This window comes from Oreochromis aureus, linkage group 5 (genome assembly GCF_013358895.1).
Source record: "Oreochromis aureus strain Israel breed Guangdong linkage group 5, ZZ_aureus, whole genome shotgun sequence".
Lineage (NCBI taxonomy): Eukaryota > Metazoa > Chordata > Actinopteri > Cichliformes > Cichlidae > Oreochromis > Oreochromis aureus.
Window position 1 is genome coordinate 40,257,756 of NC_052946.1, and position 72,089 is coordinate 40,329,844.

Consider the following 72,089-nt stretch of genomic DNA (forward strand, 5'->3'; position numbering starts at 1 on the left):
GATGTAGAACGCTTTTGAAGTGAAGTCTTTGCTTTTTTTTGTTTTCGTCCTGTTGTTCTTCTTTCAGGGTACTTCCTGTTTTATTTTGAAGGTTACGTCCTTGGTTTTCTTTATTTTTGCTTCCTGCCTTTGTTGTTTTCCTGCTCTTATTACTGTCTGGTGATTTCACCTGCGCTCTTCGATCCCAGGTGTGTACTTGGCCTCAAACTTGCTCAGATTGGCTGCTGAGTCTTTGTAGTTGTTTTCCTCTCATGTTATTGCATGATAGGCTTTGTGTATTTGTTTGTTAAAACTAGGGATTGCAGCACTGGGCAGCAGAAGCACTGCCCAGTACCCCACAGTGAGACGGAGGTAGAGAGGGCAAGGACCTTAAAACTTCTCAGGACACGCATCAATGAGGCCCTCACCTGGTCTCGACGCTCACAGGGACGGCTGAGAAAATATGGAACTCCTACAGATGGACAGCTGAGAGTGTCTCTCATCCAGTCTGAGCGTAGCCTGAAAGCTCGTGTGTTGAGGAAGCATCCACAGCTTTCCTGTCACTACAGGACATTTACACCACCCGGGTCATCGGCAGGGCCCACAGCATCAACATATGCAGCACACACTGCTAACACAGCCTGCTCACACTTCAGGGCCGGTGCTGCAGGAGGCTAACACATAGCACATCAGACTGAGCAGGACAGCTAGCACTGGTCCATCACTCCTGTGCATCAGTACTTCAGCATTATTGTAATCTTCTGCAGTATTCGCATCAGGCAGAGGTTCTCCAGCTTCAAGCTCACTTTTATTTAGTTTAGTTTCTTTTTTTTTACTTTGCATGTGACAATAAACTGCGTCTTCTACTTCTTTCATTTAATAAAATCAACCAAAATGAGGACACGGAGAACTCAAGCACTTTAAAAGCCTTCCTGGCTCCCTGACACACGCTCTGCTCCTGCTCCAGAGGTTTCTGGGACTTGAACCCGAAAGTGCCGCTCTGCTTTCATGTGTGCTGCTCACATCGGCTGCTCTTCCAGTGCCCCCTTCAGGGCTTGTCCAGGCTTCTGCGTGGAGCAAATTGAGAACATCCTCTCTGTGGCAAGCGAGCAAGGAGTTTACAGGTTGCAGGTGGGCCAAACAATGTGACACGGATCACTGCGAGAGTCTGTTTATTCCTTTCTTCATCGCTCACAGGAAAAGCGAGGCGGAGGCCCGGCTGAGTCAGTGAACTCCTCGCATAAAGAAGAAGAAAAAGAGAGCGGTAACATGGAAAGTGTGACAGGTCTGGATATGGTGGGTGAACAGTAAAGCTTTGGTGGTGACCCTCGCAGAGAGCGCTGAGCGTTTCTGTGGAAAAAAAGTCAGAGGTAAAAACAAAACGTACAATCAGACGACCACATTTGCGTCAGCCTGCGTTGTTGTTCTGAGGGAACATCTTAGTTATTGAGCGGACATTATGACTGACTTGTTTCCTGGAAAATGTCTGAGGTGGCTGTTGTGTGTCAAAAGGAGTTTGTTTGGTCGTTGCCATCGTCGAACCGTTCAGCCGACACATTCAGAAAGGCGCTCTGCGAATTTTACTCGGTCATTTTAAAAAGCTATGACGGGCTGAGAGGTCGACTCACAGTCCTCAGTCCAAGACATCGTCTACAGCAAAGCCGACCACATCTGAGATTGTTTTATCTGTTAAAAAAAGAAGCTGTAACGCAAACTTTTTACAGCAGCACTGCGAGGTGAAGAACCTACACCAACAATAATGGAATAAGAACAACAATAACACAATTTATGACCTAAGAGCACAATTTGGTGATGGTGGGGAGGAAGAAACCTCCGACCGAACCAAGCTCCACAGCTTTTGAATGTTAGAAGTCGTGTCAGCGGTGGTCAGAATGTGGGCTGGTCACACGGTCAAGAGCAGGTGGTCGATCACAGTAAAGTATGTGCAGTTAAATCTTTGTGTATGTGTAAGTAAAATATTCAAAGATCATTATTAAAGGTGAGGCTTACCTACTAGTTTGTCTTAATTGTGATTTCAGTAATCCCTTCATGACTCACACTGAAAGTCATCTTTGTTTTAAGATCTTCAGAGGCCTGAAGAAGACACCTGTCAGCGATGTCACCTGAACGGCAGAACGCCTCAGAGCTGCAGCGTGAGGACGCGAGTGTCAGCTGAGGAAATATTCAATTCAATTTATTTATACAGCACCAAATCACAGCAACAGTTGCCTCAGGGTGATTTATATTGTAAGGAGATGACCCCCTATGAGCAAGCACTTTGGAGACAGTGGGAAGGAAAACTCCCTTTTAACAGGAAGAAACCTCCGACAGAACCAGGCTCAGGGAGGGGCGGGCCATCTGCTGCGACCGGTTGGGGTGAGAGAAGGAAAACAGGATAAAGACATGCTGTGGAAGAGAGACAGAGATTAATAATAAGTATGATTCAGTGCAGAGAAGAAGAAACACCCAGTGCATCATGGGAATCCCCCAGCAGCCTACGTCTATTGCAGCATAACTAAGGGAGGATTCAGGGTCACCTGGTCCAGCCCTAACTATATGCTGTAGCAAAAAGGAAAGTTTGAAGCCTAATCTTGAAAGTAGAGATAGTGTCTGTCTCCTGAATCCAAACTGGAAGCTGGTTCCACAGAAGAGGGGCCTGAAAACTGAAGGCTCTGCCTCCCATTCTACTTTTAAATACTCTAGGAACAACAAGTAGGCCTGCAGTGTGAGAGCGAAGTGCTCTAATAGGGTGATATGGTACTACAAGGTCATTAAGATAAGATGGGGCCTGATTATTTAAGACCTTCGTAGTTTAAACATGAAATATTCAAACAAATGAATGGTCCACTGTACAGATTCAGGAATTTCTCTGTTCTGCATGTTGAATTAGAACATGAACAGGTTTCAAGTTAGGTTACTGTGTATGTTTATTATTATAGGACACTTGCTATAATGTTGCTATAACTTTGGATTGCATCAACAACAATAAATATGTAAATAATTTACATTAAACACCAGATTTAAACGTTTTTCTTTAAAAGAGCAGAACATGGTGAAGCGTAATGTTCGGTTTATTAAAGTTAAGAAGCTTAAAACACACCTGGGGAGATGAGTGTGGGGTCAGCGCGTCGTCTCAGTGAGGGGTCCTGAGCTCACACTGAGACACACCTGTGCAGGTAATGCTGTTGATGAATGGGTTTTTTACCCAACATAAATTATGGAATTTAATTAGATGATGATGTTAAAGTGTGACATCAGTTACTATGGATTTGTATTAATAAATACACTAATTCTGTGATATAGGATTAGTTTGATAACATACATGATAACATCGTGTTTAGTGTAACTTCTCATTTATCCTTATTTATGCTGTCAAATTTAAGATTTTCTGTTATGAGTCTCATTTCAAGTCCTCACCGTCGCTCTGCTGCTGCAATCAGCTGAGCTGTGACATCACGCAGACGCTGACAGTCAGCAGGAAAAATATTACTAATGAGTCTCTGACTCTTTATTTTTTACCAAACGTCACAAAAACAGCTGTTCCCTTACTGTTGTGCCATGTTCACCACAGTGGACATTATGTTAATTTTAACTAACTTATGTGCTAATTCATTGGTGGATGATCCACTAACATCTGTAATACACAGCTCAGTCTGATTTATGTTTGCTGGAAACACTTTAGACGTCTTACCTTAAAATGTTTGTGTTATGTATCTGAAATGTCTCAGTGCGGAGAGAAACACCTGTGCTGGCAGATACAGGTAGATCCATACTGTGAGTATTTGGACAGTGACACACTTTTTGTAGTTTTTCCTCTTTGCAAAAACACAGTAAACATTAAATCAATCAAACTGAAGTGCAGACTTTCATCTTTAAATCAAAGGGTTAAACATATTTAACCATTAATTTTTAGGTGCAGTCCCCCAAAAGATTACAAGTGACAAAAAGAGCCTCTTGATAAACTGGGGCGGGGCTAAAAAAAAAAAAAAAAGTTAAAACTAGTAATGCACACCTAAAACCACATCAACATACCCACAGGTAAAATGCTGCCCCCTGCTGGTGAAAGCTGCTGAGTGAAAAAGCAGCTTCACTGAGTTTTCTTTGCCCAAAGCACAGAGCAAAATTTCAGCTCACACCTGTGTCCAGCTCACCTGTGTCCGTCTCACCTGTGTCCATCTCACCTGTGTCCGTCTCACCTGTGTCCGTCTCACCTGTGTCCGTCTCACCTGTGTTCAGCTCACCTGTGTCCGTCTCACCTGTGTTCAGTTCACCTGTGTCCGTCTCACCTGTGTTCGTCTCACCTGTGTTCAGTTCACCTGTGTCCGTCTCACCTGTGTTCGTCTCACCTGTGTTCAGTTCACCTGTGTCCAGCTCACCTGTGTCCGTCTCACCTGTGTCCATCTCACCTGTGTCCGTCTCACCTGTGTCCGTCTCACCTGTGTCCGTCTCACCTGTGTTCAGCTCACCTGTGTCCGTCTCACCTGTGTTCAGTTCACCTGTGTCCGTCTCACCTGTGTCCGTCTCACCTGTGTTCAGTTCACCTGTGTCCGTCTCACCTGTGTTCAGCTCACCTGTGTCCGTCTCACCTGTGTCCGTCTCACCTGTGTCCGTCTCACCTGTGTTCGTCTCACCTGTGTCCGTCTCACCTGTGTTATCACATGTCAATAGCTCATCTAGAAAATGTTCCGAAGTGTTTTTTCTCTTTAATACTTGCATTTCTAACAAAATTAATATAGCTGGACTTCTGGACCCTGACTGCACTGTTGGAGCCCTTTGGAGTGTTTTTGGTGACGTTATCTAAACCAGGGGTGGGCAATCTCAGTCCACGCGGGCCGGTGTCCCTGCAGGTTTTAGATGTGTCCTCGAACCAACACAGCTGATTTAAATGGCTAAATTAGCTCCTCAACATGTCCCGAAGTTCTCCAGAGGCCTGGTAACAAACTAATCATGTGATTCAGGTGTGTTGACCCAGGGTGAGATCTAAAACCTGCAGGGACACCGCCCTCGTGGACTGAGATTGCCCACCCCTGATCTAAACACTAACATGGCTGCTGTGAAGTTAGTGATACTAACAAACTGTCTAAGAGGTCTGAGCTCCGGTTTTGGTGCACAGTTAAATTTGAGGATTTTGTTTGGACGTTACTGAACTCCGATTAGCACGTATCCTTGTGTGTGATGCACAGACACAGTTTCCTGCATACATACAGTCTAAGTCTAGCCAGCATTAGAATATAACAGAACCAATGGGTGATGCTTCAGTCACTGCATCCAGCTTCTCTGGGCTGAGACACCTGACCTCAGTATGGACGCATCAGCTCATTCATCCAGTCGCTGCCAGATGTTGATGCTCACTCCATCTGTCCCCTAAAGCTGTTTCTGGTGTTTTGTGATCAGCCCTTCCACTGATTCCACCTGTGAAATTATGGGCCCTCTCCTCTTGGAAGCCACCTCTGCTGATCCTCCAGTTTCAGTCTGTGTCTTCCTGTTTGCATTTGAGTCCACTTAAAAAGTGGAGCAAAGCAAAAATAGACCCAAAGAACACAAAGAGAAACAAAAGGGACCAGAGAGGCGTCTCTGTGACTCACAGTAGTGTCCAAAGGTCGACTGTACTGTTAATAACTCCTCCCTCATCTGCTGCAGTTTGTTTTCAGAGACCGTCCTGGTATTCGTCAAAAGCAGTAATAAACCTTTAAGCTTCTGTGTGCTGAGAGGGTCGAATCTCACAGAAAGATTAAGCCACAGGTGCTTGTCTACAGCGCCGTCATTCACCTTCACTCAGGAAATGTTTGCTCGCACCTCTCCTCTTCCCTGAAACCTGCCTGCTCCGGGAAAAAGAAATCCCACTCTACATCCCGATAAACTGTGTGTAAACACGTCTCTGATGACGACGGTGGCGATCGCAGTCCCCTTTTCCTTTAAATGCAGCCACGGTAACATGATGATGCTGCATCACAGCGCGCAGGTGTTTCTGTGTTTCCACAGACGGTGACTGCCTTCTAACCCCACGAGGACTAAACATCTTTCTTCCAAAAGTCATAATTACAGGAATGAACTGACTGAACAGCAGAACTCGAGACCAATGCACATTTGAATTCTCAGGCAAAGAAACAGGTAAGTTCAGCTCAGGTAGGTCTCCCCTCTGGAAGTCACCAGGTAACCTGCCAGAGAGGAGAGAGCAGGTAGGTCCTGATGCAGCCGAGAATTTTGGCCCAGATTTTTAACAAACTTGACTTGAATTCATACTTGAGTTTTCCTCGTGATTTATGGGCGGAGCAGCACCATGGCGGTGGAGACAGCAAAGGTTTCAGCAGGAAACAGAGGAAGCAAAAGGGGCATCCCTGCCCAGAGCGCCATAATCAGGACAAAAATCATTTTAACAGAAACAAATCAGACTATTTACACTTTTGGCTTTTCTGCAGAATCCAGGCTCAGGTCAGCACAGTGTCACAGTTTAGGTTTTAACCCTTAAAGTCTGAATCATGAAATAACTGACAGATTTATTGAGTCTTCTGACAATTTTTAAAAAGACATTAAACATCATTTTCCACATAAAATCTTTCATTTTTTATTGTTTTTGCTACATTTGGCATTTTTGAGCAACTTAATGTCACAGTTTGTTTCCAGCAAAAACAAATACGCTGGTTTAAAAATCCCACTGATGATGCAGAGGTCTTTGATGGCTCGGCATGTCAGGGAGTCATGAAATGTTTCATGTCAGGTTTGTAGATGTTATGGTTTCTTCTTCTCTTTTTATTTTGTGATTTGGAGCTTGCCTTTCACACTCTGCATCTTCTCTGAACACTGATGAAACCAAACACGTGCAAACAACACCTGTCCTGAACATCCAGCCTGACAGAATACGGTTTATTGCACCCAGCGGCTCTTCACGTCTCTCTGCTCGCTGGCCGGTCGAGACAGATGATCGACAGTCCAGCTGTTAGTTTCTCAGATATTTCAGTCTTAGTGGAATTGTTGGGCCGAGTGATTTCAGGGGAGACACGAGAAAACGAGGCCTTCAGTAGCCTTTCCTTCATCCCTGGCTCTTTTCCACCTTTGATTTTGGGGCTTTTCACTTTTATTGGACAGTTTAGTGGAGAAGAGAGAGCAGACCCTCAGTTTAGGATTCTTAGGGAGTGTGAATAATTTCTGTTTTTACTTCATGCTACATTTCTTTTCTGTAAGCTTCAGTTTCCCTGTGTGCTCTTCCTCATCCTCATCCTTGTCTCATTTCTGTGTTAATCACGTCTGTTTATCTTCACATCTGTTTCTTTCCTACTTTTAAGGTTTTCCTTCATGCTGTGTGTCCTCCTTTAGGTTGGCTGGACTATTTATACACTGGAGGCTGATCAGCCAACAACGTACAACTAGTTCTGTCTCCTCTTCTCCATCGTACAGTGGTTCCTCTTTTTGCAGGGTTTTTTTTTTTTTTTTTTTTTTTTTTTGCTTTTTAAATAAAGTTTGCTCTTTGTTTTGCTCAGAGTTTTCGCTCTGAATGTGGATCCAGCTTTAAACAGAGCTGTGACAGGTTAGTATGCTTTGATTTGTATGTTTAGACAAAAGAGAAGAGTTAATGTGTCTGTATGTTTGAACAGGTTTAGTGTTAAATGAGAAACGCAGAGAATCGTTTGAAAGAACGTCAGAGGTCACTGCTCTGTCTCAAAGCTGATTTTGGTGTTTTCCTCAACATGAATAAAGAAAATGAGTAGAGCTCGCATCCACGATTGCTTTTGAGATCAGCGATTAACGTCAGACTGTCATCAATAACTCCATTTTCTGCAGAAATATTGTAATATGAAGCTGATTTTGAAGTTTCTCTCCCCAGCTCCTTTCCTTCGACTCACCTGTGTGACCTCCTCCCTTCCCCTCGGCCCCTCTCCAGCTGCCCCCTCTGTTTTCTGCACATGGCCCTTGTATTACCTGGCATGCGAATGTGGCCGTTTATTTTCACAGGGATATGTTTTCTGGCGATCTCTGCCAGAGACAATATTATGCTGGAAATATACAGGTATTAACTGTTAAGATTTCAGATGGTCAAATAAACCGGGGTCTCTGCGCAGCTCAACAGAGGGGAGATTGTGTGTGAACAGCCTGCTGCTAATGAAACGCACGGGGGCTGCTGCTCAATCACTAATAATTACTGCTCCCTCCCTCCTTGCATCCATCCATCCATCCTTCCATCGCTCAGTCCAGGTGATTTCCACCCGCCCCTCTCATTCATCTTCCCCGCCTTTGATTTCAATGTGACATTCATTTCACACTCATTTCCTCCCAGACCCTCACTCGGCTTTTCAAGGCCGGCCTTTCATTCGCGGCTCGGAGCCACTAAACACTCTCTCGTGCGCTGACCTTTGGCGGTCGGGGAGCTTTGGAGACAAACAGCGCTCAGCACGACGTAAATGATGATGGATCTGTGCTTCGGGCTCGAGTTACGCGGCAGTTACCGGCAGCGGTTTCCCTCTGAGGGCGCAGATCTGTTATTACACGCAGACACTTAATGACTCTCAGGGGCTCGAACACAAGGCGAGATCAATTCTTGAGCTGTTAATTAGGAGTTAATTACTGCCTCGGGCAAAGAATTATTCAAAAACAGATATCACACGAGTATTAATGCAAATAACAAATATAGTGGCAGGAAGTGATTCACAAACGGGGGGTTACTTCGTGTTGGCCATGCTTGTGCTGTTGGAACACAATTATCTGACCAATAATATGCTGCTGTGTGCGTCAGGCCGGCCAAGGAGTCTGAGCTCCAATGCTGATGAGTGAAATTCGGAGATTTTAATTGGTTGTTCTGAGCACTAATAAGCAAGTACGACTAATAAGTGTGGTCACTTCTGGCTCCAAGAAACAACTTGTTAGACTTCAAAACAGAGCTCCACTAACCACAGTGAGTGGAGCCACAGCAGCTACACCCATCTTTAATGTACAGTCTTTGCTTCAGACACATTTTCAGTGTAATGCTTCATGTAACTGCTGGAGTGGCCTTGGGCAAGGCACTTTCTCTGAGTGTGGCTGTTAGAAGTTGTGTAAAGCACTTTGTGTGCTCAAGCAGTCGTGCAGAGCATTAATAAATCTACAACAATATCTGATGACACACAGGTCGGCCCCAGATTAGGTGAAAAAAACAGGAAAGTGTCTCCAAGTTTCTAGCACAGCACGCTTCCACAGCGCTGTCCCATCTCCCAACGACTGATTCACGCTCTGTTGTGCAACAAACAAACATCGCTGCCTCTCCAGTAAGAGAGTTAAAAGCTAAGGTCCAATGACTTCAGTTGTTCTCTATTAAAAACTAAACAGGTTCTTTTGTAAAAAGAGGGAGATGGAAACAACCTGTGGGAGGCCCCTCTGAGGCTGACTGCAAGAGCACAGCGCCATCTGCAGGCACAGATCTGCAAAATAAAGAGTCAAGCCCTGAAGACTGAATCCTCTGTAAACGTTTAATTCATTTTAAGTGAGATCTTGTTTGGAGAACTTAAAAAAAACCCTGTAAATACAATAATGTCAGAAATACGCACACAAATGCAAAAATAGCAAATATTTTAAATTTTAATGAAATATAATTAGGCACAAAAAAGGAGAAGAAACGCAAATAAAACATTTTCAAATGCTAATGTTCAAAGACTGAAAGGAAAAACTGCAATAAAGGAAAAAAGAAAACTGCAAAAGCTGCACTGATGAAACAACCATGCATGTACACAACAATGCAGAGGATCCCAGAACTGAACCCGGCACCCTGTGAGGGTTAAACCTCTGTTTGCAAGGAGAGGCCGGTTCACTTTGTCCCGATCCTGTCCTCAAACTTATGAAGCCAAATATTCGTCTGGGTGACTCAACTTTAAAAACCTTTGAGCCATTCTGTGGTTTTTATTTATGATACACTCAGACCTGCTGAAAATGAAGAGGGGATTTTTCTTTTTAGTCTTATCAGTATGCAGAAACTTCAGGTTTACCTTTTTTCCAGATGCTAAGAAGCTGATTTTCTCCAGCTGCTTTCACATGGCAGGCACGTCGTAGAAGACTCAGGTCTGTGTTGTATGATGAGCTGAAAGCTAAACCACAGCCACAGCTGAAGCATATCAGAGAGGAAAACATTTTCTGTACAACCAGGACTGCTGAGAGACTTGATGATGAAGATGCTGCATGACGCTTCAGAAATCTGAATAACTGTTCTCTTCTGCATGAAGCTGTCTTCTCCCCTCCACACCTGACACTGAGAGCTGACTGGTGCTTTGAATTTCATCTTTTAAATCATGTTAATGTGAAACTAACATGGTGCCTCATCCTGAGCACATTGCTCCAGGTGCACTGAGGACATCAGTGCACTTTCACCGGCTGTGGACCTGAAGTTACATCATGCAACAGTTGGCGGCCATCACAGATTTTATTGGTACTTTGAATTCATTGTGATGTGAGCAGAGATGAGTGTGCGTCCTCCTGCCACATGTCCACGATATGAAATACTTATGTACTTTATTTTCTGGGCCAAAGAAATAAAGAGGCTTTGACGGCATGATGCTGCCTATGACATCACGTAAAGACACAAGCTGTTAGCAGCTAAAAACACCACCTTAACTGTTGATGGTGTTTCTTTTATTCTTTGCTTTTCTTCTTTCTTTCTTTTATTTGTGGTTGTAAATCCAGTGTGTGCTCTTTCTGTGTGGAGTTTGGATGTTCTCCCTGTGCCTGTGTGGGTTCTCTCCAGCTTCCTCCCACTCTCCAAAAACATTCATGTTAGGTTAATTGGTCATTTTAAATGGATCGAGGTGTGAATGTTGGTCTTTGTGTTAGCTCTGATCCAGCCTGGCGACCTGTCGAGGGTGCACCCCACTTCTCACCCTATGACAGCTGGGATAGGCTCGATGGTCGAGCAGATTATGGCTCCATCTCCCCTCCAGCCTCCAGGAACTACCTGAGAAGGCTCGGATATGTTCCATCTGAGGAACTGCCTCACTCCTGAGCGTGAAATGTTTTTTCATTCGACTCATGAACATGTAGTATTCAATTGTGACCAGCAGGTGGCGCCAAAGCCTCAGTAACACGTCCGCCCTGCAACTTTCTCATTACACAATACTGAAAAATCTCCACTGAAGACTCCAGAGTGCACAGCTGCTGAACAGCTGCTCATCATTTGTGGTTTTCACAAGAAGTGAAAGCACAGATTCTTGAGTTTTCCAAGTCTGAATATACATTTTATGGCCCATAAAGTATGCAAAGAACTTATGACAGAAGTTCCTTTCAAATCTGAGCCACCTCTTAGACCAGGGGTCTGCAACCTTTTACACCCAAAGAGCCATTTCTACCCGGTTTCCACGCAAAAGAAAACACTGGGAGCCGCAAATACTTTTTGACATCTAAAATGAAGATAACACTGTATATATTGTTTTTTATCTTTATGCTTTGTGTGAACAACTAAGGTGTGCTGCTTATGAAATCCATGAAGTGCTACAGAGAAAATTAAATTGTATTTATGTAATCAACACATTTTGAACTCTTAAAGAAATATAACAAAAGCAAAGACACCCAGCTGAACTAAAATGATCCATGTAGCAAACAAAAACTGTTATGAGCCGCCTCCCTTATATCGCCTTTGGGCTGTTGGAGCCTTGACCTGACTCTTAAAAAATAATTTGAAAAAAGCACTATGCTGCTGAAAAATGAAAAATAGATATTTGCAAAATTCTGCCTAAATATGTATTTTACCTGGTTAATACGTGCGGCGGGGCGTGGTTTGCAGCGCTGCTGCAGGGGAGGCGGACGCACCTGAGCGGCACCCGCAATCACGCCTCGCTGCCTTTATGTCTGCGCTATCTGTGCTGTGTTGTTGGTGGTGTGTGTCGGGCTGTGAGCTGAAAAGCTACAGCCGGCTGTATGCGTACAGCAACCGTGTGTGAAAAGTGCTCAATAAAGAGATGCTCAAAAGCATGCTCATGGAAACATCGTCTGGTCTGCAGTAATTTGTTTACAATGGGACTTCTGCTCCTGAACCTCTGCGCACAGAGTCCGCAAATCGGGGCTGTACGAAGTCAGTTTACGCAGGACTGTAAGCTGTCATCTGTCAGGCATGAGCGGTGTTTGTCTTTAACATAGTTCACGGTGGAGAACAGCTGCTGACATAATGTGGATCCGAAGATCCATAATTGGCCTACCTGGGGTTGAAAGTCTGGATAAATGCACGGTGTTTCGGCGGGTATACCGGCTTCCGCGAGTGTGATGCTTATTTTGAGCGAGGAAAAAATAATAGAATATAATTTTATTTTTATATTTCAATATCACAATAATCTTCCAATTTACAACTACGAGTTAAAAAGAACCAACATAAATAAAATACACTTCAGCTAAATACTTCTAATTTATTTGCCCAAACCACGCGGAGCCGCAGTATAAGGACTAAAGAGCCGCAGGTTGCAGACCCCTGTCTTAGACTCTTCCCTCTGCCTTTGTGCGGATTTTATCCGCTGTAAACTTTTATGAGAAGTCTTTATTCAGAGAATTTACCCAACCTGCTTTTTTCACTGATGTTTTAAAGCTGTTGACTTAAACTGAGAGAAACAAGATGAGTTGGATCATCAGCTTTTAGTGTCTTTTAAACATTTTTCTTCCAGTCTGTCAAGCAGACACATGTTATTTACACCGTGTATATATGTTTGGTTTTAGTATGGTACTAAAAAGTCTGATTATTTATATATATTAATTTCTGCACAGCAGTATAAAGTTCTCCATCACCTTCTAAGATCACACCAGTAATGCACCAGTCAACACCAGAGCAATTTAAAATATGTTTAAATCACTTTTAAAGAGATAATTGTGTTTCTGGTAATTTAAATATTAATCTCAGTGAAATTAAGGCAGTAAACTGGCCTCCAAAGCCAAAACACATAACTACACATTCTGATTGAAATTGTAATTATATAAATTATATCATTTACTCATACTATAAACAAAATCCATGAAATAAAATGGAAGCTAAAAATACAAGTAAAAGCTAAAATCCAATAAACCTTTCCGTGCTAGTGGTTAGTGTTAGCTAAGGCTAATTTTAAATATGTGCTTTAATAAAAATGAAATACTTTTGATATTTTGTTATCTTAGTTACTGAAACTGTTAAGGATGTAATATCAGCAGTATGTATAATAATTAACTACTACAACTGGAAGAAAAGTTAAAACAGAGTTTAAACATATTTCCTGTTTCACATTAGCCTATTAGCATGTTAGCATGCTAAATTTAGCATTTGAAAAGGTAATAATGAGAATCTGACTGATATTTTAATTATCTTAATGTGACAATTTTATAGTTTCAACCACAGAGAAGTTGTGACTTTATGGGGCTGCAGTGAAATCGTTGCTATTTTTTATGACTGAAGTTTTTAAAGGTTAACGTTTGATCATTAACCTGATAAAGTCTTTGGTCGTTATTATGAGGAACCCCTTATGATTAACTAAGTCTTACTTCTTTATCACACGTTCTCTTGTGACTTAGTGGTTTTCGGCATGTGACCTTTGGGGCTTCCCCTTATCATGGGATAATTACAGCTGGCTTTGTCTTTCACTTCTCATCTCTCTGATATCATGGAACCTTTCTAAATGTCAGATGTGCAGGCGCGTGAGGGCAGGTTCACTCGGACTTGCCTTCAGTTCTTTGACCAGTTTGCTCTTTCATGCACTGGACTTCACTGAAGAATTTGGTTTTTCCATTTTTGTCATTTGGATTTTCAGTTTTGCAAATCATGTGTGAAAAAATGATCCATACCTTGTTTATGACTAGAAGAACCTGGTTAGGTTCAGGTGATAAAGGCAGGACTTTGTTTTGAGTTTTGAATTCGTCTTTGGAATTCATTATTATTCATATTAGGTTTTCTTATCCTTGTGAGGTGGCGTTTTATTTCTTGAACTTGAGCTCTCACTCTGCAGGCCTACTTGTTGTTCCTAGAGTATTTAAAAGTAGAATGGGAGGCAGAGCCTTCAGTTTTCAGGCCCCTCTTCTGTGGAACCAGCTTCCAGTTTGGATTCAGGAGACAGACACTATCTCTACTTTTAAGATTAGGCTTCAAACTTTCCTTTTTGATAAAGCATTAAGTGTAGGCTGCTGCTGGATTCCCATGATGCCATGGTGTTTCTTCTTCGCTCACCTTTTTCACTCACAGTGTGTGTATACACCCGTCTTCCTTCCTTCACCCCAGCCCCTCGGGGTGGATGGCCGCCCCTCCCTGAGCCTGGTTCTGCTGGAGGCTTCTTCCCGTTAAAAGGGAGTTTTACAGTATAAATTGGTCAGAGATGACTGTTGTTGTGATTTGGCACTATATAAATAAAACTGAATTGAAATCCTGAGTTTTGCTTCCTGTTTGGATTCCTTTATTGTAGTGTCAGTGTCAGGCTGTGCTCCCTCTGTCTTGCTTGTGGTTTGTCCGTGACTTCTTGTTTATCCTATATCTGATAATCTTTTGTTCTAATTTTTTTTACGGTTAGTCTCTTTTGATGTCGAGGTCTTGTTTCTCTTTTCCCGTCCTTTGTGTTTGTCCGTTCAGCCCTTATTATTGTATTCCTCTGTCAGTGGTTCAGCCGAGTTACCGAACTAGACTGTGTTCATTGTGGAACTTCTACATGAGCCAAATAAAGGTCTCACCTTTTCTTTTACATTTAGGTCCACAGAACTCAGTTAGTTTTAGTGAATAAGAATTACTTGGTTAGGTTTAGCCATTATGAGCCAAAACCCCGGATTCGTGAAGTCATTTCCTGTTTCAGTTTTTTATCTCTATTTCCACTCACGCTTTGGTCAATTATACTTCCTATTTTTGTTTAGTTTCCTGCCCTGTTGGCGCCACATCTGTGTTCAGTTAGTGCTCGAAAACACTGGTTAAAAGCCTGACATCATCTTCCTCAAAAAACTGGGTGCGACCAAAGAAAAACTGAACCGTAGCTGGACAGATGTTTTCCACGTAGATCAGAGGTCTGTTCAGATCATCGCCTGTCAGAACATCTAACACGGACTTCCAGACAGCAGTCAGTAACCGCCTCGAGTCGACTCTGAGGTCACGTCTTGATGTCATCTCAACATTACTTTATCTTAGAGTTATTTTTCACCAGCTGATGGCGATTCAGCTTCTAAATGTTTGTCTTGTATAGTATACAAGCTACATATACATATATAGTATAGATACATCCTGCTCCTTACCCAGCTTGACAACTTGAAACATCCCAGCCATAATTTGTTTTTCGAGGTATTTTTTCTTGCGTTGCTGTTCTTGGTTGTCACATTGGCATGTGTTCTCTAAAGGCGCTCAACAACCTATGTGCTGCAGACACAAACTGTACCTCCTATAGTGCATCATCTGTCACAAAACAGCAACAATGTGCATCACTGAAGAAGACTATTTCACAGTTTGCCTTGAGACGAGGCTGATCACACACGCAGCTCGGGTTGCCAATACTTTCCCCAAATTGCCTCCTTCTGATGCTGTCAGCACAGAACAACTAGAAGTCCAGTTGTGTTTTAAAACTGACAGATTTTAGGACTGTACAGTCACCTAATCTAATATCTGATAACTGATAAAGGAAAAACAATCTCTAGTCTTAGTCCCACATGAGCCCTAACCCAAAAAAGAAATGCTATAACTCCAAGAAGGATGCTTTGGGGGTCTTTTACACAGAGACCTATATCATTGTGTGTGGCTGTGTTAACAGAAGCTTGTTGTGTATTATCAGCTGCTTGTGGTCCTGCTGAGCAGGATTTTACCTGGTTTATCTTGTTTATGCAGCTGCTGATCTGATCTGACTGTGAGGTGAATAAAACCCCAAACCGACGGTTTACCCACAGTCTTAGATAGTTGGATAAAGATATGAGTCACACTTTGTAAATGGTTCAGTATTCCAAGACTTATGGGGGATTCATTCACCCATCCATCAATCCTGAGCTGATCCAACATCACCAACAGGAAAATCCCACTTCCTGGTTTAGTTAACCCAAACAATGCATCTTTAACAGCGTCTATATTAAAAATTTCCCTCCGTGTCTGCAGCTAATATATCCTGATCAAATTTGCATAAGTATGAGGAAACAAAGGCAGACAGCTTTCACACATGGCTGGGTTTTCCCGGTTCAGCCTGTCTGTAAATATATGTGTGTGTGTGTGTGTGTGTGTGTGTTTGTTTGTTATCTTTTCTAATCTGGAAATGTGTCTTTCTTTTGTTTCGTATTTAATTTTGTTCAGTGGGTTAGGGACATTTCAAAAACACAAGAAAATCCCCACAGCTGATTTCAAACATAAACAACTTCAGGGTAATTTCCAAGAATGAGACTCACACACTCTGATAATCAAGATGTTTTTATTAATAAACCTGTTTTATGTCTCATTAACATTAATATTAACATCATTTTTGTACCATTTTTAGCTATATGTGTGCTTCACTTATTGACATGTGGCAAGTTTGACCATTTCACTGCAGTCTGCATGAAACAGAGAAACCTTTAAAATAGTTACACGAGATAAAATAAAAAATAAAATAGAAAATAAATTGTATTTTTTAAATGTTTTATATTTTAATTTTATCCAGGTTAAAATAAGCTAACTAACCATGTGTGCGAAACACAACAAAAACATATTAAATTTCTCAGTAGTGTGAAGCACACGGTGCTTTAAGTTTACTTTCACACTCTCGGGAGGAATTTCAGAGATTAAATTCATAAAGTATCATAAGAAATCACTTCACGACACACTAGCAAACACAAAGCTCAGGCTCTGTTACACACAGCTCATCACCGACACTGCAAACCGGAAGAAAAGCGAAAAAGTGTGATGCAACAGGTCATAAAACAACTCGACACGAAAGGACAACAAGAAAACGGTTAGAAATCCCGGTACCGGTTTCCAAGGATGAAGTAGTGAACTCATCTATGCTTTAAGCCTCGAGAGACCCGTGGAAAGAAAGTGAAAGGGGAAATGAAAGGAGGGAGGAAGTTTAGCGGAAGATGTCGTCACTCAAAGAATTTCCATGAAGCTGCAGAAAGCCCCTGCTGGCAGCCACGCCCCCTTACTGGAAACACGCAAAACAAAACGCTGAATGCGTCTGAATTTCTTTCAAATATGGTTTCCAAAAAATTTGGAGCACCGGGAAGTGTAAAACACAAATCAGACCTATTGAGTCCCTCAGACCTCACTGTGTCAGATAAGATGACTCCCTCTGGGTCTCTGTGGGCCATACAATGGCTCATTATCAGCTTCTTATCTTGGATTTAATGAAGATGAACGACAGCAGCTGTTGGCTGAAACCCTCTTTTTGATTGATTCAGCATACAAGGATTAATCTAGATTGTCTAAGTCTCTCGGTGATACCACAGAGATGATAATTACCCCAAATGTTTTGCAGATTTACATTAGAAAGCCTTTTTAAATCTCTCAGGGCCGTAACCCTCCCCATCTTTATTGCAGAGACACTTTCTGATGCTATTTTGTAGAATCAGTGTAGCAGATAAATGGAACAAAAGTGGATAAAAACAACAGGATGTGTGTATTTGTCCCCGCGGAGCCACTAAGAACTCCATTTGCCGCTTGAATTTTGAAAATGAACACCATTCAGCTGTTTCCTCTTCAGCGTCTTTGCTCCAGAGTTTCAACAATTTGGTCAGTTTCACGGGTTTAACTCGTGATTTCTGTCTTTGTGACTTTGAGGACGTCACGTCAACTCTTGTCATTTTAACCACAGCATAAAACATAAAACATTGTATAACTGCAATGACGCCTTTATACACTAGTTATCACTAACTTATCACTAGTTCCATGATTTACATGCCCAGCTGATAAATATGAGCCTTTGTCAGCATTCATTGTACCACATGCAGATAGAGTAATCAAACCACCGATCTATCTACGACCCACTTTAGCCACAGACACCCTTTACACAGCTATCTTCAGTAAGGAAAGATCAAACACGAATATGAATACATTTTTTCTGTATTTAAACATGAAAGACAAAAGCTGCGCTTACAAATCCTTTGCAATTATTCATTTTAAAAATAAATAATATTTATTCATTTAGCTTCTTATTTTATTTACTAGTCCCTGTTGTGTTTCTTTAAAAATGAATATTTATAAATATGTGTAAAAGTAATACACAAAAAAGAACTAAAAGAAAGAAAACAAAGGGAATATTATTTTTATTTACTTCTTTATAATGATTTGATTCATTACGTTTTATTATCACTGTTATTGTATTTTTATCTGTCTGCTTTTAAATATATTTTACTGAGTTTTACATTTATGTATTCACTTTTTAAAAAAAATGTTTTTTTTAATAACTGAGGTAAACAATAAAAGAACGAGAATGGGCGGAGCCAGCGGACAACCTGTTGAATGTGCTGACTTTCCACACGTCATACGTACGCTGGCCGCTGATTGGTTTACAGAGCCAAGTAAAGAAGGGCAGACAAGCCGGCGGATCTTCAGTAAGCGCAGCAGCAGCGAACGAAAGAAACTTTACAGGAGAAACGGTGACGGTATCGAGAGGCGGACGGCTCTACTGTGTATTATTTGCTGGACTATACTGGAACACAGCGGCGGGACACTGAAGACGCTCGGCGCGCTGTTTTTAAAGCTATAAATCCCCGTTAAGCTAACGTTTAAGACGACATTCCCGCTTGTTTTTGTGAACTACCTGGAAGAACAGCCATGCTCACCCTCTGCCTCGTGTTGATGTTATCCACTGCCTCCGTCTTCTCAGAGTCGGTAAGTAGTTTCTCCAGTGAGCAGCTCAACTTCAAAAACTTGTGTATCTCTGTTTCGGCAGCGCCATCTTGCTGAGGTTAGCCCTGTGTTTGTACTATTAGCGGGAGTCGAAGGCTGTGATTTACCTGTTCTCTCCCACTGTTTAACGTACGGAAATGAGAGTTGTTAGCCACTTAGCTTCTCCTGGGATACGGCAGCTATTATCCCGAGTGGGGCCCTGTTAGGGGGGGTCACTTTTCCAGGATGAATCCCAGAGACACTTCCCAAAGAGAATCAGTGCTGTTTGATCAAAGCGACAGTTCCCTGCCCCCCGGTAATAATACAGATGCACGCCAGACTCTTTTTGTGTCTTTGTACACTTCTCCAGGTTGGTGCCAGTGTGAGATAATGGGGAAATTTGAGTGCAGACTCCTTTTGGAGCCACTGAGACTTAAATGGTGACTCCATGTGTTGTTGTTAGAACAAAGTTTGACTTTAATTAGTAGGATTTGTGTGTTTATGAGGAGACTCGCTGAGCTGGAAGGCACCAAATCCCAGTTTGAGTGGGATTTTCCATGTCACGCCCCTTCCACTCTGATGCTTTCCCATTAACTGTCTATAAATTAGCTGACCAGGGGAGCTGGAGGTGTTGCAAGCATGATTAGGAAAGCCCTGCAGCGTGGGTATATCCATATTTGCTGATGATTCATGTCTACAGGTATTGCAAACGGGATGTATTTGGATTTAGTTGGGCAATAAAAGAACTTTTAAAGTTCCAGAGACAGTGGATTGAAAGTTTTCCTTTGTTGATAGTTAGATTGTTCTAGGCATAAATTTGAGGACACATTATGCAAAAAAGACAAGTCTTTAATTGTTTTGCCCACACATGCGTTACATTGCTTCTGTTTTGTTGCTCTGATTAATCATTTTTGGTGTTAACATCAACATTTTTGATGCCACCCACATACAAAAACATGCACCCTGCCCCCCTCCACTCAGCCCAGTTGGTCCATACAAATGGTGAGAATGAGCAAAAAGCAGTAAGAGCTGGTTTAACTGCATGTCTGACATGCGGCAGGATTTGTTAAAGGATGCTAATCTCAGAGCAGATTGTTGTCTGTACAATCACACTTAAGTTTGTGAAACAGGTCACAACTTTTAACCATTTGTAGACACATTTGTAGGCTGGAGCGGTTCTCAGTTTAAGCAGCATAATGGTTATATTCGGGGTTCTAGCTATTCCACCATTCCGCATTTTGGTGTGAGATGGGGCTGGAACAAAACATGGCGGTCTGATTGGGCCTTACAGTCCGTTACATTCCTCAAAGTATCTTCTCCTCCTCCTCTTCTTCTTTCTTTTGGTCACCCCTCTGGTATGTGACCTGTGGTGACCTTGACCGGCCCTCTCGGGGATTTTGCACACTTGGAGGGGTCTCAATAGGGCCCCAGGGCCTTTTTATAAGTGACACTCCACTTCTTTAACACAGCCAGCCTAGTGTGGTTACACCTACAGCTTTCCCACCAAAACATTCCCCCTTTCCTTCCTGAAACGAGCTCCAGATATTGACCTCCTTCTCCCTGGTGTTCTTTCCTTTAATGCATACTTGGCCTCTGAGTTGTCACAATACTTGCCTCCTTGTGGCCTTTTCTTTCTGCCCACGAGGTCATTATTGGTATGTGGGTTTGGCATTCCCTGCTAATCGATAACAATGTTCTTTTACCTGACAATAGAACATGTTCTGAATGCAGAAAAAGGGTTTTCTGAGAGCCACAGGCACAATCGGAATGTTTTTATCACAGAATTGAGTCAGATTTCATATCAACTGGATGCCAGCAGGAACTTGGTGCCATTTCGCTTTGGTCAGCTTGTCTGTTTTTATCAGTTTGTTTAAGATAGCATGGCATGCCAAACAAACCCTGTTCTGTGCTTTTTATTTTCCATTGACCTCAGCGTTTTCTGCCCATGTATGGTCCTTCGCTGCCAAGCCAAGGGTGAAGGTGAAAAAGATAGGAAAGATCAGCCCCGAGTGTAATGTTTGAGCTAATGTGCAGGGCGTTATTCTGAAATGTCAAAAATGTTGAGAAAACGCCAAACACATGCCTTTAATTATGATATGAGACAGAATAAAACAACATCTTGTTTAAGGGGCTGAAAAATTGGCTTGTTTGGCCATAAATAAGGGTATCTTTCATCTTTATGGAAATAGAAGTCCAGTTTCTATGACTTAATTTAACACATGTCCTTGAAGTTGAAATTTTGGTGGTTAATCATGGTAAGAGAAATTCTCTTTGCCCCAGAGTTAATCCATGTTGCCCCACCAAACCCTCAGCTTGTTGCCTCTGGAGTCCATTTGTTAGAGCTTGTTGGAATGTGACTGGTTTTGCAGTTGCCCCCCTCCTCGATCATTTGCACCAGAATGAAGCAGGTTTTTAAGGCTAGTTTTTTTTGTCTCCTTTGCATGATGGGGTGCAGGGTGGGAGCATGATAAATACTATGACTAGGATGTAATAATGGTTCCTGCTTTGCTGCCCGCTGGTCTATAAAATCCCTTTGGGCCCAGGAATGTTGGCACACAGAGAGAGGAGGTTTTTGTCCTTCCTGCCCACGACGGAGTGCAGTCGAATCCGATCCCCCGGACTCCCTCCACCCTTTTCCAACCACTGCATACTCTGGCAGTTGTAACGGGAACTATATGAATGCATTCAGGGCAGAAGTCGACCATAAAACCCCTCCAATTCTGGTTATATCACTTTCAGCTTTTTTTTTTTTTTTTTTTTTTTTTTAGTCAAACTCTAAACTGCCCATTTCTGTCTTAAGATGCTGAGCAGTCTCTGATTATAAGCACAAAGCTCTGCTGTGTGCTGTTCCTCTAAAGAGGGGTTCTTGCAGATTTTAAGCAAAAGAAAGTTATATTTTATATACATATATACGTAGAAAAGCTTGTTATGCTCCAGAAACACTTCTTGTACATATAAAATCTGATTGACAAAGCCATTTCAGCTTGTGGCTTTCACCAGTGTCATCATAAAACATGTTGCAGACAACATTTTAACTGCTCCAGACTTTAAATACTTTGGAGGTTGCATAAAGTTGTGCAGGAAAACTGTTTATCTGCCTGTAAACTTGTGCATCTGGTCAGCGTTACAGTAGAATGCATTAAGTTGTGTTTAGTACTTCAAAAATCTTACATTGGTAACTCGTAATGACTGGAGAAGTTTAGACATTGCTTTCGGGCCTGAAAGTTGTGTTTTTACTATTTTTAATTAAATAACAGCAAACCTCTGCTGCTTCTTCATCGTCTATGACTACAATTGGCAAGGCTTGTTTTATTCTGGGGATTTTCTTGCCAACTGGATGGAGAAGGACTCTTATTACCAGCTGTAGTCCGCGATGGTAGAGCTGGGAGGTTACCTTTAGCGCTCCATGAGCACCAGCAAATGCAACTTCACTCGTGAGGTCCTACTGGAACGAGAGAGGGGAAAGGCTGGAGCTAGCTGGTTGGCAGGGGGTCAGTATGCTGATCACGTTGTTGTCTCGGGGAGTTTACGCAGTGCATGCGTAGACAGCGCTCCAGTCAGGAGCTTTTATTTATTTTTTTTAAATGTCAGGGGAACGTGAGCCTCGCCGTGATTCCTCTGGGAACGGCGAGCCTCGGAGGGAGGCCTTTTGATGTCAGCCTGTGCTGTCTCAGTCTCCTCGTCCTCCACTTGCACATGTTTGTTTCAGGATTGCAGCCAGACTGTTTCCAGCACCCGTCCACAGCACATGTATCGGGCATGAGGAATGATAATCAAAGCACACCACCCAAAGGCAGGCGGCCAGACAGCCAAATGATATCGACCCAATATTTCTAATGTATCTGTAATGGGGCTTTTTTGGTAATTATTTATGTGCGGCTGCTACTATCCATTGCTTTCACTACTGATTACTCTGTTAGTTGTTAGAAGATGGTCATAAATGCATAAAGCCTCAGGTGATGCCATCAAAATCCAACACAGTGGGCTAGAAAAGGTGTGCGATGATAATTTCAAACATTTTTTTCTTGAACTGCGTGTGTAACCATTAACCATCATCTTTCCCCAAACTTTGAATTGGCCCTTTAGTCACAGGCATGAGGATTATGGGATTTTTGCTGATTCTCTTTTGATAACGGCTCATTGTGTTTGTCGGCTTCTGGAAATTTACTTCCTACAAACAAAACCCAGCTGATACACCACAAACGGCACCTACCCACTCAGCAGAGCTCACAGGCTGCTTTTGGGTGGCGTGAGGGTTTTCCCTTATTCGAATGCATTTCAGCAGTACAGCGCCTTTTTGATGTGGTGTGTGTGAGGTCTACCTCGCGACTATAGACCGCAACCGTCACATTAACCTTTTACTACCTGCACAGGATGCTACATTCATTTTTAATCCACTGAGTTAATCAATGATTAACTTTGGAGGTTTTGGATGTTTGAATGAGTTTCTGGTCTCCTTTAATGGACCCACAGGCCAGGAAAGACCTCTGACTGTGGGTCTTAGCAAAGAAACTCAACTTCACATGCTGTGAACTGAGAACACTACAACTCTCTTGTAGAAACGAAGAGTAAAATTAAACTCCCACTGTGTATGCTTCCTCTTTCAGTCACCATCAAGCACTATAACAAACTGCCTTCATACACACCTGCATGTTTCTGTTTTGATTAAATTGTGCTTCTGACATCTGCTCCTTTTAACGTTTGGAAATGGATGAGTTGGCACGATCCCTGTAAAAGAAAAGGCGTGTTACTCTCCGTATAATTAACAACGTCTTTGTGAAAACTAAAATGTTTCCTCTTTTGTCAAGAAGCAAGCGTAAAGTAAACTCCTGAAATCACCAGAGCAGTAAGCTTCACTTTGAGTCAGTTACTATTGTCCTTCAATGAATAAAGACAAATATTAGTCAGTGAAATGAGTCAAATCCAGTGTGATAAAGAGCCTGTTTTCTGTGAGACTTCTTAGATAAGGCTGTACAGTCAGCCAGCTGTGCAGCAGACAGGGCCGATTTATTCTCTGCTGACGGGGCTAATTGAGCTTTGATGAGCCCCTCCTGAGAGTTTGATCTTATCTGTGCAGCTTTTATTGGTCACTTCCTGCTGCTGCCGAGCTCATCCTGTCACATCTCTGACCGAATCCTCAACTAATGGAGAAAAAAGGCTGGATGCCTGCAGCGACTCGAGCTCTTACTGAAGCTTGCATCCTCTATCTTCCAGCACTTTAATGTCACTCCCCCAGGCAGCATATTGCCGCCTTGAATCAGACATTACAGGCCGTTAGACTACAGGGAAGACACTGAGGGGTCTTATCTGTTTAAACATCAGCCTGCGAGCAGGAAAACAGGAAATATTCATCGGAAACAAATCAGCATATTTGTTCTTTGTGCATTTAAGTAAACATCTGGGATATTTTTACTTGACCTAGTAGGAAACTTCTGGCCTTTTGGCTATATTTGGACATAAACAGATCTAAGGTCAGCTTTATCAGACCGCTCAGTCAAATTAACCCTCCGTCCCTCACTCATTAACACACTGTCAACATACAGTCACAGCTGATTAACAGATCAGTCTCAATATCCAGCTTCATCCGGCATGTTTTACCTCTGAGTCGCAGCATGAATAACTAACTCGCACCAAGAACACAATCTATAATCAAAAAGTGGGTATAAAATCCACTTTATCTACATTTTCTGCAGTTTTTAAACAGGTTAAATGTGTTTCTCACTCTGGAAACGATGCTGCTTATGTGAGACCAGAAATGATGCCAAGTAATTATTTTGAGAGCCCATAACTTTGCAAATATTTGAAGCATGAAGGTAAAATTTTACTCCAGTTATTTTCAGAAAAGGGTCAGCTGTTTCTCAGGAGAGTCAGGAGGGAGGCAGGGATTGTTTTTGAACATTTACTCGAACATCAGCAAAATGAGGTAAATGGTGACGGACTCTTACACACACACACCTCCGAGCCTCGTGTGTGTGAGATGCGTCGTGTCGGACTGAGTAATGCGTTCCTCCACGTGGGTCAGCTCTGCAGCCAAAACCTCGGCGACGCAGCCGCCACATTCCTGCCTCGTCCACAGTGAAGCCAAAGCACTCTAAGCACACACAGATCCTGGAATCGGAGCTCGGGCCAAACCAGCGACGCTGCTGTCAGGTTTCTTCTGGCCTCACAGACTTCAGGCTGAAGCAGCCTAACACGGATGATAACGGGAGTCTTTGTTTTCAGGAGCTTCGCCCATGACATGCAGACGGAGTTAGATGGTCTGATGAAAAGTCTAAAATACTTGTTGCACAAAAGGCTTTTTCCAGTTCCTTGGAATGGATGCAGACCCCCTTCCAGAGAGCTCAGTGTGGCTGGCCTGATGCTGGGCACTCTGCTATAGATAGATCCGGCGTAGGTAGGAGGTAGGGCTGTGCGATATGACCAAAATCTCATATCCCGATATTAAGACATCTATCGTCGATATAACGATATAAATTACAAAAATGTAACATTTCCTGTAAATTCTGTGAATCTCGGGCATCTCGACTTGCATGAAGTGTTTCCAGCTGGGCGTCGTGTACCTGGAGTCGAGTGTTTTAACTGATGCATGGAACTATACATTTTTAGACGTAAGTTGTAACGGCCGCCGTTTTCTTTGTGAGTATTTATTACACAGCGTGCTGCGGAGAAAAGTCTGTTCTAACGTTTGAGTCTAAGGTTTATTTTTTAGCACCTGGCGGCTCTTTTTTGCTTCTCATCCGTTAATACTCTGCATCTTTCACGTGACTCGTTTTATTTTGAAAAGCCTCAACAGGATCTTGAGCTTTATTGTGAAAGGTTTATGTGGAAAATAAACAAGCGGACACGCCGTGGTTTTACCGTCGTTGTTGCTAACGACAACGCATAAAAAACAAGCGCTTGTCCGTCTGTAGTGTGGTTATATTAAATATAAGAGAAAGAGAGAACTTTAAGGAATTAATATAGCCACTACAGTGACCATCAAAATGATGAAAAAATATTGCCGTAAACAGTTTATTTTGCGACACCACGAAACAAACGATAGCGTAAAATGAAACGATAGACGTTTTTCTATCGTCATCCGATATATATCGTTATATCGAACAGCCCTAGTAGGAGGAATCTGGAGCTCTGCTGTCAGTACGGAGAGTAAAACGTTGGTTAGTGTTTGAGGACGACCACATTCAGGCCTCCTGAAGGAACAGCTGAGCTGACACGGTTCAGCTTTATGATTTTAATGAAGCCATGATTTTCACTCCTCCCGTGGCCTTTGGATTCCTTTGGCGGTTATGTCAGGGGTCAGAAGTACATCTTACCAGCAGATGAAGTGACACAATGCTGGTGCAAATCCTGCTGGCTCAAGTATCACCAGCATGGGGGGGGGGGGAACGGCAGACACTGAGGAAGACGAGCACTGCTTTGGCCTCTGAAAACTGACTTTTCTGGACAAAGCATGAGACGCCGGACACGGCGAAGAATAAGGAAGCACATTCCTGTCTTTTCACGCGTTGAACCTCCTCCAGTCGGCTGTGTGAAAGGACCAGATGCCCCTCTCCGTGCTGGCAGATGGAGGGATTGTTTCCACAGTTTAATGAAGGGAGGCTGCTGGAGGCTTAGCCCAGTTACCTTGGTCATTGATACGCTCTCGAGGCATCCACTGGCATTGTTTGGTGTCAATAGAAGGGACGGGTCCTAAAGCTGGTTGGTGGGACTCCTGGCAGACTACTTTTTTTTTTTGTGAAGCTGAACAGTTGGAGGGTTTTGGGTTTTACGACCTCCGTGCTGAGATGGGCAGGATACAGAAGGGTGTGATGGGACAGAGGTGTGAAGTGTCTGATGGGGCAGGAATGGAGTCTACAGGGAGCGATGGCGTCTCTTTTCAAAGGCTAATCAAAGAAAGCCGATGGCTTCGGTCGTTCTGGAGGGATTATCACATGTTTGAAGCTTTTGTTGTGCTTACAGTAACAGAAAAGGTCACATGATAACCCAACAAAGCAGCAGTTAATCATCTGGCTGATGGAAGTGGTTGTTTCACAGATGTCAGCATCACTAATGTGACTTTTCTGTCATGCATAATGATTTTGTTGCATGCGATGACTGTCTGGGTCACATGGTTGGTAGCCTCAGACTGTAACCACGTGGCACAACGAGCTCTGCAGTTTGGGACTTTTTATTAGACAAAGGGCAGCTGTGTTGACTCTGACCTTTGACCTCTGTGTTGGCTTTATCTGAGTGAGTGCTGTGACAAGTAAGGCTTTTATGGGAGGAGTTATAAAACGATAAAGCTGAGGGAGGAGGCTTTTTGTTTTCTTCTTAAATGAGTCCGTCTTTGGTTCTGTGGGAATGAAAAGTGGAGCCTTGAACAGAAATCTTATCCCATATTTCTTTCCACTGAATCCATTTGGTGGGTTGGTTTGGCTGCCATCCATATCCGGCTGCTTATCAGCTGTTGCACATTAGGCCCAAACCATACCAGGCTGTGAATCACTGATGGAGGACAAAATGGGGATCTGCTAACTGGCTGTAAAATGGCTGGTTGTGATTCTTCTGTCAGTAAACGATCTTAAAAAAACTCTTGGGGCTTCCAGTCTTTGGCTTTCAGAGTTTTCCAGGCCGTTTGCAGGCGTTTGCGGCCTCCCTCCGAACCACAGCGAGCTCTGCTGTGGAGCACGTAGCCGGACTTTGTGTTGCTGAAGCTCATTCAGGCTGTTTGTAATGAACACATTCAGCTTAATGTGAAGGAACAATGATAATCTGTCCACTCAGGCTGTTTGTGGCAGTGTTTCCAAGCAGATAAAAGCAGCTTTAAATTAATTTTTAACTTGAGCTGAAGTGGAGAAAAGGAAAGTTTGTTTGAAGAGGAAAAAATCACAAACAAAGGTATCGCAGGACCTTTACAACTGTAAATCCTTGAAACACACTGTGGCAGAGTAATGCAGTTCAAATGAAAATAATAAGAAAGGGAAAAGTTCAAATACATAAAACAAACCTTAAAATGGCTACAATTGAAGTACAATTTTGGGAACCAAAAACTAGTAAGAAGAGTAAATATAGATTCAAATATAACTAGACTGTGCTCTAAGTTACAGGTATACAAAGTACTTCAGGTGTCTTTTTGTGATATATGTACCCTCCCTATGCAGGACATAAACGGGGTCTTTCTTATTACTCACACAGTGAATGAGTGTGTGCCTGCTAACAGTGTAACATGTGCTGTGGCCTGTGGCTGTGACTGAGTGAACCACTCAGTAAAATGAGTGAGCGCGGATTTTCATGTCGATTTGTTACGTAACCTCAGCTCGGGCGCTCCTGTCCTCTGTTCGCCGGTCCCTGCTGGTTTAGAAGATGTTTATACACACACACACACACACACACACACACACACACACACACACACACACACACACACACACACACACTCTGTGTTCCCTACCGAGCTGTTTTCAGGCTGACGTTGGACAGTTTTTACAGAAACTGAGACTTCCGGTGCTCATCCTTGGCTCTGATGTTTGTTTTTCCTGGATGTGGAACACCGTGGTTGTTTTTGTTGGCCTGTCGGCCTGAGCCCCGTCCCAGCTCCGGGAAATTATAGTAAAAGTGGAATAATGTCGCAGATGTGACAGTAACATCGGAGGCCTTACGTAACTCAATCCTCGAGTGTTTGATCTTTACTGTGCTCCCGAATACGCCGGACCTGCTGGGACAGGCCTCAGTCAGCCTGAGAGGCGTACACTTCTTTTCTTTTAGCCCTCCGGGACGCAAGCGTCCAAGTTACACCACGCAGGGGTTAAAGGTCAGAGGAACCAGGAAGGGGAGCTTTTTCAACACCCCAGGACATGGAAGGACAAAATGTACTCTTACTTGTTTTGTTTGTGTGGAACTTGAAAAATGCAAGAGAAGAAAGTGTTCCTGTTTTTAGAAAAAGGCCCACACCCACTCCACAGACTAAGGTTCGGGCCATTAACGTTCCTTAAGTTTGACAGGAGTAATATCAGTGACTAAACACATAAAACCTGACAATAAATCACTGAAATCCCTCGAGTGAGGCAAGAAAACGTGTTTTTGTAGCAAGAAGCAGAGAAATCAGGTTTTCGGGGCTTTTAAAACCATCTGTAACCACAAATCGAAGTAAAACGAGCCTCGGGGGAATGATGTCAAATATAACAAAATGAAGGGCTGTGAGTCATGCTGGTTTACCTGATTGAATCAGCCTGACTCATACGGGTCCACACGGAGGCTTGAATGAGCGTAATTCCTCTAATGTGACTCAGAGGACGTGTTTGAGCAGGACTGTGAATGGTTGCGAGGAAATGAAGAGCCAGCAGTCACCACTTTACAGCTCGGGATTACTGACAAAGGCAGGCAGGCATGAATGCACACATACAGGATCACGGCTCCCTGCTGCACATGTATGGGCTTTAAATGAGGACATAATAGAGCAGCGATCCTCAGCCGGGGTACTTTACTGCCACAGCTCTCAGGACGGACATGAAAAGACATGAAGAGAGAAGAAAAGATCAAATTTGTGTGGAAATAGACACACAGTACAAACCTGTAGCTGCGGCTGTTTCCAGCTGTTAGCAGTTTGGATGTTTCAGCTTCAAGGACACAGACTGTGAATGTTTTCAAGCACTTTTAAATGATTTAAGTGTCCTGTTTAGTTCAACTGCCCTCAAACCCAAAGATTGTCGTCACGAAGCATAAAAACATTAAAAACAAGTTGTTCACCTTTAAGGAGCCGCAAACTCTTTAAAATTTGATGTTTGCTCCTGGATTTTACATAAATCTTTGTAAGTAAAGCAGGAAAGAGGGACTTAGGACGAAATGGAGTAAAGTGCGAGGGAACGTGCACACAAAGACGCCTGAAAGTGTAGGAAACCAAACAAATTGGAGCAGGAGTGGCGAGTCCTCGCGAGGCCACCTTGTTGCTAAGGAGTCACGGCAAAATGGCCGCCTTTGTTTGAAAGCTCTGTGCAGGCACAATGGGGCATCCCCTCCCCTCTTTCTTCTCTGCTTTTTAAAGGCAGCGGCTGAGAGGATTACCTTCAAACACATCGTTACCACGCCGAGCATCCGAGAGAACACACACACAAACAGGGAGGCCCCGGGCGGGCTGGGTTAACCCTTAAATGAAGACTGGGATGGAAGTAATTAAGAGCCTCGTGACGTACACGACTCAATCTGTGAGAGAGTGGACGAGGATGTTTGCGGGACATCCGGGAAGCTTTCCAGTGTGATTTGTGGTCGGCTTTTGTTCTCGCTAAATGGAAAGCTCAGTGCTGAGGAAAATAAAAGCTTGTTCCCGTTTTCCCGACAACATAATCACCACTCTTCTTTTCCTGGAAACTCGATTGGCTGCTTCCTTTCGGACACAAACATCACATGGGTTCCTCCTTGTTGTCTGCGTCGTGTTTGGTGCTGTAAAACACATCAGGCTCATGTCTCACTTTGATTTAGAACGTTGTATAAGAATAATTCCTAAAAGTTCTCAACTTGATGTATTAAAATGTTTTGTTCAACTCTGAATTTTGGCTTTTTTTGTTTGTAGGAGCTGATGTTTGAGCTTTTCTCGCCTCGTTTTAGCCTTAATACTAATTAAGTGTGTGTGTGTGTGTGTGTGTATGATTAGGTGGTGGATTTGGGGAGGGGGTGTTAATCCCATTCCTGCTGCTTAGCAGGCAAATGGTCACTGAAATAAACTCTTGTAATGTGATTAAATGTGGCTGATGTGCCCTCACCATGTTAAGCTTTGATAGGGATGGTAACCGTGGCAACTGGGCTGATTGAAGGGGGCTGATTGGGCGGGCTTGACCAAAAAAGTTACAGAGAAACTGGAAGCGTGTCCGCCTATTAGACCGAAGGAGTGTTACTGAGATAAAGTCCCTCTGAGCCTCCGTCTGATGTCCCAGCAGGTGAGGGAGACGGAGACATGGATGCCCATGAAGAGCTCGCAGACGGCCGGCGTGTCGACACGTGGCGGCGATCTGGATGCTTCGGGAGACGCCCCGATCGGCTCAGACTTCGGCTTCACAGGCGATGATGATGACGATGACACGTACGACAATGAAGATGACAATGAAGATTACAACGACTTCTCTGGATCTGGTGACGCAGGTCGGTCCTGACGAAAAACACTCAGCGCAGCGATTTCTGACATTTGCATAGAATCTGTAAGATTAAATGAAGAATCTGCTTCTTTCCACAGACACGACCATGTCACCTGACGAGACGACATCAGTGAAGGTGAGAAGCGTCTGCACGTGGAGATTGAAGTCTCCTTAAACATTTAAACCCTCCATCACACAGCAGAGGTTTCACAAACTCTCTTCTCTTCATTTACAGCTCGACATTATTGACAATAAGATCCCTGAGCCAGAGCGCCCGGTGCGACCAACCGTCAACGAGATGGAGATGGTCGAGAAGAACGAGATCCCTTTCAACAAGGATCGCGGAGAAGACAACCTGTCCAATGTCCTCATGTCCCACACCGGCAACGAGAGCATCCTGAGCAAGACGGAGGTCCTTGCAGGTCAGTCGTGCTCTTAAAACCATCTGTGAATCAGCCAGAACTTAACTTTGAGTTTTTACATGTCCAAAGGTAGAAATGCTGCCCAAGTTTTAACATCAGACGCAGGAAAATTTCCCCAAACCTTAAACTAAGAACAAGAGCATGGTAGCGCTTGTACACGATGTCAGATGACATGATTTCTAAAGTGTAGGGCTGACGAGAACGAGGAGCTCCCTCCCCAGAGCAGCAGGAGGAGGTTCCTGTCTGGGTGGAAGGAGTCGGAATCGGTGTCATAGCTCAAAAAGTCTCACCTGTCGCTTTACTTTCTCTTCCAGCTCTGATCGCGGCCCTCGCCGTTGGCCTGATGTTCGCCATCCTCCTCATCCTCTTCCTCATCTATCGCATGAAGAAGAAGGACGAGGGCAGCTACGATTTGTCGAAGAAGCCCATCTACAAGAAGGCCCCCACCACAGAGATCTACGCATAGACCCCGACCTCCTCCTGCTCCTCCTCCTCTCACAACCACACACAATCACACACCTCACTCCCTTAAAAACCCAATCAGGGCCGGCGTCTGGCCTCACCATGCCTCATTATCATCATCATCATCATAATACCTCCTCCTCCTCCTCACTTTTGTCCAGCAGAGCGATGCTGGGTAAATCGGGAGAGAAGCCCCGACAACACGATCGACAGACTGGCTCCTCCCTGATGTGCGCTTTATTACCGACGCTCTCTGAACCAATCAAAGGCTTCGCTTTCTCAGAAAAGGAAAAGGAGCGACAGGAGTGGACTGTCTCAACTGCCATGATCTCACTTCCTCTCCAACAGGACAAGACTCTTCCCTTCTTTCCTTTAAAAACACTAAAATGGTACTTTTATTGGTCCAGTTATTTATTCTCTCCTCTGAACCTGCAGCTTCTAAAGACTAAAGAGGTTTTCATGAGAATTTTTTTTTTAATGCCATAATGAGAAAAACAAAAAGTTGGTTTTAATCTGAAAGTTGTGCAGCGGTTTCATGCTCCGTTAGTGGCCCTGTATAGAAGTGTTGTTTCTGCACTGTAAGACGATCACTTCATGTTCTGTAAACCTTCAGATGCAGCAGAGTTCATTAAAATGATCTTAAAAGACTTTTTATTTTCCTTCAAAGCTCCTGGTATGTTTGGTTCCTCCTCAGCACGTAGCACCAGACAAGTGAGTCGTACCAATCCCTGAAAGGAATTTATAAACTGTGGAAGACCCCGGGTTATACACGAGCACGTCGTAGCAGCGAGGCGTTGACACTTTCGGATGTAGACTCGCTCACTTTCCCGCAGAGTTCGAGCATACGAAGCGATATCCGAATAGCTGCTTAGCTTAGCTTAGAAAGTGAAAAGCGTTAGCTGTGCTCGAAGCTGTTTCAGCTAAACGCTACTATGTGTGAAGTAGCTGTAAACTCATCAAATTAATGTTCTCGACTTATAATGTGCAGATTTGGGTTTAACCAACTTTTTAAGCATCAAGTCAGTCTGACAGCAGCATTTAAAGTCGGGTTTCCTCAGCTAATGTTACGCTACAGTAGCGTCGCTAATGTAACATTTGGGGATTTTTTTTTTTCTCCATAAATTAAGATTAAAAAATGAAGCGTTGATGTGGTCTTTAATTCCGTTAGTTTTTTTTTTTTTGTTTGTTTTAAATCTAGCTAGCCGATTGATTTGTGCTAAGCTAAGCTGACTGTAATGTAATTTTGACCAAACGTGAGTGGCTTATCTTTTCTCAAATTTGCCAAATTAAAATTGATTCCTTCAGTTCTTTCAGCATTGAGGTGCTAATCCGTGTAAAAGTTGAGCTCTGTGATTGCAGAAACAGTGCTTTCTTTGCTATGTTTGTTTTTGTTTTTTTTAAATCATGGGGTTGATGCTTTTCTCAATAAGCTACACCGACTGTTTGCTGTTTAGTTTTTATATTTTCAGTCACAGTTCTCGGAGCGATCCTCGACGCCGTCGTAAGCCGGTCCAATGCTCGGCTGCACACGCGGCATTCAGACTGCTCTACCAAGGATTTGTACATAGTCATTAAATATCAATTTTAAAAAAGCTTAAATATATTAACTTGGTACTCAGCCGTGTTCTGGCAACAGAAATATCTACCAAATATTTAAATGCCAAATTGTTTTGTTTTTGCTCTTTGGTTTCCTCACAGTAACCTTCATGTGCTTTACTGTAAATGTAAGTTTTGATACTACCGATGCTAATACTAACGCCTCTAATGTCCTCCAGTGTTTTATTTTCCCACCTGTAGATCAACTAGTTCCCCTCTGTTATTATTTTTTATTAATTTAACTGTCAAATTATTTTATTGCCTTCCTTCAGGTTTGGGTGTTCACCCTTAAGCTGTTGTATATGTGATTTTTAAAAGTTTTATATACACTAGTTTCAGATTTTCAGCAAATAGTTTTGAAACTTTTTATTTGGTAAGAGTGTCTATCTTTTAGACTTTTTTTTGTTTGTTTTTTTGTTGGTTTTTTTGCTTTTGTATTTATGGTTTTGTTTTTTGTAGAAGGATTGATTATGTGGTTGCTGTACGTCTCTTCATTCGAGGGATGTTGTGTCGATGAGCCACGTTGCCGTCAGCAGAGCTCGGGTCGATTATTGGCTGCATATTTTTGTGACTCTGAACACGACCGGCGTCGCGAGCAGCCGCAGTTACAAAAACACTCGTTTGAGGCCTGATAACTGAGAAATGCTGCTGCCGTGTCCTCCGGTGTGCCGGGAGGAATGAGCTGACCTCGGACTCGGACAGAGGAGTAAATCTGATCAGATTACGAGTTTAAAAAAGAATATTTCAAAAAGCAGTCGGTGGTCGGCCCCAGGTCTGAGTCGGTAAACATGGGAGGGTATGTTCTGCTGCTTAATGTCACAAATACCACACGTGAATCATCATCGGAGTGGAGCCAATGAATCATTGGTTTCTCAATGCTGGTTCTGATTTACTGAAAATAAAGTTATTTTTATGCACATTAACATTTTAAATGTGTCTGGGGTTTTTTTTTTTTAAATATATTTTCTGAGAGAAAGATGACTGTGAAGAGACTTATCACCTCACCTGATCACAGGAGTAAATTCCCCCTCAGTGGTTTTCTTTCTAGTTTTTACTCTGACAGCGTAGCACTGCTATCTTTGCTTTCTTAGTAATTTGTGTTGTACAAACAGTGCAGGTGTTGTTGCCAAGGAGACGAGCACAGTTTAAATGCACAAAACCTTTTTGCATGATTTATTTTGGGTTCTGCATGAAGGAAAAGCAGATGATAACAAATGTACTTCGAGTAAATAAGGAGCTGCTTTTACTGTCAAAGAGAGTCCAGGTGTGTGTGTGTGTGACAAGCCGTTGCCTGTCAGCTTCGCAGCCGGGAAAAACACACTTCACTAAACGCCAAAACACTGACGAATGCAGCTCTGCTGGGAGGGGCGCACACATTCCAGCACACACATTCATACATTATCCTGAACTCGAGTTTGTCACACACGCTTTCATAACCAAGCACACAGCCTCGCGGGTGGGGGTGGGGGGGACTTTGCACTGGACCTATTTGTTCAGGCGCTGCAGTGCCAAAAACAAGAACAGGCGAAGGTTAAAGTGCCACTTTGACTTTCTTCCAGATCTTTTTTTTAATCCTCTTTGATCCAGCTCCACCTGTCTGCTCCTGCTGGATGCTGAGCAGGTGAAGTGTACGTGCTTTGCATCAGGTCTGAATGTGGGGACTTTCCTTTCACAAATTTGGTCCTGATAAAGTTCCCCCAGTTATTTTTGTTTGGTTTAAATACAGATGTGCGTCCATAAAAACAAAAGGAGGCATCTGCCAAAATGCTCAAACATACAGCTGCAGAAGCACGGCCGTTTCTACAACTTTTGTCTTACTGGGTGGGAGAGTGGGATGTGACTACATGAAGGCACAGACAGCCTGCCTGGACTTTGCCAAAAGGCACATGAAAGACTCTCAGACCACGAGAAATAAAACTCTCTGGTCTGATTAAACAAATATCCCCTACGGGGAAGCATGGTGGTGCTAACATCATGCTGTGGGAATGTTGTGCAGCAGCAGGAACTGGAAGACTAGTCAGGGTCGAGGGGAAGGGAAAGGTCACGGGAATCCCGCGATGTGCACTGGATTCATCTGCCAACAGGACGTCAGCCCTCAGCAATTAGTACGATTTTGATATAACCATATATTTGATCAGTTCTGGAATAAGGCTGTAACAGGACAAAATGTAAAACAAGTGAAGCTCTGTGAAAACTTTCTGGATGCTCTGCATATAAAACATGTAGAAGCATCACAATACCTTTGCTAAACTGAATCACACTTGCAAGATTAGGAGGCGGCTTCTCACAGTTGTCACAATACCAATAAAAAGGTGGAGGGCTGCAGGAATAAATGCTCATAGTAATCATAATAATCATCCAAGGAGCTCGGAAAGAAGACCAACCTTCAAGAAACTTAAACAGTCTTTTCTTTAGATCACTATGACCTGACTGCAAACCTACACAGACATGATAGTTCCTCTGTTTGAATGCAAACAGTCAGTAGACATTCATAATTAAAGATCTACAGGTCACAGGATGAGGTTTTGCTAACGAGAACTGCAAAGGCAGAAAATGATCAAGCACAGGATGTCAGATCGAGTCAGATAAAACCAGAAACCAGACTGTGTAACGTCACGTGTGAGGTTTCTAAGTTTCAGCTGGTAATCTGTAACAAAGGCTGGTCATGCATTCACAGGCAGTAGTGTCAGTATAAAGTGCAAAGACCACGTTTCCATATTTTAAGCTTTAATGTAAAGGGGCTGGTCACTCAGTTCCTTTTTTATGGTCAAAAATGTAAAAAAAAAACCTCAAAATAGCAATATCTTCAAGGACCTGGTGGCCCATCATATTACAGCAAGTGCGTTCGGGAACACCTGCATGTTTTGCACAATCCAGAGATCAGGGACTCCACCCACCTGATAATCAGTACAGTTTAAACAGGTCGTTTATTATTAAAATTAGGGATGCACCGATCCCGATACTGGTATCGGGTATCGGTGCCGATACTGTAAAATGTGTGCGTACTCGTACTCGTAAAAGTCAACCGATACCATGAACCGATACTAATGTAGCCCGGATGGGAATTTGGTAGTAGATACTCATAATTCCCATGGACTTGAACGCCACATAAGGTGTTCACAGTTCACAGAAGAGAACGGCATGGAGAGATGCACGAGGTTAGCTGAACCAAAGTGAGAGACTCGGCTAGTTTTACTGAGGTTAACTTGCACAAAAGAGTGTGTGACTAGAAAGCTAACTGTGTGAGAGCTTCGCAACAGAGTGTGGGTGAAGTGACTTTTTGTTTCAACGGTCGCACCACCGTCCGTGGAAAACTGTGTTTTCAGCCATGACCGCTGAGGCTAAAGGCTAGCCCGGACTGCTTGGCTGCGCCACGGAGGCAGCTGCTATGGACTGTCGGAGAGCTGGACAGTGACTGGCTAACGCGCTGTAGCAGAGACAGCATCGGGTCCGCAGGGAGTGGATTTAGTGTGGGACTGGTGAACGGCGACCTACCGAGCAACGGAACTGTAAGTCAGACTTTGTGCTCTTACTGGGGAGAAGAGGATTTTCTCCATCGTCCGGCGTGAGCAGCAAACAGGCCTGCAACAAGTGTGAATGTGAGTGTGTGTGGGGCCCATGTGTGAATATTGTATGTTTAGTGGATTTATATACCGTGTTTTGGAGTGTATATTAGTGAGTCACTTACCAAAAGGTGATAACATAAGTTGGGTTGTTTAATATAATTTGAAAGGGAATTATTTCATTTATACAGTGTATTTCATTTGGTTAAGGAATTGGAATATCATTTGAGTTTAAAAAAGGGATGTGTTGTACAGTATTTGTCTCTGCCCTTACGTTCAGTAAACGTTTCGTTTGTGTTAAAGAGTTGTGTGGGGTCGTTTCTTTACTACCGGTTAAGTTTAACTTGTGTGTGGCAGAAGTATCGGTTTTTGTACTCGGTATCGGCAAGTACTCAGATCCAAGTATCGGTATCGGATCGGTTTGAAAAAATTGGTATCGTTGCATCCCTAATTAAAATAAAAATGACCCCATACAGCAGTTTCAAATGGGGGAAATTAGCTTTGGAGACTTTCAGCTTTCAGCTTATTCTCAAGGGGTCACCACAGCAGGTAGGTCCACATATTTATTATTAAAAATGTATTTCTTTAATTTGCTTTTTATGGACGCTAACATATCACGGGGGAGGGGCTTGTGCATTCCAGTCATCCCAGGAGCTATTTTGTGTTGTGAGGGTAAACTGGCCCCTGATAGGGTCCCCCATAACAAACCGGTCCTCGGTGAGGGGCCACACAAAGAGCAATGCTAAACATAAAAAAATCAAGGGTCCAGTTTACCTGGAACAGGGTCCATCCTGCCCGGAACAGGATGTTGACCAGACCCAGGATCAGGGCGAGCATCTAGTGGCCATGCCTATGGAGCCCAGCCGGGCATAGAGGTCCCGGCTTCCTCAGGTCCTGGGGCAGACCCAGGACTCCCTGGGGAAATTATATATCTTGGCTAGGCTGGGAACAACTGTGTTCTCCCTGGATGAGCTAGAAAAGGTGGCTGGGCTAAAGGAAATCTGGGCTTTTTGCGTATAAACCAGATAAACGGCTGAAAATGGATGAAAGGATGAGTTTGTTGTTTTTGTTGTTGTTTGTTTGTTTGTGCCAGATGCCCTCATGATGTGTGTCTCCTCCAGGATGAAACTTGAATATGTGAAACACAAATGAAGCCCAAAACATGTAAACATGTTTATTTCTGCTGTAAAGTTTTAACCTGGGAGTCTACGGGGACCGACTCACTGCTGGAGCCTCAAGTGGACACTGCAGGAACTACAGCCTTTGGCGCTTCTGGGTTAGCTTAATTTTTCTGTTGCAGAGGACGACGTGTTGTGTTCAGGTTATTTTAGGAGAGTATGATTTAAACACAGATATGGGACTAACATTTTTTTTTAACATTTTACTCATAAAATATGTTTCTTACATTTATGACAAAGTGGGGACTGTTGAGTTTTAGTAGCTTTGTGGGGACCCACAAAGTTGAGGAAGTCGTTTTAGTATCATTAAAATATTAGTAGGTCTAACTGGTTAATGATTGATTACAGTGTAGGGGCCTGGGTTTATAGAGTCACTCAGGTTTTCTGTGTTATTTTAGGAAATGTTTTCCAGGGAACTGAATGAAGTAAACATGGTTTTTCCTCGGTACTGAGTCATTAACCTAATCAGGTAAGCACAGATATAAACTTCCTTGAGCCCAAGTATAGATTCTGAGTTAGGAGCACAGAGTCAGCAGATGTATCCTGAACTGCTTTGTGCTGCACAGAAAACACATTCTTTCCTTATCTGTTGTTCAGGCAGTCCTTTTCATGTCCACACACCTTCATACACAACCTTCGCTGTGTCTTTAGGAACATTTACGGGGACTTCCAGGACGTGTTGCACCAGGCAGGGTGTTACTGGCTCTTTTCTCTTTTATCCTCCGAGACTCAAAGCAATGAACAAACAGTTGCAAAAGAAGATTTCAACATCTCTCTGCACACTTATCTGTCTCCATCTCTGCTATGGTTTCTTTGCTTATATAAAGAAAGAGATATCATCTGACACTGAGTTGTGGATTCAATCTGCAAATGAAACAAAATGAAAAATTATCACCTGCAAGATCTTGATTTCTTTTTTTGGAGCAGTTCAGAGCCTGTTAGCGGTGTGGTCAAACATTTAAAGCTATTAAAATGTTAAAGTTCCCTTTAGAGGAATCAGAGGGATTCATTATTGGATCAGCTCTGAAACATTTTGTGCAGTTTGAGCTTTAATCTGGACCTCTGGACCTTCAACAATCTTTTTAATGGTGTAACTGCAACACCGACTGTTCTGCATGTGGTCTTCAGATCAGTTCTCACTCCCTATAGCTCATTAAGCCATTGAGAAGTTACTGTCACAAGCATCAAAGATGAGCTCTTTGTAGTCCATCTTTGGACATTGCAGACAGACGTCAACAACATCTGCTACATACGGAGCCTGCTGTAGGTGCTGACAGTGTTTGAAAAGCCTCTTGGATGAGAGGTGAAATGAATTCTTTGACCACAGTGTCGACACGTGCTGAAGCAGAAACTCTAGAGTAGTTGTTCCCAACTACTCTACTACTCTATGCTGTAGGAATTTGTGACAGCTATACAATACAGCCATGCAGAAAAGGTTATTCCATTATTGCATCAGAGCTCTTTAGAGGAAAACAGGGGAACCACATGACCTCTGGTCTGGTTCTGGAGTTTTTGAACTAGAGGAAGTTTAAGGTCAACAACAGTGTTATTCAGCCAGGGATGACTGGTTTGGCATAAAACGGAAACTCTGCTGATGTTCCAGTGTAGCTGTTATCACATTCCACTAATGTGTGGTCTTATTTGCATCTGCCTGTTTGCCGCATTGATGGCATTAAAGCATCAACACTTCCTCCTCCTCCTCACGTCTGTGCCAAAGTGACATCATTGCTTCTGATATTGAGGGTTCTTGTTTATCATCAGATATGCACTGATTGTCATTCTTTTAAAAGTGCGTTCTGCCAGTAACGATTTTTATCAATTTCAGATTTCTTTCAATGAACTATAACAGACAGCATATCAAAAAATAAATCAATTGAAAATGGAATTATAATCATAAAAGGCATTTAAATTTTACATTTCCCCCCAAACTGCAGTAAGTTACAGGATCTTTTTCTCACTAAAACAACTTGAAACAGTAGGACTCTGCTACCGGAACGAAATAATACCAATACAACTTACAATACAAAGCACCTCAATGCGCTTTATACTGTAAGGTAGACCCTACAATAATACATACAGAGAAAAACCCAATAATCATATGACCCCCTATGAACAAGCACTTTGGCGACAGTGGGAAGGGAAAACTCCCTTTTAACAGGAAGAAACCTTCGGCAGAACCAGGCTCAGGGAGGGGTGGGGCCATCTGCTGTGATTGGTTGGGGTGAGAGAAGGAAGACAATATAAAGACATGCTGTGGAAGAGAGACAGATACTTTACCTGACACATTTCAGCTTAGCAAACAAAGTCAGGTTTAGCAGTTTTATAGAACAAAACATGTTCCAGTATGTTCGTAACTTCACCAGATAAAAGGACTTCGACTCTTTTTCATTTGTCTCTGTAATTTCCCTCATAACTGTTTTGATCCTTTGCTCATACCGAGGCTGCTAGCTTTAGCCTTTAGCCGTTTTGCCTTTGTTAGCTTCTTTGAAATGCCTATGGATGATTTAAGTCTGATTAGGTTTGCTGAACTTTTTCGTGACAGTTCTTTGCACTTTACAATGAACTTTGCATCTTTAGCTTCACTTTCATGCTAATGACATGTTAGCATGTGACTGCACCGCTGTGCACAGATCATACATGGATGTCAGTTTTAATATAGGCACATTTCAAACCAGCAATCAGTACACGACTGTCTTTAAATTACTGAATGCTCTTTGGTGTTAATAAGACAAAACAATTAAAATGGTTTATATAATGTAAATTTAGTCAGATTCTTTGGGAACTGCTGTTATGCATAAATTCTTCTTCAGGTCTCTCCTGGGCTTTTCTCTGCTCACAGTGGTGAGCTCGACCTCTCGGGTCATGTAGGATTGGCCGCCCTGTTATTCTCTGTCAACGCTGGTGAAGCTGCTTTTTAACTTTTATGCTAAACGACACTGGAACAACCTGCTGACTGGTATGAACTGAGCTCGTGTTCACGCGTCTTCAAGTTAGTTTTATTTTTGATTTTATTAATTTTCGGGGAACAGTTTTTTGGTTGACTTAGTTTGACATGTTCTGTGTTTTCTGCTGTGATCAAAGCTGAACTTCCACAGCAGCTCATTCTTTGTGCTGCCCAATATGTTTTCATCTGGAATTATATGTGGTGTATTAATAATGTTTTGTCTGCTTGTTTACTTTGTTGGTAAGTCAACCTTGTGCTAATTGTTTTAGGTTAAAGGTCAACGGTGTTAAAAATGCTAAGGAAAAAAAAGGAAAAATAAAGTAACTTGATGATTTTTGCTTGTTTTTTGGACAAAGCTGCTGAAACATGGGGTGTTTTCAGTTGTTCACACACTACTCCTGGCTTAGTTTTTTAAATAAATGAAAATAAGGTTTAATATGTGTTATTGTTTATTTGAGGTTTTATGCAAACAGATTTAAAACCTGTTGAGGACCAGATGATTTTTGCATTTATGTTCAAACTCACTTATCTGTTGTATTCATGTCCTATTTTGCATATGATGCTAAAAATAGCAGTATGATAACACTGAACACACCTTCGGAGTCTTTCTCTCGATTTGTTGGAACTGGAAACTGTGGGCAAGTTCGTTCATGCCAGATGTTCAACTTGAAAACCCCGTTTGACCTGGACGTCACCTGAAAGCAGCCGACATGTTTCCACTGTTTCCTTCTCCCGACCTCATCTGCATAAACGTCTTCCTTCTTCCGTTTACTCCCATTTGAATGTTGGGAGGAAGTTAAACTGACAGCATTGTTTAGCCAGCTCTGACCTGACGCCGACGTTGTTCCAGTTGCAATCGATCGATTCATTGCATCGATGGGATTAAGCATTAACACTTCCTGATCCTCTGCCTGTGCTCTTTATGCTTTTTGTTGTTTTTATTTCCTTTAGCTTATGAATATGTTAAAAGTTTTCGTCATCACAGGGACTTTTTGTTCCATAAGTGTGTCAGGGTAAGCTTTAGAAAAGCAGCAGCGTGTGAGGGCTGCTTTAGGTTAAAAATGGTCCTTTTTGCTAAAGCATATAGTTAGGGCTGGATCAGGTGACCCTGAATCCTCCCTTAGTTATGCTGCAGTAGGTGTAGGCTGCTGGGGGATTCCCATGATGCACTGGGTGTTTATACACCTCTTTTCATGTCTTTATCCTGTCTTCCTTCTCTCACCCCAACCGGTCGCAGCAGATGGCCCCGCCCCTCCCTGGGCCTGGTTCTGCCGGAGGTTTCTTCCTGTTAAAAGGGAGTTTTTCCTTCCCACTGTCGCCAAAGTGCTTGCTCATAGGGGGTCATATGATTGTTGGGTTTTTCTCTGTATGTATTACTGTAGGGTCTTTGTAATAATGTGGGTTCTGTGTAGGTGTGTATGTATGTAGGTATTATATGTAACAGCTTATTTTTAAAAAAAATTTATGTTTTTATTCTTCTATATATTTTTTTCAGTGTTTTACATATATATATATATATATATATATATATGTGTGTGTGTGTGTGTGTGTGTGTGTGTGTGTGTGTGTGTGTGTGTGTGTGTGTGTGTGTGTGTGTGTGTGTGTGTGTGTGTGTGTGTGTGTGTGTGTGTGTGTGTGTGTGTGTGTGTGTGTGTGTGTGTGTGTGTGTGTGTGTGTGTGTGTGTGTGTGTGTGTGTGTGTGTGTGTGTGTGTGTGTGTGTGTGTGTGTGTGTGTGTGTGTATGTGTGTGTGTGTGTGTGTGTGTGTGTGTGTGTGTGTGTGTGTGTGTGTGTGTGTGTGTGTGTGTGTGTGTGTGTGTATATATGTATGTGTGTGTGTGTGTGTGTGTGTGTGTGTGTGTGTGTGTGTATGTGTGTGTGTGTATGTGTGTGTGTGTTCTCTATCTTTTATTCTCTTCTTTTGTGACCTGCAGACACACAGAAGATGTTTGAAATCTGACACTTTTACAGTTTATTGATCAACATGTCTGGATTATTATCCGGCACACACTCTCAACACTTTGTAGAAGTTCTCAGGTAAATAAAATAAGCCAGTGTAAGCAGCCTGTGTCACTTGTCTGCCGTGCACGTACCAAGCACCATGCAGGTGAAGCAGGTCAGGTTACACTTTAATTTTAAAACAGGAAGTAGCCGAGTTAACGCAGGTAAATAAGTAACTTTTAAAAAACAAATATCTGGACTAAAATCCACCTTTAAATGTTGGAGAATGATCACACAAACTCGTTTAACATTTAAAGTGAAAACATTTTACTTCAGACTGAAAATTCCTCCACAGAGATTCTCAAACCGTCCACCTCCTCAGGCTCTGTGGAAGCCTGTGAAACTCACTGTAGGGTCATTTCACTCCATAAAGTTGATGTCTTGTGCATTTTGTGCTCCTAAAATCTGTCTGGACGTTCTAAGTTTTGTCTTTTTAGCCACAGAAGGACAGAACGACCTCCCTTAGAAACTAGTAATCTGTGACATTTTTACTTTTGATGTAATCATCTAAAACTCTCCTGCTCAGCTCTCGAGTGGGCGAGACCCCCTCCACAAAGCAGATCACACAAACTGAGAGGAAGCTGGGGCTCTTAAATCTGTCAGCACACTCACAAAGGGTCAGAGGTCAGGTGACGACGGATTACAGGAAACAAGGTCCTCAGAAAGTGTGTGTGTGCGGCCTGATGGATTGGTGTGTGTGTTTTGTGACTTGATTACAGCCCCTTAACATAAAGTCGCTCGGTTTCCATATTTATCTTAATTTTCTGTCCGTTATTCCCCCTCAGGTCAAGGTTGAAACTGTTTTTTCCCCATAAAATGAATAAAACACTGAAATAAAGAGTTAAATGTTTGAAAATCTGTTTGGATGCAAGAAAAAATGATCTTGTAATTCACAGAGAAATGAAAATATCCAGTGTGTTACTCAGAAGTGAAGAATTAGTCTCCGTGCTCAGCCTCTTGTGTATAACAATTAATGGCTTGACTGGGATTTGTTTGCATATAAAGTGCCGTTAACACACTTCGCAGATGCTCGGCAAACTCTGTATTTAAACAGCTTTAGCAGCTGCAGTCATTTTTGCAGGAAGCCTCATAAACATGTCTACTCAAAAAATGGTGCCGTGATTTATTGAAACATGTGCAAACATACATGCAGATACAGGATATAAAGCAAAGAGGAGTTTGTACAATTGGACAAACTTTGTTAACAGTCAATATTTGGTACGAGCGCCTTTATTCTTCAGCAGAGTGGATCACATGCACCTCTCAGGCCCTGTGTCACGTCTTTCTTAATCACATGACTTTCAGGTACTGTTCATCTGCACTGACCTGCCTTCTTTTGTCCTCTCATCTAGTTTCCTGCAATGAGCCAAGAGTCATCTAATCACAAGGAAATCACCATGTTGGTGCAAAAATATAGTTTTATGTCTTTCAAATTGTGTTATTTTGACATTTTTCAAATAAAGATATTGCAGGACATGACAGGCTCCTGGTAACAACCCAGCCAACATGTATATATGGGCCCCACCTGGTTTTTGCTCGGGCTGGATGGGTATCATGTGGGCATGGGCTCAAACTGGGCTTTTTGTATGGGGCCTACTTGGGTTTTTCACATTAAACCCATATGGGCAATCTCAAGTGGGCACTTTTAGTAGGTCCTGGGTGGGTCAAACATGGGAAACACTTAACTTGGTCCAAAATGGGAAACACACGTAGGACCCACTTGGGTTTTCCACCTGGGACAGACATGGGCAAACACAGTCATTTAAGGATACGCTGTTGTTGTGTGCCCCATGTGGGGCAAAGTGAGGTAATCAATATATATTTTTAGCACGGATGACACAGGTGGGGCCCACCTGGTCAAACTATATGGGTCGCACATGGGCAAATGCAAGTCAAGACCCTAAAAACATGTCTATGTGGGCCCCATATGGGTTATGTTAAGTTAGTATGGGCTTATATTCTATGTGGGCTCAGGATTGTTTAGTATATATGGGACCCACTTGGGTTTCTCACATCAAAACCATATGGGAAAACCAAGTGGAAACATACAGTAGGTCCTAGGTGGGCCAAACGTGGGAAACACTTAACTTGGTCCAAAATGCCAGAACACTCTAGGAGTGAACGCACCCCCCTCTTCATGCTCCACAGACCTCGCATGAGACATTCTTTCAACATGCCATCAACTACATACTTCTAAACACAAATGATTACATGCAGCATTCTACTATAAGTAAACTTATATTATTAAAAGATTATACTGACTACTAAGTACAATTTTATATTGACAGAATGTTTTTCAGCGTTTGCTCTTGGAGTTCCCTTCACTGACTGTTCCGTCTGTGTTTACCTACACAATGTCACATTAAATCTATCTTTTACATAAGTGACACACGACAGACACCAATTATCAGTGCCCGAGAAGACACCGTGAATCGAGTCTTTGTATTACCGGCCATGAGTCAAACAATACTGTTTAGTCTGGGTCTGAACAGAGCGCCTTGTGTGTGACGTCGTTTGCGCATGCGGGTCGCTTTGAGGTTGAGCGCATTTGCTGTCACATTTTATTTGTAGTGTGAACAAGCAGACAAGAAAACATGTTGTTGTGTGCCCCAGGTGGGGCAAAGTGAGGTAATCAATATATTTTTTAGCACTAATGACACAGGTGGGGCTTACCTGGTCAAACTATATGTGTCATACATGGTCAAATGCAAGTCATGGCAGAACCAAAGAAGCGAAAGGTAGAAAGTGAGCACAAAAAATTTCAAACACGGTGGGAGAGTAAATATTTCTTCAAAAAATTCAAGGGGAAGTGTTTGATCTGCAATGAAACTGTGGCAGTTATGAAAAAGTATAATGTACAATGTCATTATAACATCAGGCTTGTGCATCCTACACTGGTGTTGAGCGAGAGCAGAAATTAAAGCAAAGGGAAGCTATCCTGCAGGGTCAGCCACAATATTTTTTTCATGCTCAAATTGTCCAGGAAAAGGCTCCAGTCAGCTATGAGGTCGCCCAACTCATTGCAGTCATGGCAAGCCTTTTTCAGATGGAGACCTCATAAAACACAGCCTCGTTAAAGTCACCGAAATAATGTGCCCCGAAAAAGTGCAGGACAACGTCAGCATGTCCAGAAATCCAGTTGTGCGACGCGTTTAAGACTCGTCAGACAACATTAAACTGCAACTGTCTGATAAAGCTGTGCTTTTGATTTTTACTCCATGAGAGCACCGATGCCACAGACACCACACAGCTGCTAATGTTTTTTTGCGGGGAGTGGACGAGAGCACGAGCGCTTTAAGTGAGTAAAAAATATATTCCACAGTACCCGTGTGTTATTAAGCATGCATGTGCAGGTACACATGCTTCAAATATCAATAATGCGCATCGATTATGTCACTACCCTGCTTTTGTGTACCACTTTCTTATATGCGTTTTTCTTGTTAACACACAGAGTACACACCGCTGTGCACAGCGCACGCACACGCAGTCAGCTGATCTCATCTGATGCAGATCTGCTCCTTCAGGTGACATTTGTTTGGATTTTTGTCACGAGTGGCGATCAGTGGCTGGATGGCCCAATTTACATAACCAGCACAGCTGATACTCACCAGAATAGTTTACTAAATTTATATGCACTCCTCTGTCCAGTTCAGTCTGTTAATGTTGATAATTGTTTCAAAATGGACATGGATAGATGTTTTGCTAAGCCTAACTTAAATAACAAGCTTGAAATGTACCCGTCCCATTTTCCCCTTGATTTTTCCCCTTTCCCCTTTATTGATTTTTTTCCTCTGTACTGTAAATCTTCTGCCTAAGAAGAAATCTGAGGCTGCTGTTCTGAGAATGAGCTAAAATCAATAAAGATCCATTTATGGAAAGCTGTGATTAGCAATTATATTCAACAATATAACACGTTTGAACACTTTTTATAGATTTTTCTAACTTTAATACAATAAAGTTAAGGTTGTATACCTAATTTCTAGTAAGTGGCCCAGCCCCTCATGTGGCCCTCAGTGAAAAAAGTTTGGACACCCCTGTGTATATACACTGTCAGAGATACTTGAGTGTCTTTGAGTGAAGATTTAAGGTGATAGGACATATAAATAAATGCTACTTGAATCTTTACTGAAGCTCAGTATTTGACACAGAGTTCACTCACATGAATTTCACTCACATGTGCTGTACCAGTGTACCTGCACATGTGATGTGACAATAGAAGTGATTTGATTTGAGACTTCAAACTCACTGCTGTAATAACTAATAATGATTAATATAATAACTATAATATTGGCCATATCATATTTACACTGACTTTAGTCTCATGAACAACATTAACTAATTGTTGTTTACTAGCTAATCTTAAATGACTGTTCAGTACAGATATGAAGGCCAACAGTCATGTTTTACAGTCCTGTGGTCTCAGCCTCAGATACTTATTAAATCACACAAAGCTCGTGTAGAAACAAATGAACAAAATATGTTCTCCTTCATTTCTGTCAACCACACGTTTCCAGCTATCATGGTTGCTAGGCAACCTGGGCAGCGCGACGGAGGCTGGACCGTCCCATTTCGTCTGCTTGTTCACACTACAAATAAAATGCGACAGCAAACGCGCTCTAGTGTGAACGCTCAAAGCGGCCCGCATGCGCAAAAGAAGACGTCACACACAACGCGCTCTGTTTAGACCCAGAGCAAACAATATTGTTTGACTGATGGCCCTTAATATAAAGACTTCGGACTTTACGTTTCCCAGTTTTGCTTTAAGTTATTTTGTTATTTATATAATAATGTAAATAACCTAATAATGATCCTTATTGCGGATATGGGTCGCATAGGGTCAAAAAAATCGGATTTGATGCGTGAACGTAGCCTTTGAGTGCGCGGCTCTTGAGGACCGTTGAGGCTGCGTACTTTAAGGCTGCAGACCCTGAATTGGGATACAGCCTCTGAGTCTAGGCCACGTTGGGGCGGTCAAGATGTGCCCGTGGGTGGAGCCCCACAGTCCCGCTCGTCAGCCGTCACACCTGTTCCTCATCAACCTCATCATCTGTCAGTATTTAAGGAGCAGCTCCAACTCTCAGTCTTAAGCAGACCGTCTGCCTCATATGATTGGGACCCTCGCTCCTCCGTGTTTCTGCAAGTTCCCGAGTTTAAAACCTTCGTTTGCTTGTTGCCACTTACCTGTCCTCGCTCAAACAAGCAGTCTCATTCTGGATCTGGATCATGTGTAATTTTTGACTGTTTTTAGGGGCTTGTTCAGATTAAATAGAACAAGATATAAAGCATTAAAACATGTTAAAAACACAACAGCCTTAATAAACACAGAGTAGTTTGGACCCAGAAGCAGGATTCATACGTCATCACTTAAAGAGGAGCAATCTTTATTAACATTAGTAAGACACCCAAAAAATATTAAACATGTAGCTTATTCTAAACAAAGCAAAACACAACTTTGAGATTAACTCGTCGCCTTTCTTTGGCAAACGCTAACACAAGTTAGCATAGAAATGAAAGTAGCTCCTGCCTTCTGCCTGTTTCTTCCTCTGTTTCCCTCTCTGTGCCTCTTCCTCGCTGCCTCTCTCCCAGTCATAGGCCACCTTTTGTCTCCATGCAAAAACTCACATTCCTCACGGCCTCTGCCCACAGACACACACACACACACACACACACACACACACACACACACACACACACACACACACACACACACACACTTGTAGGCATTCCTTTGCGCAGCAACAATGAGGTCTTTGTGTTGCACACCGCCCGTGTTTTCATTTCATTTTTTATTGCTTTTGAACTCCTCGCATGGAGAATTTAATCATCTCTCCGTCGGTTCCTGAGGTTGGTTTTGAAAAGATTTTTTTTTGTTTGACGGCTGGTAGTCAGGGAGGCCGGCAGCTGCACTGTGTGTGTGATCTCCCACAATGCACACGCATGCAGAAACACACCACCACATGATCCAAGGACAAAGGGCTGCATGTCTTCAGAGGAACCTGACTTGAGTTTTGTTTTTGTTTCAGCTGCTTAAAGCCAAAAGGTTGAAGGCTGTGAAAACTGAAGAGGCAGAGAAGGGCAGGAAGTGAACGGAGATAAAAGATTTGATGAATTACAGCAGATTTTCTGCAGATTTACACCAGATTAACGTTAAGACCTCTTTAATAGCGCATTGTTCAAATAAAAATAAAAACCCCTAATGGCCTTACCAGAAAACACACAATGAGCCAATCATGATGTCATATTTTTTTTGCTCCTCCCAGCTTTATATTTAGTTACATCATCAGTCTGTTAGCGTGACCTGGACCAAAGTGAGGCCTTGGATCATCTGTGTAAAGTGCTTCACAAAAGACACACAAAAGGACGATAAATCCTAAAGAATAAAAAAAAAATACAGAGACAAAAGAAATGAAGCACGTTAGCGTGCAGTAATATAACATCCTTCATCGAGCTTTAAACTCAGTCCACTCACAGTGCAATCTAAGTTCTTCTAGAAGGAAGTCTATGAAAAAGTTTGTAGATTTTACCCAAAATAAAGTTTTAAAACTTTTCCAGGATGTTTTTCCTCTTCCACCACACACAGCTGCCCAGTTCATGCACCGATACAGTGGAGGAAATACGTGTTTGATCCCCTTCTAAAGTTTACTCACAAAGAAATGAGCTTTCTCTATTTTTATGGTAGCTTTATTTTAATGGAGTGAGGCAGAATACCAGCCAACGATCCACAGTAACACATTACAGAAAAGTTATAAATTGATTTGCATTTCACTGACTGAAAAAAGTATTTGATCTCCTTCAACCTGGACAGAGATCTGGCTACCACAGATCGGCTGTGTGCCCAGATTACAATCATTAGTCAGTTACAGATACTCCTGATCTCAACCTGTATGAAGCACACCTGTCCACAGAATCAGTTTCTTCCATTCCAGCTTCTCCACCTCCCTCGTAATACCAAGAAGCTGCCAAAGGATGTCGGGGCAACAAGACTGCCATGCAAGATCCTGCCTCATGCGGTGAAGATGATCATGTGACTGCTCAAAACTACATGGGAGGACCCTGTTAATGATTTGAAGGCTGCTTTGACCACAATCACTAAGAACACCATTGGTAACTTACTATGTTGTAATAGACATGAAGCCCTGCAGCTCACACAGGGTCCCCCTGCTCAACAAGGCACGTTTGTCAGTGTTCGCCATCTAAATCAGGGGTGGGGGAACTCCAGGCCTCGAGGGCAGGTGTCCTGCAGGTTTTAGGTGTCTTTGCTCAAACTCAGCTGATTTAAATGGATAAATGACCTCCTGAACATTTGTGGTTGGTGTGCTGACCCAGGGTGAGATCTAAAACCTGCAGGACACCGGCCCGTGAGGCCTGGAGGTCCCCACCCCGATCTAAATGATTCAGAGAAGTCTTGGGAGAAAGTGCTGTGGTCAGATGAAAGCAAAATCAAAGTGGAGTCTCGATGCTCTGTCCTGTAGAAATTATGTGGAGCTGAAGCTGAAGCAGCAGCCAGGAAACCTGAAGGATTTAAAGAGTTTCTGTAAAGAGAAATTGGTCAAAATCCCTCCAGAGACGTGTGCAAACCTGTGACCAACTACAGGAAACATCTCACCGCTCTGTTTGTCAGGGTTCCTCCACCAAGTCCTACGTCACGTTCTGCTTGGGACCAAAACTTATTTCACTCAGTGACATGAAAATCAATTTGTACTTTTTTTGTCGTGTGTTTTTCTGGATGTTTGGTTGCTATTCTGTGTGATCAGGCTCGTGTTCGTGTAGGATCAGGCAGCTGCGGGCCTTCCCATCATGCACTGGGCTTTTCTCCTCCACTCCCCACATGTTTACATGTCAGCACTACGTATATTTAATGTTATCTTGTCCAGTCGTAGCAGACAGCTGCCCCTCCCTCAGCCTGATATGCTGGAGGCCTCCTCCTGTAAAAGGGAGCTCTTTGTCCCCACCAACGCCAACTGCTGCTCATAGGGCACTGTCAGGTCGATGGGGTTTTATATTTTAGTGTCTTAAAGCAATTTAAGACTGTTATTATAAAAGTAACATTGGATTTAAAAAGACCAGCACACCCTGTGTGTGCCATTTCCTGTTTTATTTTGTAATCCTTTGTTCCCATGAATCCACTTTTTTTCCTTCTCCAATCAATTTTCAACACTTATTACTTCCACTAATATAAATATATAAACACGTCTCAGCTAGATTCACAGTCAAGGTCAGGTCCTCATGCTTCCTGTTTTCTAACTTTTAATAGTTATTCAGTAGAATCTTTTGCCTCTCACAGTTATATTTAACAACAAAGTTTAGCAAAGGTCAAACTACACAAACACAGTGTCTCATACAGGGCCGTGTGTCTTTGTTTCTGCAATGATTAAAAGTGACGGCACACACTGCAGCCTGCTTGCATAAGACAGCGGCTGTAAAATTCCTATCAGCAGTCAAACGTTTCGTTTTTACAGCCGCGCAGAACAATGCCGGGTATTTTGGTGACGGGACACCTGCAAAGCGTTTGAAATTTTAGCGTCGACTCAGACACAAAGCTCCCTCAGAGACACCGCACAGTCAGGTAACCCAGTTTCTGCAGAGCTGCATACCTGTGTGCGTACCTGCTCGGCTTCGCCTCGAGCTGCTTCCCGCTCTGTGACAGGCCTTTATGTTGCAGAGCCTTTGAACTTTTTGCTGCAGAACTCAAAGTGTGAAAGCAGGAACATCCTCTGAGGCCATCACTTCCAACCACAGACAGTTGATAAAATATGGATGTGGCCACAATGACGTCACTACTGGTTTTATACTCCAGTGCTACAGGTTTACTCAGTGTTGTTCTATGGGGCCAAACTGCATCCACAGACTGTATGGGAGCATCACAGACACAGAGCCTGGCTAGTTAGTGCTCAGTTACATCCAAATCAATATCACTCCCCAAAACTGGAGCTCAGACTTTTTGGACAGTCTGTTAATACAATTATCCAGCAGGCATGTTATTGGTCAAATGTACTGCAAAGTGTAGTTTTTGTTACTGTAAGTGTATTTCAATGCTAAACTTTTTTACTATTATTCAATTCAATTCAATTCAATTTTATTGATATAGCGCCAAATCACAACAAAAGTCGCCTCAAGGCGCTTTATATTGTACAGTAGATCGCACAATAATAAATACAGAGAAAAACCCAACAATCATATGACCCCCTATGAGCAAGCACTTTGGCGACAGTGGGAAGGAAAAACTCCCTTTTAACAGGAAGAAACCTCCGGCAGAACCAGGCTCAGGGAGGGGCGGGGCCATCTGCTGTGATTGGTTGGGGTGAGAGAAGGAAGACAGGAATCAAAGAAGAACTGCGATTTTTACTTGACTTTTACTTTTAGGGCAGCAATAAGTGCAGTACTCCAGAGATGGAACAATAACTCAAAGGGTGGATTTATTAATCTTTATTAAATAAAACACAGCTGAGATGGAGCTACACAACTTAAAACCTGGAATCAGAAGAGGAGGGAAGCACACTGCCTAGTGGGGAGGACATGAGGAACATATAGACTCCCGGTAATTAGGGAGATGGGAAACACCAGGAAACACAGCTGCAACAAATCAGGATTAATGAGACAGGAGAAGTATAACTCAACACAACGCACACAAGCCTGTCATAAGATGGAAGCAACGACCAACAAAAGGGGAAAGCAGACCTGTGCAGTCTTCCTTTATACCATTTCATCTTATTTACATCGTGAAGCACTTTGTGACTTGTTCTTGAAAAGTGCTGAATTCATTAACTTTAGTTACTTAACATGTTTAATTACTTACAAAGAAAGTACCACTGAGGACACAGGGATGGAATATTCTGATTCTGGGCTGATTTAACATTGAAATTTTATTTGCAAACATAATTAATCTTGTGAAATACTGAAGTTCAGTGACTCACGAACTTCAGAAATGCCATAACTTTTTTTTTAATAGACTTTATCGAAAGTGCTGAAAAGTTGAATTAGGTTTAAGGGGCCAGAATGTGTGTGATGTGTGAGCGAGAGTTCTCACACGTATACAAACACCAACTTGTGTGTGTGTGTGTGTGTGTGTACTTGTGTCCCAAATCTAATAAACTGACCGTAGCATCGTTACGCATCATTACTTCTCCACTAACAGTGGATGGCTGAGCAAACACGGAACATTTTTCATGCTAAAATCATGTCGTAAACTCTGGGGGAGTTATTTTATTCAGTGTGTGTGTGTGTGTGTGAGGGCGTGAATGCGATGGTTGTTGCCTCTTTGCAAAGCGGGTTTCTTTGCAGTCTAATTTCATGATGGTGGAAAGAGTGACGAGGCGTCTGCAATAACACCATTATCCAGTCTGAAATAACAGGAGCTGCTGTTACACCTGAGTGAGTCACACCTGCTCCTCTGCTCGCCTTCACAGGCACAAACTTTTCCATCCTGGTTTCTGTCTGTACACTGTAAAATATAACTTGTTGTTTCAACTTAAAAATATGAGGTAAAGGGCTGCCTTAAAATTTTAAGTTAAGTCAAGAAATAGAGTTTGTTCTTATAACACAACCAATTGTTATCTTAATGAAAAATCACATGTTGTCTAAACTTTCATCTTAGTTTAGTTGACTGAGATTTGTTAGTCAGTTCAACTCCTTTAATTGTCATCTTTACTTGGGAAAACCCTTTCAGCTAAATTAAAATAATCTATTGTTTAAACTCTTGTCCTAGTTCAGTTGACTTGGGTTTTTTAGTTAATTCAAATACTTTAGTAGTTCTTTTAACTTAGGAATCTATTTTAGCTTAACTAACATAACCTGTTAGCTAAGTTGATTTAAGTTTATTAATTAACTGAGCTCCTTCAGGTAGCTGAGTGAACTTGTAAATCAGTTTCATTTTAATTATCAGAGTTGATTGACTGGATGTAAAGAAAAATGTGTATTAAACATCTTAAGTTTTGTTTTGTTTTTTTTAGCTTTCTAACATCCATTTCAGCAAAACTACCTGTTAGGTTCATCTTAGATCTCAGGTTTAAATACCTACATTCCTTTAAATTAATTTTCTGTTGTTTACAGAAAAAAAAATAAAACCCCACAGATTCCATTAAAGTCTATCTGATCATTTCATACAGAAAGTTTGTTTTAAGAACATGACAAGACAATTACTCATGAGCACCCAACATTCACCATTTATTGTGCCATCTTAGTCATCTGAGAAACAGAAAAATCAGTGACGTAGCTCATCAGGCTCACAATCCATCAAAACTCAAAGGCTGCTCCCTGTGAAACAATAAATTTGAACTTGGTCTTGAGCCCAGTTTGGGTGAAGATTAAATTCTGACCAATACTCTAGGAGCAGTAGTGATTCTTGTGAAGTAACAACATAAAGTCTGCATTAATGTAATGTATCAACGGAACACTTGCTATTTTAGAAAAGTTATTCTTTACATTTACAAAATTTTTAAACTTCATTGTGCTCAGTCACACCTGTTAGCATAAAACTTGAAATATTAAAATAGTACAAAACCTTTGATAAGTGACAGTAAAGATCAGTTTATAACAAGTAAGACAAGTAACTCTTGTATTTGTCTTCGTTTACAATTGCAACAAATTCCACAGAACCAATATCTCTGAAAATGAGTGCATGCTTCTGAAACATTTGATAATATGGATATTTCAGAAACATCAGTTTGAGTCTGCTCAATTGCAAAACAAAGGAAAAACTACTGACTTGCATGAGATAAGCATCTGCAAAGTCCAGCATTATATTGTTGTTCACATAAGTTTCTTAAACCATGAACAAATGAGTAATTGTCTAATCTGGAATGTAAAGTGTAGTCATTTAGTGACATACAAAAGTGAGAATGAGAACTTGCAAGAATAAAAAAAACAAACAGTAAAATAAAACTGTCCTTAACACTAAGGAACATACAATTACAGTTCTGCATGGCTTTCTGCAAGAGTCTGTTTCTTAGACCATGCACTAGTGAGATGCACTGCCTTCCACCAATGTTCATTAGGATGTTCTGAATGACTTCAAAGATGTCCTTAAGTTCCTTTGGATAGTCTATGTTGAGGGCAAAAGAAGGCCCATCAGCATGGAAATGGCACTTGAGACATCCCTCAGATTAGACAGGATTACTGCCGCCTCAAGGACAACCAACACATCGATGATGTCTTCTTCTTTCACCATCGCAATGCCAACTTTCATCCTCTTAGAAAACGTGTCTTCAATACCTGTCGGCTATAAAAGGGTTCAAAGACAAAAAAAAAAAAAAAAATTACACAATTACAATTACACAATATCCCTTGTGCTTAAGAATTCATGTCTTTCCAAAGAAGAGCCATACTGATGCTTTGGATGATGGTGATTGGCTTTGGGTAACACTTATTAGTTGTTAAAGTTTTTCAGAATGAGATATGCACCCCATGTTACAAATCCATTTCTTGCTTTAAACAAAGACCATGTTCATAAATAACTGAGCATGTCTTCAATTGCAGAATTCAAACAAAATTTTCAATTTAAATGGTAAATGGCTGATTTGTATAGCGCTTTACTAGTCCCCTAAGGACTCCAAAGCGCTTTACACATTCAGTCATTCACACACATGGGTGGATGACTGAATCGTGACTCAAGAGTTGACAGTTCGTCTTATAATTGGAAGGTTGCGGTTCAAGCCTCGGCTCCGACAGTTTCAGTCGTTGTGTCCTTGGGCAAGACACTTCACCTGTTGCCTACTGGTGGTGGCCAGAGGGCCCGGTGGTGCCAGTGTCCGGCAGCCTCGCCTCTGTCAGTGCGCCCCAGGGCGGCTGTGGCTACAATGTAGCTTGCCATCACCAGTGTGTGAATTTAAATCTAGTTATGCTAAATATTGGCTGTGCTCTAAACCAAATCTGGCTGAGAATACATGAAATGTGCAAACTGCAGCTACACTACAGGATCAGATTATGGCTCCATAGACAATGCTTCTTTAATCAGTTTATTGATTAAAGTTTATTTTTCCCCTATATTAACAGCATGAAAAAGAGCATATAGGCGTGGCTGAACAGGTTGCATAATTGGCACTGAATATCAACATCCACCTTTACCCAGCTGCCCAATGACTCTCGGCCAGTAACCTTTAATTGCTTACCCAGTCTACACAGTCTCTTTTCCAGGGTCCAGGACATTTCACCAAAGTATTGCCCCCACAGCTGTAGCAGCCACTGCAGCCCCTTAAATATCCTAATATCTCTGCCATTACAATATACAATGTGAGAAATCAAACGTAAAGCTGAAGTGAACAGTACAGCAGCGAAATGTCAAAGACCCTGGTGAAGACATGAATAAACACAAGACACTAATAATATCAATGCTAGCTTGCCAGTTAGTTTCTCTGAAACCCAGACCAAATCCAGTGTCAAAGATCTTGTAATAATACATTTGGTGAGGAAAAAGTACACATGTTATCATGTGGCATCTATTGTTTCATAGATGCCACATGTTTCATTAAAATCCACTGTGGTGCTGTCATTATTAAATTTACTAAAAGAAACAATGCTAACCTTCACAGTCTTGAAAGTGTGTGAGGGATCTTCCTTTAGAAATATGAGGTCCTCTGTCCTCTTCCTTTGTGTAGGGCTCTGGTCAAAGAAGTCAAAAACAAAACCAAAACATTTTTTAAACAGTGTTTATGAAGCATGTAGACAGCTCCAAATTCACAGCTTTTTGATACATAATTCCATCAATATATGATTATCATTGGAGATTTTGAATCAGGCTTATCAGGACATTCAAGTAGAATATGATATCCAACCTACCACCAATATACATAGATTCTGTAAAAGTTACCACACTAAATGTCCAGTTGTGAAATATGATGACAGACTTTACTTATCAGCTTTCTTTCAATGAGTTCATCAGTTGAACTGGATAACCTAAAACTTAAACAAAGGAGAACATTTCGCAGTTGAACACTTACATCATCTCCGAAGCATTTTATGAGCCTAGTTAGCCCTCCTATGCCGCTCTTGATTTTGTACAGCTCCACGAACCTCTCCATAATGGTCAAGCACAGCAAAAGGAACCCTTTCAGGTCAACAGATGTAAGACGGGCAAATTCTGCTTCAACCTGAGCAATAGAAGAAGAGGGGTGGAGAGTACAGGCAGAATAAAAAAGATTCTTTGAGACCCAAATTTAAGCAAACAGTCATCTGAGGCCCATTAGAGAAAACACAAACACACAAAAGCAAACAAACAAAAGATGCACTTTACCTGCTGTTCAGCGAACAAGGAAGTTCAGAGAACAATAAGCTCTGTCTTGAAATCTTTTAAAGTAGAATGATTGTGAAAATGACTTATGTGATGTAAAACTTTAGTAAGCGTGCGATTAAAAGAACACTGAGTAAAAGGACAAGTAACAATTTCCTTATTCCTCAGATGTTTACCTTGATGAGCAATACTGTTTTAGTCCAACTGCCTCATTAAAGTTACACAACAGGCTTTTTACATTAAAGCCAGCAAGTCCATTACATACTCCCTTTTAGATCTGAAATACTGTGCAGATTCTGTGTATATGTAGTGGACAGCAATTTACCCCAAAGAGTGCAAAGTTTGCAAGTCCACCTCATTTAAATGACAAAGACAGATGTGATCATCTAGACCTGTGAAAATAAATTAATGACAAACTTGCAGTTATGGATGTTATTACAACCACAAGAACCTAAACAGTCTGCTCCATTGCTTTTGTTAATGAATCACTTGTTGGTAACAGGTCTGAATATTTAGTTTATGCCACCTGCATGTGATCATCAATAGTGCCATATTACTTCTTAAGAAGTACCCTGACACTACAATCTTTATATCATTTGTTCTACAGAGCTATTAAGTTACAATATAATCTGTGGTGTTTCCAGTATGACAAAATGCACAAATTGTAACTTACCATTTGACTCCACTGACAAAAATAAATCCCCAGCATCAAGTTTGGCTTCACAGACCTAAAATAAGTAAAATAAAAATATATGTTATAATTATATTGTTTTCGCCATTTATTCATGTTGCTAATTTTCTGACATATAAACAATGTTAGTTTTGTTACAATACAGAGAATGCAGTTTAATTAAAAGGTAAATTATGCAAAAAAAAAAAAACTTCTGCAGTATACCATGCCAAAAATCAGTGTCTCTGATGCCAATTATTTTATCACTACAGCTCTTTTAGTATGGAAACTCACACAAACTAGTCATACTGATCACAAGAGTTCAAAAATAAGTCAAAATAGTGAGCTGTTGTTAAGCATAAAGCATTTCAGGGTAACAAATAACTGCACAATAGAATTAAAGCAAAAATAAACAAACTGGAGGACTATCTGATAAAAACTAATATAATGCTGGTTTGTAGACCATATTTTGTCTCAGTCCTCAGTGCACTCTTGCAGCTTAGCATGCAGCAGTTAATAACAACTTAAGTGATTACATAGGGGTAAACAGATGACAACAAGCATCGGAGTCCTGCCAAAAGTTCTTTTTGAACCCAGTCAGTTATTGGAAATATTGCCAAAATGAACTTCCACCAAAATACAACAGCCTGTGAACTTGAAAGAAATTTACAAGTACAGAGACAATATGAAATAAGCTTTATTAATTAGCTGAGTTAGCTTGCTAATATCGCAACAGTGGTTGAGTGCACAATCTTAAAGCTAGCGGCACAATACTTGTGATTTGGTCAGTGCCACATTAAACCCATAAAAAAGGCCATATGTCAGTTTATTAGGTCAAGTTTGGTCATGACATACAAGCTGGACCTTGTCCGCTAAAGCTACATTAGCTAAAGCAAACATTTCGGTAAAAGAGAAAACACACATCATGCCATAGATTCAAAACATGTTCCAACTTTTGTAGCTCTCTTTCCTTATAGTTATAACCAATGTTACTCACCTTGAAAGCATATTCCAAAGAAGACGATTAGAAAACGTCCAAGTAAAGTGAGCATGTCGTTAACCGCCAATTCCCCATGATGCACCTCGGTAGCAGTCACGTGAGGCAGTTTTGAATCCTGCTGTGCTCAACTTACCCACATTGTCAAGTTCACATAAGTTTCTGATTTAGCTGGACATGAGTTTTCAAGTTAGCTTTTTTGGTGTAATTGGGACGTTTTAACTTGTAATTCTATGTTATAACAACAACTTCAGTCATCTATCGTCAAACTGATATAGAATAATATGTTGAAATAACAAACATCTAGAATTACATTTTACAGTGTAGGGTCAGTCAGTATGAGACATCAGCTTTAATCTAATAATCCTCCTTTTCTTTCTAATGAGGTGTGCTGAGGTCTCGCTCGATCCAACAGTTTGGCTTTTCTTTGTTCATCACAGAACAGTTTTTTTGTTCAGTCTGTCATCTGTAAACTCTGGATGATGTTTCTTTGCTCCTGTGTTTCATTTCTGTGGTTGTTTCAAACCTCAACCCGCCTGCCTGCCAATCGTTTCGCACCAGCAAAGTCACCTGACTTGTCCCTCCTCACTACTCAGCTGGTTCCACTCCACTAAGCATCCCTTCAGACACCCACCAATCCCAGGCTGATGTGGAGTTTCTGTTGAGTCACTTCCTGTTTTATTTTGAAATGCTGCCATACACAGCTGGATCTGCCTCCAGACTTTATTCTGTTTCACACCTTGTTTGCACCACACCTATGTTCAATCAGGTAGTCTACTACTCCCTCCCACCTATCATTTTGTCTCCTCTCACTTCACAGTAAACCCTATTATTTATCATTTCTTTCTACTTTTGGCTGCTCTCTTATTTCCCAAGGATTCGTATTTAATTAAAAATGCTACAAAATGCTCCAACAATATATTGATGGAGAGGTAAAGTCTAGTTTCAGCCTCAATCTGAAGCTGCTGTGCAGTCCAAACAGGTGAATGATAAAAATGTACAGTTATTATGAAGATTAAAGAATCCACAGAGGACCGAACAGTTTTTGCAACAGGCTATAAACGTGTTTATTTCTGCACTGAAGTTTGACATCTTAACATGGGAGTCTCTGGAGACTCACTCACTCACTGCTGGAGCCTCTGGTGGACATTAGAGGAACTGCAGGTTGTGGCACTCTGGCTTCACTTTTTCAGCTTTGATTTTGTCACTTTATTTGGGACCTCTTAAGAGAACAATCACTGTCACTGGCTGGTGCAAAGCTCCGCCCTCTTAAATTCTTCCCTTATCGATCGCCACCTGAAGATCCAGACGGTTATATTTATATAGATCTTAATTCATCCAAAATAGAAAAAATCCTCAGTGTTAGCATGGCATTAGCTTGTAAATGTGGCCCATCAGCCACAGCTATGTTGGCAGTGTGGAAACCTAAAAACAGGGACTGGGTGTGTTAACTGCTGCTGCACACATTCATCCCAGGGTGCCACATGGAGTTCTTGGTGCTGATTCCTCGATGCACTGGCAGCTCAGCGCTAATATCAGGACCGTACAGTCTCACAGCAAACCTGGAAATAGTCACAGCTTCTAATGTGTTCATTTATTATTTAATATGTCCGGTCGCGGCAGATAGCCTCCCTGAGCTTGGTTCTGCCAGAGGCTTCTTCCTGTTAAAAGTAGTAATAATAATAGTAATAATAATTAAAATTGTATAAAGCAACTTTAAAAATTCAGGTAGGCTGGTGTTAAAGTGTTTTTCAAGGCCTGTTGAAGACTTAGATGGTGTAAATGATGCTTGTTTTATTATCTGTATACTACATCATATGTAGAGATCTATTTTTGTACTGTCAGATTAGCCATCAGAGCAAGCAGCGCTTCATTTCCTCTGTTTTCATTATTTTACTTTAAGTTTACTGCCATGTTTTCTCTCAAATGCATAAAGCTACATCTCTGAATATCTGATCAATACGTTCATATTTGACCTTTTCGTGCACTGTAAGTTGTCTTTCATCGCCTCTTTTTTCTTTTCCCATCCATCATCTCTTTGTTCACTCATACAGCCTTTCTGTAACTGTGCCTCTTTCTGCTTTATCCCTTTGTGTTGTATTGTTTTAGTGGCCCGCTGACTAATGGGAGGTGAAAGGGGGAGGGAAACGAACATCACACCCACCTGAACTTTGGACTCGCTCGCTCCACTCTCTGTTTCCCTCTCTGTCTCCGCCCTCCTTCTCTAACCTTTCTAAACACACACAGAACATTGTGTTCTTCAATAATGTGCAACTTTTGCCCCACTTCTTTGTTGATGACATTTTCTTTCTCAATAGCCTGAATGTTTTTCTGCACTCAGATGAGCTGCTGCACACATTTACTCTTCCTGCAGCGAATTCAAAGCAGAACTATCGCATTTTATGTCACCCGTATTAAATTCATTATTCATCATTGTTGTTCTCTTTCTCTTACTTAATTATTACAGACAGTGTCATCAGGGCTGCTTTTTACTTACAGTATTTGCAGGAGTTACATAACCTTACGGACCAATTTAATCCTAAGTCTCTCATCAGTACAAATATGTCCATTAATTTGCTTTAGAAGCTTGCACCACCTGATGCTGCAGGTTGATGTTCAACCTTTGGTGCTCATTTCAGTCTCCATCTTTTTATTCTTGGACTCCAAGACATGAGTAGCTTTGCATGGTTCCCCATTCAAAATAATCAGCCTTTATCATATTCTGCTCATCGTCTGAAACAAGCCGTTGTACTTCTACTGCTTCTCCACTCAAGCTAAATTTCTTCTGATTGGCAGCCCACAACAGCCACATTTAGGGTTCAGACACATGTAAAACAGCCATTTTTCAAAACCTTTTGACATTTAAAGTCTCTTATTTTTATGGATCTTCTGTAAAAGGTTTTCCTTTTGGGTGATCCAAACAGGTGAAAATGAAAAAGGCCTGGACATCAAGCCGAACCCTCCTCCTGACCCATGATGCACTGGTGTTGATCTGGTGGATGTTGCGAGGTCAGTGACTTCTCATATAAGAAAGCTCACATCACATGATTGCTCACCTGACAACCTTCAAAACATCCAGCTGATCAGCTCTGCAAGCTGCTTTACAACCCACCTCTACCCCAGACGTTTTTATATCCAGTTAGTCGATGTCATATGTTGTCATGTGATTTTGGCACTGAAAGAAAATGTTCACATAGGTTTAAATGGCCATTACTGACCTTTCACACTGAATTTAAATCGATCATTGGCAGATGCCTTCAGATTACTATTATCATACACAGTGTGTCATGCTACAACTACAGTGCTACAACTCTGCCACAGACCTCCACCTGCAGCTATGACACAGTGTTTTATAAGAACGGAAGAAATGTCAGATTTCAGATTTATAAGTTCCATTATGGATAATCAATAATCATTTAATACTAATTTTGAAAAATGCCTTTGTTTGTTACAGAGTGGATATCCAGGAGGAGGTGGCTGTGGTGACAGGCTGCTGCATGAAGTCCATGGGAATCTAATTATAGTTGTATTATATATGAAGCCATTTTTAAGTATTGCAGAGAAAATCCACAAATTTTCACACTCTGACTGAAATATTGGGAGGCAGATAACAATTTAATCACCAATACTTTTATAAATAATGTTGATTTTAATATTTTTCACATTTGTAATATGTGAGAAATTAATACTGTTGCTACAAAATGAAGTATTATGCTGTTGCGATGTTTCTATGGGAAGTTTTAAATAAAGTTTTGTTAAATTCTGAAGGAAACGGGATGAAAACACTGACTGCAGAAAGAAAAATCCTCCTCCGAGAGCTTTTTAAGACTCCCTGTCCGTATCTTTGGCTGCACTCGCCCCAGTTTTCTTCCTGGCACAGCAGGGACTCGATCACTTCCTGTTATTAAGTCTGGCTGAGGGTCGGAGGTGAAGGGTGAGAGGTGGAGGACAGACGTAGTGTTGACAGGGAGGAGGGGAGGAAGAGCGAAAAAGAGGCTCTGCCTTATGTGTGTGAGACGGAGGCAGTGATAGCAGGAATTACAGAGGAATGACTGGAATTTCCTGAGCTGGTGATGAAAGCTCGCTGATTCAGAATGAGTGTTACAGGATTTCATATCTGGCCTGTCTGATTATCTGATCACTTTGCACATAATGAGCATCTAAATCATTTACATGAGCAAAACTAAACCTCTGAAAATAGAATCCACGTGTTGTGTAATGACAGTTTTGTGCACTCTGGAGTCACCGGGAGTTGTGAAATCTGGATTTGGGACCACTACAGCCTTCTTCTGGCAGGACTTCTGCACAGCAGCCATATTATTGGTCAGATAACATATTGGAGCGCCTTGAGGTGACTGTGAATAATTGCAGTAAAAATGCTCCAAAAGGCTTCAGCAGCACAAACACGGTCCCGATGTCCAGTTCTGCTGAAGCTAGCAGACAGCTAGCAGCTACAGCCGCCTGTGTCACCATCCAACTGTCAGTCAAAGAGACCACGCCCCTAACAATGCAAACTTTAAGCCTTAAAACCATTTAAACAGGTGAGTTATAAAAACATTTTCACCCCTTACAGTTTTTTGAAGGACAAACTTGTCTATAGAGACAATAACAGTGTTTGTATCAGGCTGGAAACATGCTAATCTTTGCTGTAAGTTTTAACATTTTAACATGGAACTCTGAGGACTGACTCACTGCAAGAGCCTCAAGTGGATATTGGAGGAACTGCAGCTTTTGGGTGTATTTTTAAGCTGTGGAGGTTGGAGCTTCGCTGCCCTGATGGTTGCAGACGTCTCTTTGCTCAGAATATCTGGTGGAACCAAAAGGATTAGCTGGAGCAGTTCCCAGGTGGGACTCGGATGTTACCTGAGCAAACTTCTGATAAGTCACCTGAAAGCTCCTTCAGTGGAGGCTGGTCTTTCATAAAAAGCTGTTAACTCGCTCGGCAGCACTAAGCTGCTTCCCCTGGATCTGGATGTAAGCAGCATCTGAAATCTTTTTTTTTCTGAGTCCTCAAACATTGTGATTGTTTCCAGATTTATATGGAAATACAGCAGGTTTTTGTTTTTATTCATGTGGACTTTTGTGACATTGAATGTCGTATAAAACAAGCAGCCAAACCATCAGAGTCAATGAACACTGACAGAATGATCACAAACTCATGTTTAGTCTTTTAATGACTCCTCTGTGTTGGGCCTGGACCTGAGTCCATGTGAGCTGCTGGCAGTAATGAGGATCATGTTCTCAGGCTCTCCAGCGGCCCGTTCGAGCCGTCAGAAACAACGCGGATGTGTTACGCCTCCCGCATTGTTCCCCAAATCAGCCTGAGCTCTGGGAGGATCAGCTTACATGGCGGTGTGACCTGCCAAGCAATGCACAAAGAGCAAGTGCACAGAAACACACAGCCATACGCACACCTACACTGTTCCCAACACAACAACATTAAAACAACATATTTGTTCTGCTGTGAGGCGATTTAGATCCTGCTTCAAAATAAGTTCCTAAGGATATTTAAAGATGGCGACCAAGTGTCGAGACTTGTTAGCCACTAGATTTCCCAAAAAAACACCTCTAAATACTTCTTTTTACACGATCACAAAGTTACACAATTTTGGTTTCAGCTGGTGATGATTGGAGGAAGAGCTGCCTCTTTAACGACACATCTAAAACCTGCAGGACACTGGCCCTCAAGGCCTTGAGTTCAAGACCCCTGAACTAGATCCGAACCAAGCTCCACAGCTTTTGAATGTTAGAAGTCGTGTCAGCGGTGGTCAGAATGTGGGCTGGTCACACGGTCAAGAGCAGGTGGTCGATCACAGTAAAGTATGTGCAGTTAAATCTTTGTGTATGTGTAAGTAAAATATTCAAAGATCATTATTAAAGGTGAGGCTTACCTACTAGTTTGTCTTAATTGTGATTTCAGTAATCCCTTCATGACTCACACTGAAAGTCATCTTTGTTTTAAGACCTTCGCAGGCCTGAGGGAGACACCTGTCAGCGATGTCACCTGAACGGCAGAACGCCTCAGAGCTGCAGCGTGAGGATGCGAGTGTCAGCTGAGGAAATATTCAATTCAATTTATTTATACAGCACCAAATCACAGCAACAGTCGCCTCAGGGTGATTTATATTGTAAGGAGATGACCCCCTATGAGCAAGCACTTTGGAGACAGTGGGAAGGAAAAACTCCCTTTTAACAGGAAGAAACCTCCAGCAGAACCAGGCTCAGGGAGGGGCGGGGCCATCTGCTGTGATTGGTTGGGGTGAGAGAAGGAAGACAGGATAAAGACATGCTGTGGACGAGAGATAGAGATTAATAACAGATATGATTCGATGCAGAGAGGTCTATTAACACATAGTGAGTGAGAAAGGTGACTGGAAAGGAAAAACTCAATGCATCATGGGAATCCCCGGCAGCCTACGTCTATTGCAGCATAACTAAGGGAGGGGTCACCTGGTCCAGCCCTAACTATATGCTTTAGCAAAAAGGAAAGTTTGAAGCCTAATCTTGAAAGTAGAGATAGTGTCTGTCTCCCGAATCCAAACTGGAAGCTGGTTCCACAGAAGAGGGGCCTGAAAACTGAAGGCTCTGCCTCCCATTCTACTTTTAAATACTCTAGGACAGGGGTGTCCAACTCCAGGCCTCGAGGGCTGGTGTCCTGCAGGTTTTAGATGAGTCCTTGATGCAGCACAGCTGATTCAAATGGCTAATAACAGACATTTATTAATAATTAAAGTCATACAGACGGTCGCAGTCTAAGGACACTCCGATAGCTTTTTACCCTAACCCTAACCCTAAATGACCTCCTCAAAAAGTTCTCCAGAGGCCTGGTAATGAAGTAATCATTTGATTCAGGTGTGCTGACCCAGGGTGATCTAAAACCTGCAGTACATCAGCCCTTGAGTCCTGGAGTTGGACACCTCTGCTCCAGGAACAACAAGTAACCATAAAGCTGAAGCCGTTGTGAACTTCTCAAGCATTCGTGTAACAACATGATTGGCTGATATGTCTCACGGTCAGTCGCCAACTTTCCTGTTCAGGATTCTTTGATGGTCCTGTTTCTCATTCACTTCTGACGTGTTGGCGTCACGTGATGCTGAACTGTGAGGCTGGATATTTCGCCTACCATCAAAGAGTTAACACATAAAAAGATGCTTGGAGTCACTTAGAAATGGTTTGATCACACATGCTGACCAGCCAAACTGATCTGTGGATCGATTTGGCTGGGGTTGCGTCAGCCAGTGAAGTCGCCTTTATTCCAGTACTCCTGCTGCTAACCAATCATATCACAGTGTGGAAAAGTCCTGAGAGGGCGAGGTGTTTGAGCAAACCTGCATCAAAATGAAGAAGAAGGTGATACCGTGCCGAGGACTCGGCCAAATACTCACCTACAGCAGCTGCGACGTGCATATTCACGGTTTTTCACTATTTCAGAGATTTTCCTGAAGCCATATGTGAGCGACTGCTGATGTTATAGAAAGATCCGGCCTGACAGCGGTTCTCCTGCAGACCGGAGGCTCTGATGTGTTTGACAGGCCGGAGGAGGAATGAGACGTTTGGGACTTTTCCATGCGAGTCGAGCTAAATCAGCTCCATGTGTGTTTGAAGGTACAGTAAATCCAGCGCGCTGCCCCCAGCTTCATTTTAGGGAGGGGGGGATAAATGTTAAGCTGGCTAAAAGCTGTTCAAGAGTCCCTGCCCTCGGGGGGGGGGGGTATCAAGAGGTAAAGTCAGCATACTTTATGTATGGAGTCAAAGTAATACGATTCCCTTTCTTTCTCTGCTGGCCTCGCTGTTATATATGTGCAAACATGTTTCACAGTGTGACAGCCCGGCTTTATGTGTTTCACATGTGATGCGTGCATTACCATGAATGTGACTGAATACCAATGTTTAGTTTTGCCACCTGATGCTGATTCAGTTTGAGTGTTTTGTATTTTTCTTCCATTACGTTCGGAGACATTTTAGTCTCACTTTTGATCTTTTAATCTTTGAGGCTGCTGCCATCGTCCTGGGCGTCAGTTTGACCCGGGGCTCGATGATTTTGTCTCATATCTTTTGTTTTTGCTCACACGCGGCTCCTCGTCACATATTTCAAAAGAAAGAACGTCAGAGAGTCTGAGGGAAATTAGCTAATTCAGACTAATTCAAAAACTGAAACTGTGTCTGTGTTTCCTGTTTCCTTCTCAGAATTGCTTCAGTTCTTCAACAAGGTGCTGCAAACACCCTCAAAGATTTCAGTCCATGTTGACTTGATAGCATCACACAGATGCTGCATCCATGATGAGAATCTCTGGTTCCTCCACATCCCAAAGCTACTCTACCGGACTGTGAAGTGAACCCATCGTCGTGTTCAGGAAACCCGTTTTCGATGATCTGAGCCATCAGAAGAGTGTGACTGTGGTCATAAAGGGACGGACAGGGTCAGCAACGACAGGCTGAGATTATTCTCTCCTTTCAGATGGTTGTGTGAGAAAGTCCCAGCAGACCAGTCGTTTCTGAAATACTCACCAACAATCATGTCAAAGCCGCCTTAAATCACTTTGCTTCCTCATTCTGATGTTAGGTTCGAGCTTCATCCGTCTTCATCAGCTGTCACACAGAAAATGATGGACTCCACATCTGCAGCTCATTGAGAGCTTTCTCTTCTGGTCAGCGCTGAAGCTGCTTCAGTGCCTCAAAGAACTGAAAATGTCAAAGAGAAAATAACTAATGCATCAAGTTAAAAGAACACAGAGTAAAACAATAAAATGAAGGGAAATCCCAGTTTAGTACTTTGACACAAAATATTCCCTGTTAGTATAAATATGCACATCTTTCTGCGTATTTTCTCACATTTGTAAAATAACTTTATTCTCAGAGTTTAGTTGGACGTAAAGATCCAAACCTCCATCCCCGGATTTGAAGAACGTCTCACAGTTAGCATCTAAAATTCTCTGGATGCTTGTTTGGGTCGTTATTGTCGAGCATCGCGTTAACCTACGATAAATTAATATCAGTGGTCAGTGAGATGTTTCCATAGAAGCTGCACGTTTAGCACCACCCGTCTGAGGAGAAGCTCTGATAACAGATTCCTCATTTAAAGGCTGAATAAAGAGCAGAGCCATTTTCAGACTCTCTGGACCGAACAGACCAGACTTTGATATTTAAATGTAGCGATATTGTAACTTTGTGTTTTGTCTTAATTATCTTTGATTTATTCTGTTTAAAAGGAGCTCATTTCCATGCAGTAACACAGTTTGTGGAGCATTATGATGAAACAGAGGAGGTCAGAGAACCTCTCTTCCTCTCCTGTACAAATACCCGCCAGCACCAGGAGAAAATCCAGCGGCCGCAGACTTTCAGTGACGTGTTTCAGAGTTTTTCTCGTTTTTCAGCAGTGAATTCCTCCAAACCGGGTTGGGCTGTGAGCGTGTCTGCGTGTTGGACAGTTTACAGTTTTTATGTTAGTTGAGGAAACATAAAGGAAACAGTTGGCATTTCAGGAAGCGTGCTTGCTCAGTGTCTTATGATGAATCGGGAGATTAATGAAGTTAAACACGGAGCTGTGGAGCTTGTTATTGCTGGACAGAACCTGACAGCCATTCTCTACACCGGCTCCTGGTGCTATGGAAATAAAACTGATCTTTCAGTTACAATATGAAATATATAAAAACACTCTACTCGATGTTTTTGGCCGCTAAATAGAAAACCTTTCAAAAAATAAATGATGCAATCTGTCAGCTGTTAAACGTGTGTCTAGATGGGTTACTGTGGATTTTAAAAGGTTCAGATTAGAAAGGCTGACACTGACTGTGGGTGTCGGGATCAGAGAGAGGATCTCCGAGGGACTTGGTGTACAGCGTTCTGGATGTTATATGGATGCTTCCTTGATGTGGGGATTTGGGCATGTCCCACTGGCAGGAGAACTGCGATATTCTCAGGACATCCTGGAAAGATCACATGTCTCAGTTGGCTAATGAAAGTAGATGCTAGTGACCTGAAAAAGAAGCTCGTCTTCCCAGAAGAGGTGACGATGAGTAAAGAGACTGAACAAAGTCCTGGTTGAGGAGGCCCTTTGGAAGGATGACAGCCTCATTTCCCACTGAGCCCACAGCAGCATCGCTGCACTCTGTGCTACAGGAGATCGACTCGGAGCTCAAAGCCACGAAGAAGCTGCTGGAGAGAGCAGTTCAGTTCCTGTATGTGGAGGAGAAATCCAGGACCAGCCCGACCACAGACTTGAATAAAAGCAGCAGCGTTTTAGGGCAGCGTTCAAATACTGGAGAGATTACAGACAAACAATCAGCAGTGAATTTATTCATTAATATACTGCATCAGTGCTCAGACCACTAAAAAAATAAATAAATAAATGAAAAAAATCCTGTAAATCACAGCTGACGACGTGAACGCCGGCCCGTTTGTGGACGTGTCAGCTGTGTTTGACAGGTCAGGTGACCATGTTAGGGACATCCTCCATCTATGACATCATACAGATCCAAGAGTAGAAAAAGAAGTCAAAGTGAGTGTTTAGAGCTGAGCTTTTGTCTCACAGGGTTCACTTTACTACACTTTAATATGAACATTCACCACTGGAACAGGAAATAAAGAAAAACATAATAGGTCCACTTCAACTGCCCACATCATGCTAAACACAACCTGTATATGTAAAATGCATCAATATTTACTGTGGAAAAATTAAAGTTAACCAAATTAAATAAAAGAGATTATAATTCCCAGGCTCTTCCAGGCACAGGGATTACAGTCCTGATGGGATATTTTAACATTAGCTGATTTCTTCTTCACACTGAAGCTGGAAAAAATGTAAACACTTTGCTGCCCATAAATATAAAACTCTGCAGATACTCGTGCACGTTTTTCTTCACCTGTGATCATGTGTCCTTTTATTTCTGAGCTGTTTAATTTACACATATTTTTTATTATTGCATTATTTTTGATAAAGTATTTAATAATAATAATAAAAAAATACAGTTACTGTGTAACAACCCTGCAGTATTTAATGTTTTTATGGTATATTTTAGTTTAGAACTGATTTCAGAACTTGTTACATAAAAGGTCTGAATGGATGTATTTGTGCTGTTGATACACTTTAAACCTTTAAAGAGTCAAAATATGAGTTAATCTAAACAATGATGCACTTTCTGTCATTTTTTTAAGCATTTAAAAGGAAAATACTTGAACTGAGAAAAAATGTAGACCCACATCACATACCTAAAGAAGTGCCTGTGTCTTTACATATTTCTCTTTCTCATATTTATTTTCCGATCACTTTAATTGAGATGAATTTTCAGCTCTGGGAACTTCATTTGAACAAAGACAGAAGGAGGCTTGGTAAATAAATACGACATACCACAGAGCGGAGAGGAGCCGTTTCCCACAGATCTGGCCCTCAGTCGTCCCAAACGCACAAGCAGAAGCATGTGGAAGCATTTAGAGGTGGCAGCCCCAAATCACCGTGTCCTCCGTCACCACCAGAACACCACCCTGAGAGGGCTGTGAACCCGGGCAAAGAGGTCAGAGGTCAAAGATTCGGGATGGAGTCCAGGCCTCCCAGAAACAAACAGCCGCCAGCAAACCTGACGACCAGAGGGCAACACGGGCGAGAACAAGAGCGCGCTTCACCGGTCTGTGAGCGTCCGCGTGAAGCTGGCTCGTCTCCATGGAGTCGACTGTTGATTAATCAAAAGTTTTGTTTACAACTTTTACTACTTTTTACTTGTTAAATGTATCAAATAATGTGAATAATTTAAAGGAAAATCAGCCAAATTTTAATCTTGAGAAGTCGATCTGGCCGATCATCATTTACTGCTGCTCAACTTTTGATGCTGCTTCTTGTGCCCACCAGGTTACCGCGGGTAACGGGGACAGCATCACACTGACTTTGTGTATATTTGTGGTCACTTTGTGGCATCCTGCAGGTCTTTGTTGTTGTTTCATGTCTTTGTTTTTGGCATAGACTGTATAAAAAAGATGGACGGCATACAAAAGCCTCAGCGTTAGCATTTTGATGCAGCTTCGACATTCAGACTGAGCGTTTTTGTGTTTGGGAGAGTCAGACATCGTGAACATTACAAGAAATGTCAGCAAAACATCAGATTTCCAAAAGTGCTTCCCAGAAAAGTATTTAATGTCACATCAACAAGGAAACAAATATCTAACATGTTATAAAAGTGATGGTTATTTGCAGCTGAGCCTCTTTATTGCACTGCCTTGAATATATATGCACATCTAAATATACATAAATATATAAAATATGATATACACGGATGTAAAGACTCTTTAAGTTGGTGGTATGAGAGAAACCCCTCTGACCTCTCACCTTTCCGCAGTCCAACCACATGTCAAAACAGTGAGCGAATTAGCAGAACAAAGTCGTGCAGACGTTCCCTAAACACCTAACAGTCCGAGTGTCACGTCATTATGAGGGTTCAAAGGTCAAGCATAATCATAACCTTTTGTCTTCCTGTTCCACAGCGTGTGTCATCTGTTTCTCAGCTGCGCCTCGTTCCTCTTTGTTTCCGTCTCTCTTTAGCTCGGCTCTGGTAACAGAATCTGCCTCCCTCTTTTCATCGGTGACATTACAGGAACCCGATCTGACGTCCCGCATTCCTGCAAACAAAGACGGAGAGCGAGAGCGAGGGCAGGCAGCGAGGAATAACAAGCCAGTGGAAAGGTTTCAGACACATAAATCGAACGCATGGCAATAATAACGGTGGGAATTCAAGGAAACTCAGATTTCTGTACAGACTTCAGAGCTATATCAGTGTAACCGTGGGTGCAGATTATTGGGGGTGTAAGGAAGTCTGGATCCCCTGTTGTCCTCCTCAGTGCATCATGGGTAACCTAATTACGTGTTTACACCAAACACTTGAGCTAGCATTGATGCAAAGCACAAACCAGCTCCTGTCCTCCTGCTCACAGTAGGATGTTGCACACTCTGCAAACTCCAAACAAACGATGCCTGAGACATTGTTCTTTGGCTTTAGCGCTCAGGATAACAAAACATATTCATATTTAATTATCTTTCTGATCTTTCTAAACTTTTCTGATTCCCCGACTCCTTTGTTCCAACAGTCACAGCCCGTTTAAAGATCCAGTCCCCTGCAGGGAAACATCGATGATTTATTAAAGCTCGGCTGCTGCACCTGCTGCATTATGATTCTTATGTAGGACTCACAACAGTTTTCTTGTTAAACCAGTTTACTATTGCATGCAGACCGGATAAAAGATGGCTGCAG

General features: G+C 42.1%; 1 protein-coding gene and 1 long non-coding RNA gene across 3 annotated transcripts; both read left to right on the forward strand.

The window, feature by feature from the left end:
• Nucleotides 1–18,388: 18,388 nt before the first annotated feature.
• On the forward strand, nt 18,389–34,201 carry sdc4 (syndecan 4). Of its 2 annotated transcripts, none has more exons than XM_031735725.2 (5): nt 18,389–18,697; nt 30,601–30,805; nt 30,897–30,934; nt 31,034–31,220; nt 31,535–34,201. In XM_031735725.2, exons 1-5 carry the CDS (start codon nt 18,641–18,643, stop codon nt 31,684–31,686), a joined length of 639 nt encoding a protein of 212 aa, XP_031591585.2. In that variant the 5' UTR covers nt 18,389–18,640; the 3' UTR covers nt 31,687–34,201. The 2 variants fall into 2 exon arrangements, with proteins under 2 accessions (XP_031591585.2, XP_031591586.2); XM_031735726.2 differs by having other exon boundaries at nt 18,390–18,697; nt 30,604–30,805.
• A 19,010-nt stretch (nt 34,202–53,211) lies between these two features.
• LOC120440398 lies at nt 53,212–62,586 on the forward strand. The gene is made up of 3 exons (XR_005613234.1): nt 53,212–53,334; nt 61,779–61,863; nt 62,309–62,586. It is a non-coding gene; the product is annotated as an uncharacterized LOC120440398 (long non-coding RNA).
• The last annotated feature ends 9,503 nt before the right edge of the window (nt 62,587–72,089 follow it).

Coding starts and splice junctions, on each gene's coding strand:
- sdc4 (XM_031735725.2), top strand. CDS start 18,641: ATGCTCACCCTCTGCCTCGTGTTGATGTTATCCACTGCCTCCGTCTTC. Junction 30,806..30,896: donor CTCTGGATCTGGTGACGCAG/GTCGGTCCTGAC, acceptor TTCTTTCCACAG/ACACGACCATGTCACCTGAC. Junction 31,221..31,534: donor CAAGACGGAGGTCCTTGCAG/GTCAGTCGTGCT, acceptor TTTCTCTTCCAG/CTCTGATCGCGGCCCTCGCC.